This window comes from Pinus tabuliformis, chromosome 8 (assembly GCF_031772625.1).
Source record: "Pinus tabuliformis cultivar Carrire ecotype Pingquan chromosome 8, CPIR1, whole genome shotgun sequence".
Lineage (NCBI taxonomy): Eukaryota > Viridiplantae > Streptophyta > Pinopsida > Pinales > Pinaceae > Pinus > Pinus tabuliformis.
Genome location: NC_142294.1, coordinates 1,304,574,964 through 1,304,647,052, shown reverse-complemented (window position 1 = coordinate 1,304,647,052; position 72,089 = coordinate 1,304,574,964).

Below are 72,089 nucleotides of genomic sequence, written 5' to 3'. Positions count from 1 at the left end.
CAGTTATAGTGAAGCTAAACATTGATTTTTTAATGGAACAAGAGGTAAGTACCTGAAGTCCCTGAAAACTTGGATTAAAATGCTATTGTGTGAAAAAAGGGTTATGCCATTGAATTGATGTTTAGAAGAGATTTGACGGGAGCTATGCGAAGTGGAAAGACATTCATAAGAGATCTAGATTCCACTACTAAGTACAATCCTCTATTGGGAGCATCTAATAGTGACGAAGAGAGTAGTATTCTGAAAATTCCTCAAGGTGCACTGCATATGATAAATCAAGGTATCATGGGAATACCACATCCATCCACTCCACCTCCACCTCCACTATTCAATATGGAAAACACTATGAAGATGCCCATATTCATGGGTATGGGGATAGAAGACCCTAAACAGTTTTGGTTTGTAGCAGATGTTGTGTCGAAGTCACAACAGATAATAGATGGTGACCTGAAGAAAGCACAATTGGTCTCATCATTACAACGTAGAGCGCTGAGATGGTATATTAAGTATTTTTAGACTCATCTAGTTGAAACGTTGAAGGATATGAAGGACATGCTAAATAATGAATTTAAGAAGCCTAAGTCGCAAGCCCAGGTAAATGAGTCTACATGGGATTTCGATCAGAGGTTGAAATGTTTGGTGCAACAGGCTACTATGTAGATCATGGATGCCCAACACAAGGATTGGTATATTGCCTTGCTATTACCCCATTTGAGATTTCCATTGTCGCATCAGAATATTGATTGCTATGAAATTGGAAGCCTCTCCTATTCAAGATATGAATCTAAGAGTGCAATAGATTCAGTCAGAGTTGGCTAGCCTGCATATGGATTTGTAAAGCCTCAAGAAGAGAAAAGAAGTCCAGAATGAGTTCCACGTGGAAGTATGGTGTTTGAAATGTAAGGGCCATCATCACAACAAGGGAAATTTCCCGATGTATCAGAACTATCTTGTTGGGGGAGGTCTTGTCCCCCTGAAGCCAGAAAACACCACTGGGCCAAGTATAGGAGTGGTACCATGGTTCGTTATTTGTCAAATTACAAGAAAATATACGACGGATAATTTTCATTTACTATAGAAGTTTGTGTAGACTCCCCACAACTGTTCTATAATTTATGTAAGTCTATGGGTCATGACAAGCATAATTTCCAAAGTTATAAATTAATGATGGAAAAAGCACCAACATATAGAGTACAAATGGAGGCACGTCCTCAGGATCAAGGTGCAACTATAGTTCATGGACGGTTTCAAGGATGAGGAAGAGGAGGAGGAGGAATAGTTGGACAAGGTTGTGGCCAAGTCATTTGTTACAATTGTGGAGAGCCAGGTCACTTCACATGAGATTGTCAGAACCCAACTCACCCCTCATGTTGATATTGTCGAAAGTTTGATCATATGATAGAAGATTGTCCCGTGATCATGGCGAAAATGCAAGAAAAGAAGACCCAGACTCAACGGCCTACTCAGAACATCTAGATGATGAGATCAGAACTGTGTGAATATGGACCCAGTGTTCATATTGTTACACGGAGTGGTATAGCTACCGAGGAGGATAAAGGGAAACAACCAGAGGAGAATGTATGGGTTCGAAAGGCTGTTGACAAGGAGCCTAGATTCAATGTGAATAAATTAAAGGAAACATTTTTGGAGTTGAAGAGGAGCTTCATGAATGTAGGAGATTCTACATCAAGGACTCAAAGTATGTGCACGAAGAAGCCTAAGGGAGTCATTACTATGCAAGAAACAAATCCATCATTGTCGGCATCTTTCTTATAGACATGCATGAAGCTCCTGAGGGACCCAAAAGTAGTAGAGGGATTGCAAGAGTTGATAGATAACTGCGTTGGCAAGGGAAATCGACTACCTGAACAACACGCAGTGCATAAGGTGGAAAAAGGTAAGAGGGGGACTGGTCACAAAATGAGATTGACTTCCTAGATTGGAGAATTTGAAATGGACCAAGTAATCCTTGATTTTGGGTCTAATGCAAATGTTTTGCCGAAGAAAACTAGGGAAATAATGGGAAGTTTGACACTACAGTGGTCCCTGATCCAACTGAGAATGGAAAATCAACAAAAGATTATTCATATAGGGTACTTACATGGAGTGAATATGCATATTGAAGGGGCATGATCCATAGTCGATTTTGAAGTGAATGAAATAGTGGACGACAATAACCCACACCCAATGTTTCTTGGCATTGATTGGGAATTTGAAATGAATGCATTCATCAACCTTAAGAAGTGCAGTATGAAATTAAAAAAAAAAAATAACTAAGGGTTATTGTTCCATTAGATCCAGCCGAGGGTGAGTGATATACTGAACTAGTCTAAGATTATTATGAGGAAGACAATATTGAGAAAATCTATAAGATTACTGTGTGGGATGAATATTGGATCAACCCTACAGCAGATGGGCGAATTACCTGGGAGAAGGACAACTGCTGCAATTAAGATTCAGATGAGGAGCTTGAACACTGGTAGAACAGGTTGCATGAGGTATCATCGTTGTGATGCAACAATCTTACTAAGTCACTCTCATGTATATCCACTGAGGTTTGGAACATACCGTATTATGATGGTTTACAATATGTCAATTTATTTATGGATAAATTTGAAAGGGATGTACTAGGGGAACATCGGTTCTAGGAATTAGACGTTGCATTGAGATCTATTCCTGCCAGATGGTAGGGTACACATAAGAACAATTTTTCACATTAGAAGGAATATCAAGAGATGACGGAGCTATAGTTTGGGTATGCAAATACCCACATTACGGAGAAATATACAGGAAAGGATTATTTGCGTGAGCATCTAACTCGATGGATGAAAGCATGGGGAGAAGAACCATAGCTAGAATGGGTTCACATATTCTGCCACACTTTGGATACGATTTCGATGAACTGGTATCTAGAAACAGAGCTGCGACATGGAACCGCAGAATGGGATGTTCTGAAGGAAAATTTTCTTCCAACTTTTATTTTTGAGGATGGATTTGAGTATATCGATGATGCGTTACAGGAGATCAAAGCCGCAATATTATGAATGCCTAAAGAACCTATCGCATGGGTACAACCAGATTGGAATATGTAGCCGCACCATGTCCTCGAATGTTACAATGCGACCTTTGAGGAAGCTGAAGAAGATTCTAGGAACATCAATATTCCTGAGTCAGAAGGACAACGTGAAGTCACAAGACCTAAGGCAGAAGTCCCTGATATCTCAAATCCCTTGAAGACCAAGCAGGTGAATATTGGATCAAAAGCACAGCCAAAGTTCACAAACATAGGCGACTATTGGGACGAAGACACAGTGGACAAAGTCACAGAGTTATTATGGGAGTATCATGACTTGTTTCCCAACAATTTATTTGATCTGAAAGGGATAGTAGGGGATTTGGGTGTCATGATGATCACTCTGAAGCTAGATGCAAAGCTAGTGAAGAATTGCCCCTATCGGTTGAATCCTAAGTACAAGGAAAAAGTGCATGAAGCGTTAGATGAGATGCTTGCTACCGAATTGTTGAAGTTGTCGAAGAATCAAACTAGGTCAGTCCTATTGGGGTTTAGGAAAAGAAGACGAAGGGAAAAATTTAGATTTTTGTAGATTTAAGGAAGATGAATTATGCTTGTGTCCATGATCCATTTCCTATGCCATTCATAGATGAATTATTGGATAATGTTGGCAGTCAGGAAGCCAACTCATTTACAGATGGGTCTTCAGGGTATCACCACATCAAGATCGTGTCGAAGGATAGGAGTAAGACCACCTTCGCTACTGAATGGGGTTGTTTTTAGTATACAGTTATGTCTTTTGGACTTAAAAATGCCCCTGCAATCTTATCTAGGGCGGTAGTTGTAGATTTCAAAGAATTTATTCACAAGTTTTTGGAGATTCACTTCAATGATTGGACAATGTTGGGATAATAAAAAGAAATGTTTCCAGTGTCTGCCTCATGTTGAATACTTGTCGAAAGTATCAGATATCCCTTAATTTGAAGAAATGCATATTTTTCGTACCCTATGGGACATTCTTGGGCCATGTTGTCTGCAAGTAGGGATTGATGGTCGAACCTGCCAAATTACAGTAATTATCAATTTGGAGCCTCCAAAGAATGTCAAATAATTGTGCTCAATGTTGGAACATACAAGATATTATAGGAAGTTTATCAAAGGATATGTGCAGATAATTGTGCCCATGGAAAAATTGTTGAAAAAGGATGCGACATTTTGTTGAGACAATGATTGCTAGAAGAGTTTGGATGTCTTGAAGGAAAAAATGGTCACCATGCCTATTCTAGTATTCCCTAACTAGAATAAGGAGTTCCATGTACATGTAGATGCATCCTACATAGCACTAGGAATTGTGCTGACCCAACAAGGCGAAGGTGATATCAACCATCCGATAGCGTTTGCGAGAAGGAAGTTATTGAAGGAAGAAAACAATTATTCAACCATAAAGTGTGAAGGAATGGAAATGGTGTATGCTCTCCAGGATTTCAGGCACTATTTGTTGGGTGCGCACTTCAAGATGTACACAGACCATTCTTCTTTGAAGTACCTAGTCAACAAGCCTATTTGGGGGGGGCGAGGGTGGGGAATTTGTAGATGGTTTCTGCCCTTTCAAGAGTATAACTTTGAAGTAAATTTGAAGCCATGGCCACTGAATGCTAGACCAGATTACCTCTCACAGATTGAGAATGGTGACGAAGGGTTGCCTGATGTGTAGCTCTTTGTTGTATGCATTGCAAATGACCATTTTGCAGACATAATCTAGTTCTTGTCTACGGGCACAGATCCTGAAGAGTATACGACACAACAAAAGAAATAATTGGTGGTCTGGGTTGTAGATTTCTTCATTATTGTTGGACACTTATATAAAATGGGATCGGATGAAATATTGCATAGGTATGTCCCAAAGTATGAACGACAAAGTAACCTCGCTGAAGCACATAGAGGGGTTGTGGGAGGACATTATGTGGGAAGAGAAACCGCATAAAATATCCTACGAGCAGGACTATGGTTCATAAGGATTCCTAGGCTTATTGTAGGGCATGCGATGTCTATCAGAGAATGGGGAGATCATCGTGAAGATATGAATTGCCTCTGTACCCACAAGTGTGGTTACAGGCATTCGATAAGTGGGAAACAAACTTCGTGGGACCAATTCAACCATTGGGAAAGAATATAGGAGCCCGATACATTATTACAACAATCGAATATTTAACCAAGTGGGTTGACGTGTAGCTTTTGAAGGATTATAGTGCGGCCACAGCTGCGAAGTTCATTTTTCAATACATTTTGTCTCAATTTGGCTGCCCTAAAATCTTGATGAGCGACAGGGGTTCACACTTCTTGAACGAAAAGTACATCGTATCATCCTCAAGTGAACGACATAGTGGAAGCCTTTAACAAAATCCTGGAGAATGCGTTAACGAAGATTTGTAATGCAAAGAGGAATGACTAGGATGTGCGCATACCAGTTGTTCTATGGGTGCATAGAAATGCTTGCAAAACGTTGACTGGACAAACACCATTCAGACTGGTTTATGGACAAGAAGCTATACTGTCGATGGAGTACATCGTGCCAAGCTTGTGGATTGTTTCAGTTGAGTTGGAGGAAGATCGCTTCTTGGTGGTTTTTCACCTGTAGGTGCAGAAGGATCACAAAAATGAATGGCATGATCACCATATTAAACAACTCACCTTTAAGAATGGAGATTTTCTATTGCTGTATGAAAGTAAGTTCACAAAGTTTCCAGGAAAGTTCCAAATGTATTGACTGGGGCCATATATTGTTAAGGAGATTACAGATGGAGGTATAGTTCAACTCGCGAAGCTCAATGGTGATTTGTTTGCAGGAAAGTTCAATGGGAGTTATTTAAAGTTGTACATGGGTGATCTCGCCCCTATGCAATGACTATATGGATGTGGGATAGTCTTAGTACTCCAGGAAATTGCAAGAGAGTACGGGACTATGAACTATATTGCTCGCAAGCTTGTTTGGCAAAGTGGATGGGTTGCATGATGAATCACACGAAGGCACATAGGAGAGTTATGTCGAAGGAGCTATGCTAGAACAATCAAACCCATGCATCCTGGCCAAAAAGTGACCGTTGGAAGCCCTGTAGTTGATTGGATGATGATTTTTCCGTTAAAGGTAGTGGGGACAAACATTTAAGACACATATATTTGGAAATATGCCACCAAAAGCGCATTAATGATAGGGATTTAGAGGGAAAAGATGGAATCGAATTCAAATTGACCTATAAATACAACATCCCACTCCACATTCGAACACTTTGCCTCTTGAGAATTTTCCTTGATATTTTGTGCTTTAGCTTACACCATGAGAATTGTCGTATATCTAAAGAAGACTGGGAAATACCTAAAGAGAATATTTCATAGCCAGGATTCATGAATTTAACTGATTGGCAACATGAAAGATTCTTTGATAGAATGAATGCAACGTGCTCTGAGCCAAAGTTGGCCTAACCTGTGCCTCTTATTGTTCCTACTACAATACCTAGGTCACCGAGGCCTAAACCATCCATGGTAGGAGACAAGAAGTAGAATAAGCTTGAGCAAACGTCGATGTGACGATCACCACGCAAAAATATGACAGAGGTCTTGTTATGCTCCTATACCAATAGGTGTCATATTTCATGATTGACTGAATAAAATCTGCAATATGTTCATAACTTTCTTTGCTGCAAAGGTTTTCCATATTTTGAAAAAATCAAAAAATTAAAAAATGTAAAGATGGTATACCCTAAAAGAAAAATCAAAGGGTGAAAAGATAAATGGTCAAAAGAAAAATGAAAAGAGATGAACCCCAAATAGAAAAGACTAGGAAAGTGTGCAAGTCCAAATGCCACTACTATTTCATTTTCTGTAAATAAAGTATCATGTGCAGTTTGTTGAACTTTATGCTGTAGTTGATGAATGGCCAAACAGCTTAATCTTGGCCAGTTCATGTTTGAATTTCCTGTTTTAGAAATAGAGAATAAAAATCTGTCCAAACTGTTTAAACTTGGCAGATAATTAGATAGGTAGAGAAGCAAAGGAGCTCAATTGTTTAATTTGAGCCCTTGGAAGAAATAAGTGCAGATTTAGATAGGTTTATCATGTAAAAAAAAGAAAAGCTAAAAAAGGGTTTGCTAGTCCAAAATGCACCCATAGAAAGAGAAGAAAAAATGTTAGGTACAGTAGGTTGGGTAGGAAGTTTTGGTGCTGCAGAAGCATACTTATGATTGACCTTGTCTCTCAAAAGGTTCATCTAACTATCATCATAAGTACCATGGTAGTTTTATATTTTGATACAGTTCAAGCGAGGCATGACTAACTTCCCTCCATCCTTTCCCCAATCACTTACTAATATCCCCCCAAAAATATTAAGATCTACTTAATATCCTTTTTAAATCACTCCATCTCATTTCATAAAAGGCCTAAATAAAACCACATTTTTCACTTAGGCACAAAGCCACATTTCTTGTGTAAAACCCTTTCCATTCCCTTAGCCTAAGTTTCTTAACATTAGACTTAGCACTTGCTTTCAATCATATTCATAGTAACCAATAACTTTATTATATAAATCCCTTGTATAAATTTCCCTTTCCTGTATATTATTAATACACTTAAAACCCCTATATTCTAAATATCCCGCCCCGGTTTAATTATAAGCCATATCATTATGTAATTCGGGATTTAAAGGTTTATTTGAAACCTTTAAATAACCTAACCCGCCGCGCAAAACCAAAGAATTAATTAACATTTGGTTAATTAATAACTTAAACCAACCCCAACAACCAATAATATTACGCCCGATGTGATTAAAAAACACAGTTAGTGGATGGGCCCCCGCGCATAAAACCTCCGCCTTATTCATAACCCGTCTATCGTCAGATCTCGGCCCTCACATCCGACGGCTGAGATCTATATCACGACCCCCTTTGCTGCCGAAGTTTACCACCCAGGGAAAGGATGGTATTGCCACCCGTACTGAGACACGCGGCACACTCCCGCACTGCTCGTAGCCCTCCCGTCCAAAACCGCTTTAGCCCATAAGTTGTGCAAGGTAAAATCGTTTACCACCCTCCCACTATCCCCTCGCCGATGTCACTGCCACGTCACTGTCCTGTATCCTCCGCTACGCGACAAGGTATCTTGTCATGCTGACGTCATCTGCTCATTAAATACCAAAATTACCCGCCAAGTCGATTTTCGCTAAATAAAGGGTAAAATTTCATTTTCGTCCATTTTTTCTACGCACTGTTTTCATGCAAAATACATCTAGTTGATTACAAATCACATCCAGTCTGCCACCCGCCCAAAAAGCTCCAGCATCCTGCTCTGCAGCACGTCCTGCAACCTGCGAATTACACCGTTCGCCTTTAAAAACAGGTATTTACCCCAATTTACTTCCCGAATCGGTAATTTTGTTTTTTCTCTGTGAATTCTATCCAAAAAGAGTCAAATTCAAGTAAAATCAGTCTGTCGCTGCCATACCAGGACACCCAAAGCAGCTATTTTGCCCATTTTTCCACAGAAGCCCGAAATTCCTGTTTGAAAACATAAGAACCAAACATGGAAGCTGCTATAGCCCTCAATGTCGCGCCTATGAACGCACCCCATAAAGACCAGAATCATATACCCTTAGCCGACAGAGATTTCCAAATAAAAGACCCATCTGGTTACGAAAATCATCTTCATACCTTCTGCCAAATCAGAGATAGTCATTTAAGCAATTCTGACATTTTTGGACTATGGGAATCAAACCTTCCCATGTACTTTCTTCCCTCAGTCCATGTTTTCCCTGACATTATTCACCAATGTTGTGCCAATTATGACCCTGTTCAGAGAGTTGTTATGTCACCTTCTCAAACTGTCCTTTTTTACATAACTACTGAATCCATCAATGAGATGATACATTTCCATTCCATTGAGCCCCTTGCTCGTCTTTCCATGGGATTTTTGCTTGAAAAGGCCTCTCAATTGACCAGCCCAGAAATAACTCGTATTGCCTAGATGTTCATGAAACCAAAATGCCAGCCCCAAGGCCCACCTCCCTATTTACATGTCTGGTTCAATGAGACTAGAAGAATCATTCTTGACATGATATCAGTGATCTTTGGATTTAGGTCCAGTGAATATGTGGATGAGATTGTCCTGGTTCTATTATCTATCTTTACTCCAGGACAGCGCTCTGTTGTTAAGTATGACTATGCCTTTTTCATTGCTGACAAGATCCACAATCAATTCATGAATTTGGAAAGAGAAAGAGTGTTTAAATATACAACTTTCATATACCATCTACTGTTATATTATCACCCAGACAGTTTCCCATTCCCCATCAGAAAATTAGACTCAAAGGGAAATAGGAGGTCTGTGGTCTTTTGGAGCTCAGTCTTCCATAACTATGACTCCCCTTATACCTACAGTGAATTCATTGACTTATTTGTGCACCCAGCCTCCACTCTGTTGATAGGAGCTCCTCCTCCTAGAATTATTGGTGATATGAAGAAAATTTTACAGCTGTCCAAACAGTACATGATAGATGACTGGTACCTCTACCAGAATCACACTGAAATCAGAATATATAGATGTGAACTATGCCCATTCAAGTTGCCTAGGTATGTGCCTATGAGGTTATTTGCATTAGAGTATTTCAGGCAGCTCATCTATTCAGACTTAACCCACTTTTGTAATGTAAAGAAGAAGGCTCAGCTGAGAATAAAAAACCAGTTAGGCCCTTATATTATCCATTCTAGGGAGGCATGGATAGATGCTGAGAACATATTACAAGACCACCTTAAATTCAAGAAGAGTTTTGAGTGGGTACCATATGACCCTTATAGTTTCATAAGTGACAGAAGGGTAAGAAATAGGTTATCAGTGTATGTGCATCATAAAATCCTTGAAATTGAACAATATGTAAATCAGGAAGAATGGGTAGAAGGGACATTAATAGTGGAACTTACTAAATAGGAAAAAATGGAAAAATCTATGAAAGATCTTGAAAAAACCCTTGACCTGGACTCTTTTGCACAGGTATCTTTCAAGTGGCCTCAACAATCAGCAATTGGGACATCCCGCTGGGACTTCTCAGCAGCCTGCACAGAGAGCCAATGCATCAGTCACAGGGACTTCAAAGGGCAAAGAGGTAGAAACTACAGAGTAGCCAATAACGATGGATCAGCCAAGGGGATCCAAAGAACAGGAACAAGAACAAATTCCTCCTGCTCAATCCAAAGCACCAAAAATTCTAGCACTACAAACTCCTCTAAATGAGGATAGAAGCAAGAAAAGAGACCGAGAAGAGGCCACACCTATCAGTGGACCTGCAGAACAACTGGGTGCAAAGAGGAAAAGATTGAATCCTTTATCAGAGGATGAAATTATTGAGGAAACCACTGACAGTCTAAGAGGTGAGAGGGTAACCAGCCAGCAGACTTCCCCAGTGATAGAGACATCAACTAGCTCACACAGGCAAGAGCTAGAAAGGCAGCAGAGTGTGGAAGTTTCATCCACTAGGCCACAAAGAAAATAGGCCTCGGACATCAAAAGGACATTCACTGAGATAAAGGCCAGGAACGATCCACTAAGGCTTCAAATTTACAACCAGTATCTTAAGATGGCCCCCACAAAACAGCAAAGATTAATGTCAGCATATGACATAAAAGAAGGAAAGATGATAATGAGTTACTTTAAGCCCAAGGTGCAACAACCACAATCAACAGCTGACTACATCAGGACAAATCTGGAGGTCTTAGCCAAGGATATTCATCCCATGGACCAGATTGAGCTTCATAAACAAACTGGAGAGATGGTATACTCCACACTGGCTGATAAAGCTATGTTAGCTCATAAATTACAAAACTCCTTGAATAATACCTCTGCTCAGTTAGATTTAGAGAAAGCTTCTTCTCTAGCAAAGGACAACATGATCAAATCCTTGGAGGAAATTATCATTGAACTGGGACATGATCCCAAAGATGCCAAAGGCATAAAGGCACTAATGAAGAAAAAGGAAGAGGACATTGCTACCCTAAGAAAACAACTGAAACTGCCTCCTTCCATGCACCCACAGACTGCAGAAGTTGTACAGCAAAAATCCGAAGAGGATATGATGGACCTGCTTATGAGACTCAATGAAAGATTAACTGAGACAGAGCAAGCACTTGAAGAGGCATTAAAAGAGAAGCAGGGAGAGTCGACCTCCCAGCCACTCGAAGTAATCCCTACAGTCACAACTGCAGTCCCGTCAACAACTGGACCAACACTGGCCCCAAATATCCTAGCAATCACAACTGAAGCAATCACAGGTACAACATCAGCAGAAGCAGCACCAGGCAGCAGTACAGGTATGAGCACAGAAGAATTAATAAAAGCCATGGAGGAATTGAAACTCCAAGTGTCAGAGTTGAAACAAGTGAAGGAAAAATTAGCAAAAATAGAATAGAGTTATGATAAATCCAAAATAAGTGTGGCAGAGAAAACAAGAGAGGTTAAAGCATTACAGAATAAAGTAAGAACATTAGAGAAGGATCTCACTATGGATAAACCTCTGGCAGAAATCAAGGGAATTCTCTGGACCAACATCAATCAATCATTAAGCAATGTTTGACCATCTATCCAGGAAATTTATGAGCAGGTTGACTTGGTGAATGAAACACACGGGGAAATTCAAAAAGCAAGAGCTACATTAGGACAAATGCCTAATCAAGCCAACCAGCTCATTCATATTTTGAATTATAGAAACAGAGAACAACTGGAACAACTTGGCATCCCAGACAGAACAGGCACCATTTTGGATATCAAAAGAGTTCTAACCAAGAAAACTTTAATGCAGAATTTGGAAAGAAGATGCCAGGATATGCAAGTGGAAATAAATTCTTTCATGCAAAGATTTACAGTTTTGCAGGATAAAGGGCTGCCAAGTCTTTTAGGAAATAATGATAGGCTTATGAGACACACAGATTATGTACATAAGTTAAACACATATGCTGTTGATCAAGTTAATACATCAACAAGTGCTTCAGGAGAAAAAGCACTCCCCTCAGGCCAAAGTCTCTATGATAATTTGGAGAATTTATTTTATATTGAACATGAGGTAAAACATTTGTTTCATCTCCAGCCTAATTTTGTTAGATATACAGAAGCTGATGAAACCCTGAGGAAGCTTTAGAGACATAAATTACCAGAGCAACAATGGTGGGAAGACATGTTGGGGATTTTGTAAATTTCTCTTGGATAAAGCGGAGATTTCGGGCTATCTTTTCCGTGATAAAGCAAACAGATATGAACAAGGATCAAGTGGGTCAAAGCGTATCTGATCAGGATTAAAGCATATCAGACAAAGACGCAGCAACAAGCACAGAGTACCAGTGGAAAATAGCTGTGAGCCGACTCGCAGCACCTACCTCCGGTACATCCCATAAAGATGGAATGGCCAGCACAACATCAATTTATTGCATCAATTTATTGTTCCCCTGTTTTCGAGACTGTTCGTCTCTATCTCTTGTAAAAGAAGCATTAATTGTCATCAGATATTATCTTCTTCAGATATTTTGTAAGATATTTTGATGTTTTTGTATAAATACCCCCCCAGACGAAGTATTTGGGGTTGGTTGATGGGCGTTCATAGTTTTTGACTGTAATACTGAAATTTTTGGAATAAAAGGCTGTTGGAACCATTTGTTGTCGAGCTTACTGGATGAGAAATTGATGCTGAGGACATGTTACAGAATTCTTGAATCATATTATGGATCAATAAGTCCCTTCTAACTTGTGTTTTACAGTTTCTACGTTTATTATTTCATCTATGTTTCATGATCTCAATAGTAAAGAAAAAGAATAATTCAAAATTTGCTTAACTGCACTCTGTCTTCAATCTTTGTTATTTTCTATGTTTTCTTCAGAATTAGCATAAACAATGAATTCTTAATTGCTCCTGTTTCCCCTAATTCTTTCACCTTGAATATTTGCTAAGGAATCCTTAATTGCTCCTTGACAGTAATCATCCATTTTCCCTCTGTCAACATGATGAAGGATTCTTAATTTCCCTTCATCCATTGACTCCACTCCATCTGATTCCAGCTTATGAATTGTTCCATATTTGAGTACCTTGCTCTGTGGTGCCATCCTCAGTCAAAAACCTAATCCAGCAAGCTATCCTTCTTTGACTCCATCATGCCCAATGGACTGAAACTCTTCAGTTTTACCTCACTATTCTATTGAATCTCCATCTCTCCAACCAAACTCAAAACAAACCCCTCGTACTTCATAGCTAGCCTAACACATTTCTAAACAAATCTAAATCATAAAGAGAGAGCCCTATCTAGATGTAGGTTGGCTAGAATCTGTATCTAAAAAATTGGTCTGTGGTTACCTCGGTCGTATTCCCTTTCTTACAACTTTAGGGAACAACCTAAGTGATAACATCATTGGCGACTCCACTAGGGACCTGAATAATTGTTTGTTATTGTTGTTTTGTTCATAAGCTACAGATGGACCCTGAAGTTAGCCAGGTAGCCTTTGAAACTACTTTTGTTTTGCACTTGCAGGAGTAAATAAATGCTACTTCAGTCTATCTCCATTCTAGTTTGTGTTTTGAACATCTAGTTCCAAATACTTGATCAGTTCCTCTGTTTCAATAGATCTTTAGGAAAATTCAAAATTCCTACATTTAAAACTTCCTAGAAGATTCTGATAAAAGTTGTATTGTTAAATTATTTTAAGAAAAACCAAAAACATACTCAGAAGCTGGCTCCAAAGAAAAAGATCCGTTACACCAGATCAAATCCTTATTCAAATCCCCCACCTGTGTTTGAAAATCCTAATCGAATTCCCAGGATCTTTAGAAGCCAAGAGAGCCAAGAACATCCTGCTAGTTCACACCTTAACCAGCATCTGCAGAACCCTATCCAATCTGAGCTTACTCCAGGAAAAACACCAATCCTTTCTGTCATTACTACAGCTCCTCCAAATTCACCATCAGCATCTCAAACCATCCTTCCCACTCCTCCAACCACAACATACATTTGCATTGTTATCTTTGTTCTTCCAACTGTCCCACCTATCTCTGCAAATATGGAAAACCGATATGCTCCCCTGCAACTACCTGCAAATCCAGGGGCTATGCCTCAAGATTATCAAAGCAAAATCACCTATTTTGATGGTATTGGCACTTACACAGCTCAATAACATACTAAGAAAATGACAGACTATTTTGAAAACTATGAGATTGATGCTGATGATGTGAGAATGAAAGTCTTTGTTCAAAGTTTAACTGGAGATGTTAGAACCTGGTTTAGAGCACTCCCTGCAAACACTATCGTTGACCCAGAAGCCCTTTATCAGACCTTCTTGAACAGATGGGAAAAGAAGAAAGACCCTCTCCACATTTTATCAGAATATGAAAACTTGAAGAGAAGCCCACAAGAAACTGTTCAAGATTACTGTACCAGATTTAATAATGTGTACAATGCTTTTCCAAAGAATCTCAGACCTCCTCCAGATCTGGCCTTGATCAAATTCCCTGATGCATTTGACTCTGATATGGCATACCAGCTTAGGGAAAGATCTCCTCGAAGCTTAGAGGACATGCAGAGCATAGCTGTCAGCGTTGAGACCAACCTGATTTCTAAACAAGCCGAGCTAGAGCTGAAAGGACACCTTTTAAAGAAAAACCTTCTACATTTGAACAGAAATTAGATGCTATTATTAAAGTAATGGATAGACTGGGTGATAGAGTAGAAACAATTGAGAGGAAATCCTCTTGGGATGGTCAACCAAGCAGCACTGGGAGGAATCCAATTTTCATAAAAAACCAGAACCCTAACACTGGAAAGGCTGGTCCTGACCAAAACATTAGGCCTCTATTCCAAGAAAATTATGTTGAAGCTTCAACTTCCAGTGAACCAACAGAAGACACTCAAATTAACTTAATGGGCCTGAATAGTGAATAGCTAATTTTCTTGACCTAAGATGACCAAGAAGCTCATACTCTTAATCAATTCCAAACCCAATCAGGTGAATCATTTGATTTTAGAAAGGGATATGATACAGCCATCTATGAAGTTCACAAGCAATAAAATTTGAGGAGCAGAAGAATAGATGTCCCTGAAAGCAGTAAACAAAAAGATGCCAAGCAATCTAACAAAGCCAAGATCAAGAACCCTCCTGTACAAGCCCTCCCTAGAACAGCTCCTAACCCAAATAATCCAATAGTTGAAGATGTATCAGATAATCAAAGACCTGACAAACAACCTTCCACTTCTATTGCTCCTAAAGGAAATGTGGAAGAACCTCCAGAAATTGACATAGAAGCAACTTCAGCCCATAACACCACTCCTGAAAAAGAGAAAGACACAGAAAATATAGCAGAAAAAGAGAATCTCACTGTCCGAAATGAAAAAATTCAAACCGAAAAACCTTTCAATATTGAGACTGAAATAGGAAAATTGAAGATAGCCATTCCATTTTCAGAATTGGCCAAACATGATCTCTACGGAGATCAAATTAGCAGATCACTTCAAATTTCAGAGAACAAGGATTCAGTAAATGTCCTTGATGACCAACTTGAATTAATTTTTGGCCCTAAGGTAAACGGAAAATCAGTAGATGGAGGGGTTCCTCCTTTCTATGTGAGTATGAATATTCATGATAAAATACTTCATAATGCTATGTTTGATTTTGGCGCTTCACACAACTTAATGCCTAAATCTGTAATGGAGAAGTTGGACCTAGATATTACCAGGCCATACAAAGATTTGTTCTCTTTTGATTCTAGCTAGGTCAGATGTCTAGGGTTGATCAAAGATTTATGTGTATCATTAGTTCGATACCCTGCTAAGACTATTTTAATGGATGTGGTGGTAGTTGATATTCCACCAAAATATGGCATGTAGTTGTGTAGATCTTGGGGTGCAAAGCTCCAAGGATCTTTACAGTTGGACATGTCTTATGCTACCATTTCTGTATTCGGACAGCCAAAGAGATTGTATCGAGAAACTCTAATGAAATATGCAGTAAGTAGCCAGGAGAAACCCCAGAATTTTCCTATTTACTCTATGTATTCTAACATGGATTCCTTCATTCTCTATAATGCTGAAAATAATCCTCCTACTAGTGTCAAGGTTTTAGCACTTGAACAAAAACAAATTATAAACCAAAAGTCTACAGTTCAAATTCAAAAAAAAATTGTGAACAATGATATATCAGACACTCAAGAGAAATTGGATGAAACTAAAGAAACATGTCTTTCTATCAAGCGGATTACTGAAACTCCTGATACCAATTATAAACATTAAACTCTCTGGTACTTGGAATTTGATGGTTCAGTCAATAAATTAGGAGCGGGAGCAAGGATTTGGGTGCATAATCTAGAGAATGATCATGCTGAAGGGCATGCTTACAGATTGAATTTTAGATGCACCAATAATATGGCTGAATATGAAGCCCTCTTGTTAGGACTTAAACTGATCAAAAATCTAGGGGCAGTTAGGATATCAGTTTTGGGAGACTCTGATTTAGTCATTCAATAGATAAAAGGAAACTTCCTCGCAAATGATCCCAGATTAAGATATTACAAAGGAGCAGCGATTGAGATCCTCAATACATTTCTAGAAACACAGCTTACCAAAATCCCAAGGAAACATAATTTGCATGCTCATAGTTTGGAAACATTTGCCAGCACTTGTAAATTGCCATTTGAACCCAATCATCAGTTTACAACTGAGATTAGACACAGGTCAACCATACCAAACAATGTAAAGAACTGGCAAGTGTTTGACAATGATATTCAGATTAACAATTTCTTGACCCTTGCAGAAGAATTTTCTAGCTCTTATATTGACATGGACATTGTTTCTGAGGTGGATCAAATGGATAAAATTGAAACAGTCATTTCAGCAGAAACTACAACTCAAATATTGCACCCAACAAAATTTACTAATGAAAAGTTGCAATATCTTAAAAAAGTAGATATTGATGAGATCATTGGAGGAGAATCTAAAGTTATTGATTTAAAAGACAATTATTTGCCCACAGGATTAACTCCTTTGGAAGATTTCTTTGATTCTAATGATATCCCAAAGAAACCCAAGATGCAACCTCCAAAAGAAGACATTGAACACTGTAACATAGGAACTGAACAAAATCCAAAAATGATAAAATTATCCAAAAATTTGCCCCCTGATCAGAGGCTTAAGTATGTTGAACTCCTCAAAGAGTTCTAGGATGTTTTTTCCTGGAGTTATGAAGATCTAAAATCCTATGACACCTTTTTCATTCAACATACAATACCCCTTTAAAAAAATCAAAAGCCATTTAAGCAAAATCTCAGAAGAGTTAACCCTATACTACTCCCCTTAATTGAAAAAGAAATCAAAAGAATGTATGAAGCAGGGATAATTGCACCTATCAGGTTTTTAGAGTGGGTGCCTAATTTAGTGCCCACTAGGAAGAAAATAGGAGAAATCAGATTGTGTGTTGATTTAAGGAATGTAAATAAGGTTTCTTTGAAATATCACTACCCCTTACTTAAGATGGACTACATTTTACAAAGGGTAGTAGGTGCCTCTAGGATTTCACTTTTGGATGGGTTTTCAGAGTTCAATCAGATTCTAGTCCATCCCAATGATCAGGAAAAGACTGCTTTTACAAAACCATGGGGAACTTTCAAATATGTTAAAATGCCATTTGGACTCAAGAATGCAGGGGCAACCTTCCAACAAGCAATGGATATAGATTTTGCAAAAGAAATTCATGATTTTCTGATCATATACCTAGATGATCTTACTGTGTTTTCCAAATCAGATCAGTAGCATTTAGATCATTTGAGACAAGTGTTTTTAACATGCAGAAAGTATGGTATTTCATTGAACCCTAAGAAGTCATTAATCAGTTTGGAGGAAGGCAAGCTGTTAGGTCATATAATTTCCAAAGATGGCATCAAAATTGACCCTGATAGAATAAAAGCCATTTTCCAAATACCCCATCCCAGAAGTATTAAAGAACTTCAAGCTTTTCTAGGGAAAATTAACTTTTTGAGAAGATTCATACCCAATTTGGCTGGATTGATTAGATTGCTAAACAATATGTTGAAAAAGGATTCCAAGGTTAAATGCAAGAAATTAAAATGGCTTTGACCAAGACACCAGTCCTTACAAGCCCAAAATTTGACAGAGACTTCATAATATTTTCATTTGCATCTGAACACACCATTGTTGTTGTTTTACAACAAAAAGATGATCAAGGATGTGAAAAACCCATAGCCTTTTTTAGTAAAGCACTTAGAAATGCACCACTAAAATACCCAATCATGGAAAAACAGGCTTATGCACTTGTGAAAGCTATCAAAAACTTCAGAGTCTATATATTGTACTCCCATGTAATAGCTTATGTTCTAAGCACTGTTGTCAAAGATATCCTGACTCAAGAGGGGATTGAAGGAAAGAGAGGCAGATGGATTGCTACTATATTAGAGTATGATATTGAAATAAATCCCACAAAACTTATAAAAGGATAGGGATTGGCTAAACTCATGACTGAAACCAATTTCCAAGCCCTGGATATTAATGAACAGGATATGGTGACTCCACAAATTAGCCAGGCCTTCCTAGAATCACCTTGGTATGCTGATATATGTTATGTATTATTAAACCTACAAGATCCTCCAGGGTTATCTAGAACAAAGAAAAGGTTCTTAAAATGAAAGCTTTAAAGTTTTGTGTTTTAGATGGTGATCTTTTTTGGAAAAATCATGAAGGTATTCTATTAAATTGTCTAATAAAAGATGAAGCTGATAAGGTACTCAAAGAATTTCATGCAGGGGACTGCGGTGGACATGTTTACTGGAAATCAACTACAGACAAAATCCTAAGGGCTGGATTTTACTGGCCAAACTTGTTTGCTGATGTCAAAAACTTTGTCACCGCTTGCCATAAATGTCAAATTTTTGAAGGCAAAAGGAAACTTCTACCCTTACCCTTGAGACCAATTTCCACTGAAAGACCATTTCAACAATGGGGTTTAGAGTTCATTGGGGAAATCCATCCTCCCTCTTCTGGCCAACATAAATGGATCCTGACTGCTACGGATTATTTTACCAAATGGATAGAAGCTATCCCTTGTAGACAAGCCAATGATTCAGTGATCATACAATTCTTAGAAACCAACATCTTGTCCAGATTTGGCTGTCCTGAAAAGATCATAACTGACAATGCTGCTGCTTTCAAATCTAAGAAAATGATAAGTTTCTGTCACAAGTACCACATCACTTTAGGCCATTCCACAGCTTATTACCCTCAAGGTAATGGTCTAGCTGAGTCCTCCAATAAAAGCCTGATCAATATTATTAAGAAAGTATTGGAAGAAAACAAGAAAAACTGGCACAAGAAACTTACTAATGCACTATGGGCAGACAGATTAACTACCAAGAGATCCATTGGAACTAGTCCTTATGAGCTAGTCTATGGTATGGAGATTGTATTTCCTTCATCCTTAGGGGTCCCTGTAATAAAATTACTACAAGAAGCTTAGGTGGAACCAAATGACATTCAAAGAAGAATTAATCAAACCATCCACTTGCAGTAGACTAGGGAAGAGGTATACCAAAGATCCCAAGTGTTACAAGGAAAATTCAAGAAGATATTTGATAAGAGGACCAAGGCAGAAGATTTTTACCTAGGGGACAAAGTTTTAAAATGGGATTCCGGGAGAAAAGATAAAGGAAAACATGGGAAGTTTGACTTCCTATGGAAGGGACCCTTTATTATCCAGGCTTCACAAGGAAAAAATACTTATTTTTTGAAGAGCCTGGATGGTACAGAAGCAGAAGAAGGGCCAGTGAATGGTCGGATGCTGAAACACTATTTTGATCCAGTTTGTTGATATATCCTCACTCTAATATGTACATAAGGAAACTGCAGAAAATTTTGAAAAACAGTGAAGGAACTTTACCATTTTTGTGCTGCCTCATTTCAGTTTAACAGAGATTGCAGAAGAAGACTTGGGAGCAGAAAACATAAGAAAAAAATACCCAAGAAAACTATCCAAAATAGATGTACAGTTGTTTGAAATCAGCTCAGAAATGATATGTATATTTTGCATGATCCTTTTTGTACAGTTTTCTACTTTCAGCAAAGAAAGATTTCAAAGCACAGCAAGAGTTGATCATAAGGCCATCTGACCTGCTGTTCTTGATTTTCCACCAAGGAAAGCCATCCCCAAGTGGAGCCAGTGTTATGATTCTATACCAATAGGTGTCATGTTTCATGATTGACTGATTAAAATCTGCAATATGTTCATATCTTACTTTACTGCAAAGGGTTTTCATATTTTGAAAAAATCAAAAAATTAAAAAATGTAAAGAGGGTATACCCTAAAAAAAAATCAAAGGGTGAAAATATAAATAGTCAAAAGAAAAATGAAAAGAGATGAACCATAAATAGAAAAGACCAGGAAAGTGTGCAAGTCCAAATGCCACTACTATTTCATTTTCTGTAAATAAAGTATCATGTGCAGTTTGTTGAACTTTATGCTGTAGTTGATGAATGGCCAAACAACTTAATCTTGGCCAGTTCATGTTTGAATTTCCTGTTTTAGAAATAGAGAATAAAAATCTGTCCAAACTATTTAAACTTGGCAGATAATTAGATAGGTAGAGAAGCAAAGGAGCTCAATTGTTTAATTTGAGCCCTTGGAAGAAATAAGTGCAGATTTAGATAGGTTTATCATGTAAAAAAAAGAAAAGCTAAAAAAGGGTTTGCTAGTCCAAAATGCACCCATAGAAAGAGAAGAAAAAATGTTAGGTACAGTAGGTTGGGTAGGCAGTTTTGGTGCTGCAGAAGCATACTTATGATTGACCTTGTCTCTCAAAAGGTTCATCTTACTATCATCATAAGTACCATGGCAGTTTTATATTTTGATACAGTTCAAGCGAGGCATGACTAACTTCCCTCCATCCTTTCCCCAATCACTTACTAATCTCCCCCCAAAAATATTAAGATCTGCTTAATATCCTTTTTAAATCACTCCATCTCATTTCATAAAAGGCCTAAATAAAACCACATTTTTCACTTAGGCACAAAGCCACATTTCTTGTGTAAAACCCTTTCCATTCCCTTAGCCTAAGTTTCTTAACATTAGACTTAGCACTTGCTTTCAATCATATTCATAGTAACCAATAAATTTATTATATAAATCCCTTGTATAAATTTCCCTTTCCTGTATATTATTAATACACTTAAAACCCCTATATTCTAAATATCCCGCCCCGGTTTTTATAAGCCATATCATTATGTAATTCGGGATTTAAAGGTTTATTTGAAACCTTTAAATAACCTAACCCGCCGCGCAAAACCAAAGAATTAATTAACATTTGGTTAATTAATAACTTAAACCAACCCCAACAACCAATAATATTACGCCCGATGTGATTAAAAAACACAGTCAGTGGATGGGCCCCCGCGCATAAAACCTCCGCCTTATTCATAACCCGTCTATCGTTAGATCTCGGCCCTCGCATCCAACGGCTGAGATCTATATCACGACCCCCTTCTCCTGTAAGATTATTTTGAGACAAATCAATTAACATATTTGTCTGCCACAAATATGACATATTATACTCAAATCATTTTATAACAAATTTTATTTCATCAAAATATTGTGCCGGTTGTTTGGTCCTATTTATTGCAAATCCCTGGAGTCTTTCAAGATTTGAAGGTATTTTTCCACCGAAGTTGTTGTTGGATAAATCCAATACAAATAAATTTCTGAGTTTTGTGATCCATGAAGGCATACTACCATGAAGATTATTATAACCAACATCCAAAATTACCAAGTTATCAAAACTTGCAAGGTATGGAGGAAGTTCACTGTCAAGCCAATTTTTCCTTAAATTTAATTCCCAAAGTTTGGTACAAATGACTAATGGTGAAGGAAGAGTCCCAAAAAAGTTGTTAGAATGAGCAGAGAAAATAGTTAAGTCGGTCCAATTGTAAATACCCTCACTAGGAATGTGCCCTTCCAATTTGTTTTGTGATATATCTAATTCTTGAAGTGAAACCAAACCAATGATACTATGAGGAATACTCCCAAAAAAACTATTATTATAGATGTTAATCTAAGTAGGGTTTTTAATTGACCTATGATATATGGAATTCGACAGGTTAATTTGTTTCAATGCGAATCTAAATATCTCAAACATTGAAGTTTTCCTATTCCATTTTGAATTACCCCTGTCAAACTATTGTGATGCAGCTTTTGAATGACAAGAGAGTAGCAACGTCCCTTTTCCTGTGGGCATCCATTGACATTGACATTGACTTTGATGATAACATGAATTCATCTTCCTCCACCATGCGTTCCTCATCGACATTAGTGCATGCATAGAGAGAGGATTGGAATGAATATGGGAACATGGATTCCTCATAGACGTGGTTGTAGGCAGAGAGGCAGCAATGCAGAGAAGCAATGAAATAAAGAGAAGAGCCATTTTCTCCATCTACCTCTTTCAAATCCCAAAATATTCAAGTCAAATTGGTCTTCTCTTGGTCTTCCTCGGCTATTTGAATCTAGTTATACCCATTGTACCCATCTAGAAAAGAAAAATACTTCTTACAAGAGAGTGTGTCAAGTACCTAATCGATAAATGGTAGCGGAAAGTAATCTTGTAGGGTAGATTTGTTTAACTCCCTGTAATCAACACATATGTGCCACTTACTATTCTTATTTGGAACCACCACCAAAGGTGACACCCATTTTCTATCTAAAATAGGATAAATAAAATCTACAGATAATAACTTCTGCAACTCCTCTTTTACAATTTATTTTAAGGCTCGGTTCATGTGTCTCTTTGGCTACCGAATTGGTCTCATTTCCTCATTGGTGTAAATGTGGTGGATTCATGTATCTAGGTGTATGCCCTTCATGTCCAAATAGTCCTAGGTGAAATCTCTGGATTTCTCTTGAACCATGCTCAACAATTGCTTCTTTTGTTCCTCATTTAGTTCATTGCCAATGTACAAAACTTTTCCTTCATTGATTTCAGTTGGTTCAGTAGTGATCTCATTGTTGTCTTCTATTGTTGTGAATGAGGCAAATATAACTGGATGGAAAGCTTCTTGAAACTCATTATTGAAAATATTTTGATAACCAGTGAAAGAAATAGGATAATCAATATAAGAACGATCAAATAAAAATTGTTGCAAAATATGATCTTCTAATTTTTCCTGGAGTCCTCTAGATTGTTCTAATGATAATAAAGGAAACATACAATCCTCATCTCCATAAGGACTCTTTATCCATAATGGTACTGCAACAGCAGTTTGATCAGGGGGGGAAACTGACAAGGTTTGATTATATAATCCATTGGAAATTACCATTTCTCCACTTCGGCACCCTATCACAGCATCTGCAGTGACTAACCAAGGGCGTCCGAGTAGTACAAGGTTTCCTGGTTTTTTAGGAGAAATGGCAATGAAATCGATGGGATATTTCCAGGAAGCAATGGTGACCACTATGTCCTCTAGGGTTCCCATGGGTTTAATAATGGACTTATCTGCCAATTCTAAAGTGATCCCTTGCAATTCTAAAGATGTCATGGTTTCAAAAGTCATGGCATTAATTTCTACTCCTAAGTCTACAAGGGTGTTTGGTAGAATTACTCCATTGATTTCGATGGTCACTATGGGATTTCCTGGGTCGCTATATCTTAATGGTAAATCAGATATCATCCTTGAAATTTCACTCATGACTTTTACATTTTGATTCTTGTGTCCTTTTCTTCCCTGTTTCTTAATACAAATATCTTTAATGATTTTAGTGTAGATAGGAATATCCCTAATGGCTTGTAATAACGGAATTTTAATACAAGCGTTCCTTAATTCTGGTTCTAAATCATATTCAATTGGAATCTCTTCCTTCTTAAGAAGTAATCTTTCTGAGTAAGGATTTCATTTGGTTCTTATTTTTTTTTTGTTTTTCATGTTGGATGTAATTTTCAGTTTGTTCTTGAGGGGCCTCTTCTTGAATAATGACAGTGAATTTTCCTTCATTGAATCTTTTCCTAGATCGTAGTTGAATCTCATTTATTGGGACAACAATGATCATATAGGTAGGAAAAGGTTGTGCTTCTATATTTTGTACAGCTTGAGGTTGTTTATTATAATTGGGATTAGCTATGGGTTGTGCAGGCAACAAAGTATGACGAGGAGAGTTCAATGATGTTGGTGCTTGCGAAGGTGATGGGTTAGATGGTGCAAGTAAAATCTAGTGGAAAGGAGGAAGAGGCATCAAGGGTTTTTTTATAATGATTTGCTCTATACCCCTATTGATAAGGTTGAATGCTAGGGTTGTAGGACATACCAGGCATGTTTTAGTATGGAGGATGGGATGGGCTTTGGGGTTGGAAAGTATTTCCATAAGAATTTCCCTTCCAATACTGATTCCAAGGAGTGTTTTGAGATTAAGGATTAAACCAAGGAGGATAATATGGTTGGAAATTCCAAGGTTGGTTCTAACCATAGGCTTGAAAACTATGATCTTGAAACATGTTTTGATTTGGGCTTCTCCAAGAGGGTTTCTTGCTTGTTTGTGAGGAATAATTCGTTTTGTCATTACTCTTGTAGATAGCCTATAAACCGAGAATAGATGGACACTTCTCGGTTGCAAGTTCTAAAGCATAGATCCCATAAACCTCAATAACATTAATGGGACACTACCTCTCAGCATGCTTGTTTCTGCATTTAGGACAAAAGATTGCCATGATATCCCTCTCATCTTGTTTCTTTTTTATTTTTATTATGTCAAATTGGTTACCAATAGTGTTTATGATATCTATTTTGAATTTTCCAATAAGTTTCCTAATTCCACCCTAGTGACAACATTGGGTACTAATTTATGATTTCTTGACACGTAGTCTCGGGAATCGTCATGAATCTTTTTTCCTACTTTAGCCTGACTTCATGAGTAAGTGAGACATAGTTTAGCCACCTCAGTAAAAGGATTTTTGTAAATATCCCCACCACTTAGAATATTTATGGTTTCAATGCATTCATCCCTCAGCCCCTTTAGAAATATAGTCCTAACAGTCCTCTCATCTCGATGTGCCCCCCGAGATTTATGGAAATTATAAAAGAAACGTTCAAGATATTCTTCTAGGTTTTCATCTTCTAATTGTTGCATCCTAAGAATATCGTTCACATCCCTACTTTTGTTGAAGCCTTGGTATTTCTTGAGAAAGACAAACTTCATATCATCCCAAGAGTAGATGGTATGTTCACCTAGGCTCATAAACCATCTAAGGGTTGCATCTTTCAAGGTGGCTGGGAATATCTTGAGCTTATGTGCATCCTCATAATAATTATAACTCCTACTTAGAATGTCGAATTCAAATAATTAGAAGGCATCTGGGTCTTTGGAGGACTTACTGTAGAAGAGCAGAAGAGATTCCATTGGTATGATTTTCATAGTGATATTCCTGGTTACATCTAGAATAGGAAACCAAAAAGTGGTTTCTTCTTCCTCTTCTTCTTCTGATCCTCCCCTTGGTCCTGTTAGCCTCCTGCTGCAGCAGGTATTCATCTTTCATGATTGACATTTTTACATGCCAAATATGTCATACTTTGCAGGCTGCAGTGTTCCATATTTCCACAAGAAGCCATGAAGTGTGCTAGTCCAAAGGCCACTGCTGTATTCCATTTTTGATGAGTTCTTTTTTAAAGGGAAGGCCAAACAGTTTAATCTTGGCCTCCCTAGATTTCAATTTCCTGTTTTAGAATATAGAGAATGTATCTGTCCAAACAGTTTAATCTTGGCAGATTTTGTAGATAGGTAGAGAATCAAAGGGACCCAACTGTTTAATCTGGGCCCTGGAAGAAATAAGTGTAGATTTAGATAGGAAAAATTCAAAAGAAAAATTGTAAATCTGGGTCTGCAAGTCTAAGTGCACCCACCCAAAAAAGAAGAAAAAATGTTAGAAAAGTAGGCTGGGTAGGTAGCTGTGTGGTTGCAGAATGATAATTTGTGATCAATTTTGTGGTACAAAGTGTTTTATCTTTTCAGATCACAGTGCAGGCAGTTTTCATGCAAAGGAGCTCAAAGGTGGACATCACTAACTCCCCATTCTTCTAACTCCCCATTCTTCTAATTCCCCAAGTCACTTATTAACTTCCCAAAGAGGTCAAGATCTGCTTGATTCCTCTTAGTTTCATCATCATCCATATCAGTCGCCTTGGTGAAGATCTGTTTCACACAAGGATTTCACTTCTGTATAAACCCTTTTTTTTCTCCCAAAATTAGCATAAGGTCCCTGACCTTAGCGCCTGCTTATCACCTCCATATTAAAATTATTATATAGCTCCCTATCAGTTTTTCCCTTTCCCTTACTAAAACTTTGTATGTAAAACTCCCCCATGTAAATATCCCCTCCCTGGCAATATAGCCATATTTTTGTCCAAGTCCGGAAAAAAATTAGTACATCTGTGGCTGTTTTTAGCCCATCCGAGTCATCACAGGGGTTAGATGACACCCGGTCATGCTAGCAGCCTCTTCCCTAACCCTAAAACCCTCAAAACCCCCTTTTTCTGCCCCTAACCCAAAGTTTTTGCATAAATACATTAACCCCGCACATTTTTAACCCAAAACCCCCCATTCCCTAGGTCTAAACCCCACCGCGCGCATATGAAATTCGGAATATTCCTTGAATATTCCTTGCCCGTATACCCCTGCCGACTCACCATCGCCGCCAGCCGATGGATCATCCGCCCCACAGATCTACGACTGACGGGCTGTCCCATCTCCGAACCGCCCGAAGGTTAGCGTCTGGGAGATGGGCGGTATTCCCGCCGTACCTCCCGCCACGCATCACCTCCTGGGCTATGGCGGAGCCCCCTCTGACAAAACCGCTCAGGCCCAAGGGCGGTGCGCCCAGAAACCGTTTACCACCCTCTCCCCTGTGACGTAAGCCCCATGTCATCCGCCGCATTACCCCCCTTGCCCCGCCATCATACCGCCAAGTCATCTGCCACGTGTCCTGCCACTGTGTCCCTACCACCGTACATGCCACGTCACCGTCCGTACAGGATGACGTCATCATGCTGACGTCATCCCGCCACGTCATCATGCTGACGTCATCATCAGTTTTTTGGCGCAGAGGCGAAAATCGCACTTCGGGGCCCCGGAATCAGTTTCTGAGGCAGTTTTTGATGAGAAAATCGCTCATCGCTAGATTTTTTGGGCTAGAATGGGGAATCTTCAGGGAATCTTTTCATTATGCAGCCCCCAGGAAGCCCGAAAGGCGCCGAAAGAGCCGTTTTTCTTTGCGAGGCACTCAGGAAAGAGCAGAAAGCAGTTTTGAAGGAAACAGAGAGCCGAACAGCGGCCATTAATTTGTGATTAGACACACAGCACGTCAGAGCAGCATCCCGATTTATTGCCAAAGAGTATCAGAGGAAAAAGAAGAGCCAAAGAGTATCAGCAAAGATTTTTTAGGGGCTCGAAGCACCTGTACATTAATGAGTCCCTCAGAAAGGTCAAGTCGGGAGGTGTAAGCCCATCAGAGCTCTCAAATCACCGTCAAAAGCATTCAATACCGCCGAACAGCAAGGGTGCAAAGACCAATGCACAGTTATGACAGATGAACAACACAGAGCCACCAGGACAGACATTAACTCATTTTGATACAGCTGCCCCCAGCATAGCTCAAAGATATTTTCTTGCATTTATTTCTGGATAAGATTAGGTTAAAATAGTCAGTTTTCTTTCAGACCTGTTAGGTCGGCTGTAATAGATAATTTTGGATAAATCTTCCCTATATATACCACCCTCTGTATTGTTTAAAGGGTCAGTTGGTTGATAGTATTCAGTGGAGACTCGCATTGTATACCTGATATATTTTCTGTAATCAAAGACTACTGAAAGGCTTGGAGGAAAGACTGTCTGCTTTGTGTCTAATGGTTTTGAAGAAGTGAATTTGGAATTCTTGTGCTGCAACATGACTCAATAAGTTTTCCTACCTCTGTTTTTCCATTGATATACCATCTAAAATAGCAGAAAGAAAGAATAGTCTAGAATTGGTTTAACTGCCCTCTATGCTCATTTTCTACTGTTTCTTTATGTTTTCCTCTGGATCAGTCATAAATATGAATTCCCTCTGGCTCATATTTCCCCTAATCCATTCATCTTTGACAGTTGTCTAGGAATTCTTAATTGCTCCTAGATAGAGCTCATTCACCTTCCCCCTTTTAAGCTGAGTGAGAGATTCTTTGTTGCCTCTCATTCCTTATCCCTCATTCCATCCTTTTAAGCTTAAGTGTTGTTTCATAAGCAGCTACCTTTCTCCTTATTTCTCTTGTGACCAAGAAAACGCATCAGCAGTCCAACTCCTTGACTCCATGCCCAATGGTTTGAAACTTACCAGACTATGTTTTGCCTCTCTACTTGAGACATCTTCCTTCCCGCCAAAAACAAAACAAAAACCCCTGAACTCAATAACTAGCCTAAAATCATTTTAAACAAAGCTAAATCTAAAAGAGAGAGCCCTCTCTGATTGCAGGTGGGCTAGAACCTGCAGTCCAAAGTTGGTTTGTGGTTACCTCGGCCGTATCCTTTTCCGGAGCTTAAGGACAACTTGAGTGATAACAGGTCCTTCATGGTTTCCTATGAATATGTTGTGATGTGGGCCTTCTCCTTCTCCTTGACGTTCCTCATTGTCCCGTCCTAATATGTTATGATGTTGACCTTCTCCTTCTCCCAGACTTTCCCCATTGTTTATGTTCTCTTCTCCCTGGTTGGCCATGTCTACTACATGTTCTTGAAGAGGACTGCTAATGATTACCTGGTCAACAACAGGTACTGAAGGATGGTCCTTAATATTAGTTGATTCTAGATCTTTTAATACAATTCCTTCTGTACTTCCAAAAATAATATGTTCAATTGTTTCCTCGTCTTGATTCAGGATCTCCCTTTCCAAAGCCACTTTGTTGTCAACACCTCCTTCTTCTTGCTTTATTCCTGCATACTGATTAGTAGGATTAGTGATTGGTGTGTTTGTTGGACCAAAAGTTGTAGGAAATTTTGAACTAGCAATAAATCTACCTTGACTATCCCTAGGTCTACTTCTACTTCTACGCATAAAGAAAAGGAAATAAAAGTTCAAAGATAATAAAATATGATTAGAGTTTGGAGAAACCCCAAAATGGTGGATGTGTGGCTCTTCACTCTCGTCTTACCGTACTTTCTCCACCCTCTGACTGCCTGCAATACCTTTGAAACTCTATAATAATAATCTTACCTGAACCAAAATACAACTCCCTGACAATGATGCCAAAATGTTGGGAGTTTTAATCAGTGATTAAATTTCATACGATTAATTGTTAACCAAGACTCATAACCATAAGTTGTATTGTATCTTTGGTTCAAGATTAAATTTAAAGTATGCGATTTTCCTTTGATTGTTAAATACATAATGATGGAAAAGAAACAATACTAACTAAGCACTCATCTCATTCCTAGAAAACATAAGCAATCTAAAAGAATTCTACTTAACCCAATCCACTTTGTTCCTCATTCTATTTCTCTGGAATTGAAGGAAAAACTTACTGAAACCAAAAGCTAAATGAAATTCACTCCAACTACAAATCTTAAATGAGGATTCAAACTTCTAGCTATTTAAAGAAATCAAGCACCTATTTTACTTGTAACAAGACATGATAAGGAGACTAGACTATAATTCTAAAATCAAATCATGTTCAGCTATCTTCAATCAATTCAAACCAAACTGCCTTTATTTTAAAATGACACACCTTCCAAACTTTACTTTGAATGACTACAAAAGCTAGCGCTACAGGAATGGTACCTTGACAGAAGCATCTAGGTTTGGTGTTATCAAATCCCGAGCTACTGCATTTAAAATGGAAATCTAGTCTATGACTATCTTCAAACAACCCAAAGCAATGTAAAAGATCGAATCGCACAGGAAATATAAATCACACAGTTCAACCTTTATTATACAGTAAGGAAAATGGAAATCAATCTTAATCTATTATGCGAGAACAGATTTAAATTATCCTATGATAATTTAATCATTCAAATGAATGCTCTTCAAGAAATGCTTTATGATAAATCACACTATGAAAACTGAATCGTAATGCCTGAAATAAATCAAACAACTCAATGGTGGAAATGGAAAATGCAATTCTTATTGTGACTAACTTAGATTCATTCGAAAACACAATCCAAACGCATACCATAAATCAATCTCTCTGTTATACACAAAAAAATCCACACTCACCCTCATACCATTTATCATGAACTTAATTGAAGAGACAGACACGTCGAATTAAAATCATAGAGATCATGTTAAGTAATTCCAAAATGAAATTGATTTTCCAATCATAGGTATTCTGATCACAAATATAAATGAATATGCTTTTAAATGACATAACATAGCATGGCTCTATATTGAAATACAACTCAATGTTTTATAAGGAACAGAGCATCACTCTGTGTCGAGGATTTACACACGATCTATGTGACATAGAATGATCTACGCACTCAGAATTCTTGATCGAGGTGTCTATTAATGAATGCAATATTATCACGATTAAGATCAAACCAAAATTAATGGAATTCCTCACACATTTATACAAGGAACCTTAGCGAACTCACACCAGAACTTAGTAGAAACAACTATAATGAATTATCACACAATGACACTCCTATGAACTAGTAGTGAAGCTTGTTCTCAGATGATGGTGGGCGCTGCCACACTTGGGTAAGCTTAAACAACTTGCAAGAAAGAAATATTTAAAACATTCAAATAAAAAACTCACAGTAAACTATAACTCGGAATGATTCAAGCTCAATGCATAGCCATAACAGAGTCTTCGATTACGAATAATAATGTTTGAACAATAAATTGATAACACAATAGTTTGCAATAAACCCATGCATGTCAAACTCAACGAATTTACTAAATTAGACTTTGAGATCTGATTGCTTGAGCAATTCGCTCTCCTTGGTACAATGGATCCCAACAATTCCCAACGTTAGCATGGACCTATTTCGATGAGGATGTAGCAAATCTTTACTGTGGAAAACATCGAACTCGGGCTTGGTCAGAATTTTCAGTTGTGGTGTTCGAGCCTCTAGAAGTATGAAGTCGTAGAAAGAGCCTACTAAGCCTCCATGGTGTTGAGTGCAGATCATAGACTAAGTTGTTGAGTACAGAAATGACAAAGTAAAATTGTTGACAAGCACTCCCTCCATCTTTAACTGACTTGTCCATACTGATGCAAATCTTCACACTTAACCCAAGATGATTAGTCAGCTCATTAGGAGTATAACTCAAACTTACTCAAACCTAACCAAAAATAGCAAAATGACACTAATGTAATGTGTTTACCTCATGTCAAGGCCTTAACGGGGTTTAGGGCAGTGATGGTGATGGAAAGGTAGGGTTGAAAAGGAGATGATAAGTGGTAAAATTGGGAACAAAACAAGGCACCAACAAGCATCATGTATAACCTCTCAACTTCTTTAGTTCACTTTCTCACTTCTCTAGATGTTTCTGCTTGAGTGGTTGTCTCCACTATTTGTTCCTCAATTTGTTGCTCCTCAACAACTTCCTAAGGTTCCTCCTTTGGAGCCAAAATCCCTTGATCTGGTTGTAGTTGAAGTTGTCTCAAGAGAACATCGCATTTGCTTCTCCTCATCAAACTTTACATCACTTCGCACAATTTTCATTCTGGGGGATGGTAAGTACACCCCGTAGTTGTGAGGAATTTTTGTGTAACCCATAAATTTCCCCAACTTAGCTGTTGGCTCAAGCTTCTTCCTAGAGTCTTTTGAGGCATAACAGTAAACATGTGCTCCAAAGATCATGAAGTGAGACACATCCAACTTTCTCCCCAAGAAAGCATCCTCTAGTGTAATCATTCCTAGAATCTGATGAGGAATCTGGTTCTACAAGTATAATATTGTGTTGCATGCTTGTGCCCACAAATGCAGTGGTAGGCCTTAGTCATGCAACATCTCCCTCACTTCTCCCACAAAAATATGGTTATTCCTCTCATCCACCCCATTATGTTGTATTTTTTGGGGCACTGTCAACTCTCGTCGAATGCCTTCTTTTGCACAAAAATTTTTAATCTCATTTGACATGTACTCACCTCCATTATCGCTCCTGGGAGCCTTCACCTTCTTGTTAGTTTCCTTCTCTACTAATGCTTTTAATTATATGAACTTGGACAATGTCTCATCCTTCTTCCACATGAAGAAGATATAGCACTTCTATGAGAAGTCATCTACAAAGATAACATAATATTTGTGCTTAGAAGTGGAGGCTGTCTAGAAAGGTCGATAAACATTGGAGTGGATCCTTTCAAGGATTGCATGTGCTTTGTTGTCCCGATCATGGAATGAGGCTTCTGTGTACTTCCCTAAGGCACACCCTTTGCATGTATCTTGTTAATCAAGTGATCTTTTAAGGAAGCTTGTGGTTACCTGTTGCATAATATTCGGGGAACCATGATGCAAATGACCAAGTCTTCTACGCCATAGTTCACTGACATCACGACTCTACACCTCCTTTTCCTTTGTTCTTAATGCAACACAATCTTCCAAATCTAGCTTGTATAGGTTCTTCACAATAATCCTAATATAATTCACCTGTCCCATGGCTATGTGTTTAGGAATGCTTTCCCTTTGTTAAGGATCACATCATAACCATGATCTTCCAACATAGAAACTGAGATGATATTTTTCTTTAGGCCCGAGAAAAACATGACATCCTTCAGTTTGAGAGGGGAGCCATACTCCCTCTAAAAAGTAACAATACTAATATCGGTCGTGCTATACCTTCCATTATCTCCCATATCAATGTCCATCTTAAGGTATTTCTCCTCCAGGTCATTGAACAAAGCTTTGTTTCCCATAATGTGGAACGAGGCACAACTGTCCAAGTACCACACACTCAATCACTGTGCTCACCATGCATGTAATAAGGGTGAAATCAAGCTCAAATTGTCAAGCCAAAGCTTCACCTGCAGATCCTCCTGAGGCCATCTCCAATGTTTTTTTATGTGGACACTATGTGGCATATTTCCTGAATTCATGACAATCGAAACATTTAATTTTGGACAAGTCTTTATTCTTGCCCCCTTAACTGGACTCCGGCTTGGATTTGTATTTCTTCCCTTTCCCATTCTTTTCCTTTCCATTCAAATCATGATTTTCCTCATCCTCATACTTGGATGAAGTTCCATCTCTGGTATTATGCCTTATCTCCTCCTGTACCAAATTGGACCATAAGCATTCCAGTTTGGTAGTTTCTCCCTCACATTCACCGAATCTTTGTAGCTATGCCAGCTCTTGGGAAGGCCTAGAATGGCTAGGCTTACCAAATCATCTTCTACAATAGTAATTCCAACTCCACCAAGTTCATCACGACATTGTGTGAACTACTCAGCTACTACTGAATAGAGTCATTATTATGCATCTTGATGTTTCAAAGCTTATCCTTGAGCACTGGTTTCTTGTGGTCGCTACTATTCTGGAACAAATTTGTCATTTATTTCCACATTGCATACATAGTTTCTTTCCTATGGAGGTTTGAAACAATCTGGTCCTTCATCCAATATGATTCTCCTTGCCTTGGCTACACACTTCCTCCATTCTGCTAGATCCTTGACATCAGATGATCCTTGTTCTAGAATGTGAATCTCCACAAACTCCTTCAATCCATTGTCCTCAAGTATTGCCTCCATGTAGTCCTTCCAAAAAAAAAGTTCGAGTTTCCCTCAAGGGAATACTCAAGTCATAGACCATAGAAAGCCATCCTATTAGCTCCAAAGAACTGATCTTCCAAATTTGATCCTCCAGCAATAATAACATTGAAATTCCCACTCTATTGTGAATCCTGCTCTGATACCATGTAGAAATTACTGTGTAGATATGAAACTTCTCATGTAATTTTCCTCTACTCATTTGTGGAATTCAATTCACGACTGAGAGCTTAAATTATAAACAAACACAAAGATTTATCTAGGGGAAAGAACTGCTCAAAACCCCTTCCTATATGTATTGCATTAATCAAAGAATATGGATGAATACATATCCTTTCTCAAGCTTGAGCAAAACCTGCAAGTATATAGTCTATCCCCCTACTTAATTGACTAACTCTGGCCAACACTTAGCTAATTTTCAAGTCCTCAAAACTCTTGTTTCTTTGTGCTATTCCTTGCGGAATTACACCCCTTTTAATTAGGAAATTCCTCAATTGGAATTGCACAATCCTTCTAGGCTCATCCTTAGACTGCATCCACCGCCTGTATATGTTGGAATAGTCTACAACTGATAGTACACTGCCTCGGAATCTCCATCTCAACTAGGTAACTCGAATTCTCTATATGCAACTTTTATTTTCAGTTGATTAATATGTTAATTAGTTGATCACTAAGATTAACTAAAGTGACACTGCACAACTTGAGCTTCCACTAGTTCTTCTAACAGTTAGAACTATTTTAACTAATAATAACTCAATTTAACTGAATTAGATTGCTCGAAATTATCACTCACTCATGCTCAGTTGAACTCAACTCTTCCAACTCGAATGATCTAATCCAGCTGGGTGACACAATCCATGTTACTCAAGTTAAGTCATCCAAGTTGTCATTTGAAATAGAAATTCAAATTTTCTCTAGTTTGACCAAGGCAAATGAAAATAAGATTTTTCTTGCTCCATTTTCAAATATATATATATATATATATATATATATATATATATATATATATATATATATATATCTATATATATATATATATATATATATATATATATATATATATATATATATATATATATATATCTGATTTTAATGATAAAAGAATAATAAAAATTATATATGTTATTGAAATGACTTATGTTATAATAATCATTTAATAACCTACATCATGAACACATGCCTTCTCTAAAGGAACTTGTGAACAAAGAGGATTCCTGCATATTTTTCCATGTTATATAAGCGCTTTAGCACATTACATGTTCTTTATATAATCATTTAATATAATTTATTGAAGATTATCAAGTAATACTGTATCTGTTGACTTAGTCTTTCTATATACAATCTTAAATTTTAAAGGACATCACATATATAAATTACCGCTATTATTTTATAGCCATATCTTATCCATGACACTTGATTAGAATCATTACAGATGGGTAGTGAGTGCTTTATTTACAACCATATTCCATAGTCTCTTTAACTTAATATGTGTGCTTTCTAATAGTTTAATGTGACGAATTGTAATATTAAGTTTGTGGTTTTGAAAGTTATTTAGTACATGGTAGTGATTATTTTTCGTGGTTTTTATTTTCCTTTTCTAACTCAAAATTCATATAAATAGTATAATCATTCATGAAATTGGCATTGTTTAGGTATCTAGCTAATTGGATATTTAATAAAAATGGATTGAATAAGCTTTGCAATAATCCACACACAATATTTAAAGATACATAATGATAAATCTTGCACTTATACAATATTTTAAAAGAGTGAAAAAGTAGTTAAAGTTAAGCCCCATTTATCAAGAAACATATATGCACATCACATATTATGAGTGCTTGGATTTTACCTCTTTTTCTATATGGCCTGAACATGCTTGTTAATACAATAATATTCCTTCCTACCACCATTGTCAAATTTGAAAAGATTGGGCTATATTGGTCCATGAGAGAGTAAGCATGGCTACAGGTACCAAATCCATTATGTTATTGCAACACATGCTCTTGGCTATCTACTAGACAGCAAATAGTATCTATACATAGTAAGAGGGTATACACTCATAAATCCAAGAATATACTCAACAAATCAATAATTACGTTTTACAAACATTTCATTTATCACCATAAAATAAGACCATAAGTCTTATAAGAATACACTAGAGTCCTTGGAGACCATGTGTAAAGCATCATGCTCCAACATAAAATAAGAAAAAAATGATATTATTATGAACATATTGATCTAGTATGAGATGAGTCGCTGGAAATTATGAGGTAGGTTTGGATGTAATTGGGGCAATATTTAAATTTTTTAAAAGATTCCTCTGGAGATTTTTGGAAACTAACAAATTATTAACAAATTTATATTTAAATTCTTGTAGCCACCAACATACACACTTGTCATGCTAGGCATAATCAACATGTTCTTACAATAAAATAGAGAAACTTTTGTCCTCTTTTGGGCTAATTTAGAGTATAAGAATGTATTCTATTGAATAAAATAGAGCCTCTATTACATTCCAAAGATTTGGATGTTGTAGGAAAATAAACATTTGAAATCAATGTGCAATCCTCTGAGATAAGCAGACCATACAATCCCTTGATACAAACCATTTCAAATGAGCATGAGATTCCCATCAAGATGGTCCAATTCATGTTTTACATATATATTTGTATCTCAATAATTAATAGAAATTCAAATAAACTCTTTGAATTCTATTTTACATATCTTGAGAAGTTATTTACCTACAATCAAACGATAGGTAAACAGGATTCAAATACAATGCCAGAGAACACTATTATATATAGTACAACATTGATGTATATGAAGAAGTGTTACTGAGCTATTTAGGGAATCGATAGAGTCCATAAAATGGTCTTCGTGTGATGTTGGGAGGAAAACCCAATACCCAACACCTTGCCCTGTCCCAAATAATGAACATAGCAACAACTGCTCCAAATCCTATCCCCATTCCTATTTCCAATGCTATCAAAGATACTTCTTCATTTACACGACTCAACCAGTCTATTTTAACATTCCTCCCACTACCATTATCTTTAGCCATTCTTTTCTTTGACTTATCCTTTTGATTGCATTGTGGTAGAGGAAACCCACATAGGCACTTATTCTTTTGAAATGAAGTGTTACTAAAAGTGGAAAATTGTGTCCCTGTTGGGATTGGCCCACACAAGTTGTTAGAGGAAACATTTAGAGAAGCCAACATTGATAATTTAGAAAGTCCTTGAGGAATTTCTCCATGCAATTTATTTTTGGCTAGGTCCAACTCCTCCAAAGTAGGTATCTCACTAAGAGATGCAGGTATTCTCCCTTCCAATTGGTTTCCAGACAAATTTAGAAGTCTCAAGCCATTCATACTCCCTATGCTATTAGGGATTTCTCCTGTAAGATTATTTTGAGACAAATCAAATATCAAATTTCTCACATTCAAATATGACATATTATACTCATGTCCTTTCATAACCAATGTTATTTCTTCAGAAGAATAGTAGCCCGCATTGATCCAATTTGTTGCAAATCCTTGGAGTCTTTCAAGATTTGAAGGTATTTTTCCACTGAAGTTATTGTTGGATAAATCCAACAAAAATAACTCTGCGAGATTTGTGATCCATGAAGGTATACTACCATGAAGATTATTATAACCAACATCCAAAACTTGCAAGTTATAAAAACTTGCAAGGTATGGAGGAAGTTCACCTGTAAAGCCATTTCTGCTTAAATCCAATGTCTCAAGTTGGGTGCAAATGGCTAATGATGAAGGAAGAGTCCCAGAAAAGTTGTTAGAATGAGCAGAGAAAAAATATAAGTTGGTCCAATTGTAAATGCCCTCACTAGGAATGTGTCCTTCCAATTTGTTTTGTGATATATCTAATTTAACAAGTGAAACCAAACCATTGATACTGTGAGGAATACTCCCAGAAAAACTATTATTGTAGATGTCTAATATTTCTAGGCTTTTTAATTGACCTATGCTATATGGAATTTGACCACTTAATTTGTTTGAATGCAAATATAAACGTCTCAAAGATTGAAGTTTTCCTATTATGTTTGGAATGACCCCTCTCAAACTATTGTTTGAGAGTGAAAGGAATTCAAGTTTTGTTAAATGAATAATGTCTTTAGGAATTTGCCCTCTTAATTTATTATCGCTAAGGTCTAACCGAGCCAATTGATTCAAATTTTTGAGACTCGTAGGAATATGACCAGTTAAATTATTATCTTGAAGCTCTAAAGAGGTTAAGTTGATCAAATTGGCCAGGGTTACAAAAATGTTATCCGTGAGCATGTTATAAGACAGATCTAAAGAGGTTAAGTTGATCAAACTGGCCAGGGTTACAAAAATGTTATCCGTGAGCATGTTAGAAGACAGATCTAAAAGTGTTAATTTAGTCAAATTGCCAATGCCTTGAGGTATACTAGTGATTCCAATGTCGTAAAGGCGTAATTCGGTCAACATGGTCAAATTGGCAATGGCTGTAGGTATACTCCCGGTGAGGTTAAACCTAAGACTTAAAGAAGAGAGGGGTAGACGGAATATAGAACCTGAAATATTAAGGCTGGAAATGGATAGATGTGTAACGTGTGTCAGATTACCCAGCCAATGTGGTATTGTGCCTGACAATAAGTTGCCTCCCAGAAGCAAGGACTCCAGTTGCTGCAGCGAGCCCAACTCCGCTGGAATTCTTCCTGTCAGCACATTTCCGCTGATGTCCAATTCTCTTAGTGCTTTAAGTTGGCCCAACTCCACTGGAATAGAACCGTTGAGCGCATTCCAGCTGAGGTCAAGTGCTCGCAGGGATTTCAGGTGGCCAAACTGAGCTGGAAATCTTCCTCTCAACAAGTTACCAGAAAGATTGAGGCTATGCAGTAACGAGAGGCTGCTGAGAGATGATGAAAGACTACCTTCCAAATATGCTTCAGAAAAGGTAACTCCGTCTTCAATGAAACGGGCATGAAGGTCAATTCCGACGACTCTGTTTGTGTGTGGCCTGCAGCGAATGCCATACCATGAGGAGCAGATATTGTGGGAGTTGTGGGCCGTCCAGTTGGAGAGCTTTCCGGAGGGATCATATGTGATGCAGCTTTTGAATGACAAGAGAGCAGCAACATCCCTTTTCTCGTGGGAATCCATTGACATTGATGATAACATGAATTCATCTTCCTCATAGACATTAGTGCGTTCAGAATCAGGAGGAGGATGAGGATGAAGATGAGAATATGGGTTCGTCATAGACGTGGGTGCAGGCAGAGAGGCAGCGATGCAGAGAAGCATTAATGAAATAAAGAGAAGAGCCATATTGTCCGTCTACCTCTTTCAAATCGCAAAATCCGTGTGAGGTGTATGTAAGTTATGGGGTGCATACATATTTATACATCAAATCTCAAGAAGGAGTGGAGATGAAACAAAAGGCGTGGCAACGATTAATTCCGTAGAATGCAGAGATAAGGAAAAGCATGACTGACCGTGGTGGTCTCCATGAGAAGGGGAAAATATTAAAAAAGGTTCTTTCTCGCTGATAAAGACCAGATTGACGACAAATATTTCTCATCTACATGTTTAATAAAAACAATAGTTAAAGATAATATGTTCTCTCTCTTTCTTTCTTTTTTGTGTATCTGGGAGAGTATAAAACTAAATTGTCAATTAATGTAGGATTCGGTTTGATGCTATTATAGAGCATCACTGACTAGATATTTAATTTATGTATAAATAATATTAACATATTTGATATTATATATAAAATAAAAAAAAATCACATGAATATAATATATAAGATGGGTAACAATAATATTTATATTTATGATGTGGGAAAAATAATTTTTAAGATTTATGTATAATTAATATTAAAATATTTAATATTATATATAAAATTAAAAAAAATCACATGAATGTAAGATATAAGATGGGTAACAATAATATTTATATTTATGATTTGGCAAAAAAAAATAGTCTTTAAAATTTATGTATATCGAATATTAAAATATTTGATATTATATAAAAAAATTAAAAAAAGATTATATGGATATAAGATATAAGATGGGTAAAAATAATATTTATATTTATGATTTGGAAAAAAATAGTATAATAATAAAAGTTTAAATATCAAGAGATTTTTATTTTTTTGTTAAACATGGTAGGACTTTCTCATTTTTCTTTTTTAATGAAAAGCTCCTTAAAGTAAGATTATAGAAGTGAATTAATACTAACCAATAAAGCCATGTTCCTAACCAATTATTGAAAAAAAAATACACCTAATTTTTTTTGTCTTTATTCCCCAAGAGGAATCCATATTTTTTGTAAATGTGTCACATATTTCCAACTCTATCATCATCTTTGCTTTTCTATCTTTTCAACTCAAAAAGTTAGAAAAAACTTAAAACGTCATAATATGGTAACATTCTCTTTATGAAAAAATTCCCCCTTTTTTATCCCCACTTGAGTCAAGTCAATACAAATAGAAAATAGCCCACATGCATTAAACTACATTATTAAAAAAAATCCTCTAATATTTGTTTGTCCCTATGCCCGACTCAAATCAACTCAATATGTAAATATTTGATCTTTCTCCTTTCTATTTTCCTTAACCCTTCCAATTTCAACTCCATTACTATCTTTCAATTTCCAAAATTTGTTTTCTTTCCAACTTTTCAACTCCATCACTATCTTTCATTTTTGGAGATTTGTTCTGTCTTTCTAACTCATAACCTCTAAGATACAATGAACTTAATATTCCTATAAAATTTTTTTTGCCTCTACACCCAACTCAACTCAAGTCCATATGTACATATATGATCTCTATCCTTTTTATTTTCCTTAACCCTTCAATCTTTTCAACTCCATCACTATCTTTCAATTTCCAAAATTTGTTTTCTTTCCAACTTTTCAATTCCATCACCATCTTTCATTTTTTGAGATTTGTTTTGTCTTTCTAACTCATAATCTATAATGGACATTCAAATTTGATATCATACCTCTAATTTGTTTTTCCTATACCCGACTCAACTCAAGTCAATATGTACATCTTTTGTCTCTTTCATTTGTATTGGCATTAACCCCTCCTACTTTTCAACTCCATTACCATATTTGAATTTTCAAAATTTGTTGTCTTTCCAACTTTTCAACTCCAACACCATATTTCAAGTTAATATGTACATCTTTGATCTCTTTCCTTTGTATTGGCATTAACCCTTCCTACTTTTCAACTCCAACACCATCTTTCAAGTCAATATGTACATCTTTGATCTCTTTCCTTTGTATTGGCATTAACTCTTCCTACTTTTCAACTCCATTACCATCCTTCAATTTCCAAAATTTATTGTCTTTCCAACTTTTCAACTCCAACACCATCTTTCAATTTCCAAAATTTGTTGCCTTTCCAACTTTTCAACTCCAACACCATCTTTCAAGTCAATATGTACATCTTTGATCTTTTTCCTTAGTATTGGCATTAATCCTTCCTACTTTTCGACTCCATTACCATCTTTCAATTTCTAAAATTTGTTGTCGTTCCAACTTTCCAACTCCAACACCATCTTTCAATTTCCAAAATTTGTTTCCTTTTTTCCAACTTTTTAACTTCATCTCATCTTTCATTTTCCATCATTTATTTTCTTTAAATAATTTATTTTTTTTCTTTTCTTAACTCATAGTTTCTAAAAGACAATGACTTCCATAACATGTTGTATTTTTCTTTTGTCTATATAGATGAGCTATATACCATTAATATTTATCATTAAAAATAGTATAAATAAATAAACATGTGAAATAAAATTGAAAATATTTTTTTTAATTATATTAAAAATTAAATTAGAATATTTAATAATAAAAAAGAAATGATAACCTTATAATAATAGAATGAATGAGATGGAAATTGATATTAATAATTTAAATATCAATAATAGAGAAGTAGTTTTTTTGGGTTGTGGAAATTAAAATATTTATATATTTATTTTTTAAATAAAATGATAAATCCAAAAACTAATTTTTAATAAAATAGGATTATCTTAACTGAAGGAAAAATTATATTTATATTTATTTTGGATTGATTCCATAAAATAGAGTGATAGAATTAAATAAATATTGACTATTCAAATTCAAATTAAAAGAAATTTTTAAAAAATTTCTTCACTTATTTATTTTGTTTATATTTTTCAAGTAAAATTAAACGTTTCTTTTTCAAAATAATTATCTCATATTTTATAATTCTATTAACATTTTTATGCTTTCTTATTCTTTCTCTCCAATTTACAAAATAAAAAAAAATAAACATTAAAACTATAATAATATTTTTGAGAAGAATTTTCAGTGTAAATTACATTTGAATTCTTTTGTCGACGCATTTCGAACCAACCAGTGTGGTTCATCGTCAAGACAAGTTGAACCACATTGGTTGGTTCGGGAATTCGAATATGATTTACGCTGAAAATTCTTCTAAAAAATATAATAATATTCTTTTTAGGAACAAAATTCTCATTTCTTTGCCCTAGTTAAAATCTAGTGAGTTCAGAAATTGTTTTTTCTTGCACCTTCAATAATGATGGCCATTTATCTTTTTCCAAGCATTACCAAGCAACTCTTAGAATGAACTTCCCATTCCATTCCATCTTGAGATTCCAAACCACTAATTTTCTTTCTCAAATTTGGCTTGAAAGAGCATATTACTTATTCCATTCCATCTTGAGATTCCAAACCACTAATTTTCTTTCTCAAATTTGGCTTGAAAGAGCATATTACTTTTATCTTTATGAAACAAATTAAAATTTAAACTCAAGTATTACTTTTATGTTTTCTTTGTCCATTTTATGTTATAAAGACACTTTAGTGTAAAATAAATTATTTTAAAATTTATGTATAATTAGTATTAAAATATTTGATATCATATATAAGATTCAAAAAATGGATGGCATGAATATAAGATATAAGATGGTTAACAATAATATTTATATTTATGATTTGGAAAAAATAGTATCTTTAAAATTAATGTATAACTAATTTTAAAATATTTGATATTATATATAAAATTGAAAAAAAGATCACATGAATATAAGATATAAGATGGGTAACCATAATATTTATATTTATGATTTGAAAAAAAGAGTCTTTAGAATTTATGAATAACTTATATTAAAATATTTGATATTATATATAAAATTAAGAAAAGATCACATGAATATAAAATATAAGATGGGTAACAATAATATTTATAATTATGATTTGGAAAAAACAACATAATAATAGAAGTTTAAATATCAAGAGATTTTTTTTTGTTAAGTATGATAGGACTTTCTCATTTTTTATTTTACATGTCTATTATTCACCCCACAAAGAGGGAGGGTAGTACAAGATTCGAACCGAAGATCTCGGGTACGATGAGACTTCATTCCATGGCCATCGCCACTTGAGCTACCCTAGCCGAACAATATTAAGAGATTTTTAAATATTATTATATTTATATATTCAAAAAAATTTACAATTTTTATTTCTTGGTGTGTAATAGATTAATTTCTTAATAGATATTACATCAATTTTATACACACACATCAAAAAATTTTGACACGTATATTTTGATTTTTCTTTTTTCTTTTTTTAATGAAAAGCTCCTTAAAGTAGGATTAGAAGTGAATTAATACTACCAAGTAAAGCCATGTTCCTAACTAATTATTGAAAAAAGTTACACCTAGTTTTTTTGTCCTTAATTTTTTTGTAACTGTGACACATATTTCCAACTCTATCATCATCTTTGTTTTTCTATCTTTTCAACTCACAAAGTTAGAAAAAACTTAAAACCTCATAATATGGTAACGTTCTCTTTATGAAAAAAATTCCCGTTTTTTATCCCCACTTGAGTCAAGTCAACACAAATAGAAAATATCCCACATGCATTAAACTACATTATATAAAAAATCCTCTAATATTTTTTGTCCCTATCCCCGACTCAAATCAACTCAATATGTAAATATTTGATCTTTTTCTCTTTATATTTTCCTTAACCCTTCCAACTTTCAACTCCATCACTATCTTTCAATTTCCAAAATTTGTTTTCTTTCCAACTTTCCAACTCCATCACTATATTTCATTTTTGGAGATTTGTTCTTCTTTCTAACTCATAACCTCTAAGGTAAAATGAACTTTGATAATATTCCTATAATTTGTTTGCCTCTATACCCCACTCAACTCAAGTCCATATGTACATATATGAACTCTTTCCTTCGTATTTTCCTTAACCCTTCCAACTTTTCAACTTCATCACTATCTTTCAATCTCCAAAATTTGTTTTCTTTCCAACTTTTCAACTCCATCACTGTCTTTAATTTTTTGAGATTTTTTTTGTCTTTCTAACTCATAATCTCTAATGTACATTGAAAGCTGATAGCATACCTTTAATTTGTTTTTCCTATATTCGGCTCAACTCAAGTCAATATGTACATATTTGATCTCTTTCCTTTGTATTTTCATTAATCCTTCCTACTTTTCAAATCCATTACCATCTTTCAATTTCCAAAATTTGTTGTCTTTCCAACTTTTCAACTCCAACACCATCTTTCAATTTCCAAAATTTGTTTCTCTTTCCAACTTTTTAACTTCATCTCATCTTTCATTTTCCATGATTTATTTTCATTTCTTAACTCATAGTCTCTAAGAGAATGAATTTGATAATATGTCATATTTTTCTTTTGTCTATATGGATGAGCTATATACCATTAGTATTTATAATTAAAATAATATAAAATAAATAAACCTATGAAATAAAATATAAAATATTACCCGGATGCGGGTGATTACCAAAGTCATTAAAACGATGAGACGACAGGGCGGTAGAAGGGCTGGCCATATGATCCCTTGCAACTTCCCCTATGCCAATCTGAATTGCATTCAAGGCACCCTGCACGCGCCATTTAATGAATGCACAGGTCGAGACAGAACCAAATCACACATAATTATGGAGCCTGCAAACTATTTTATAATTCCTCCCCCCCTAATTCATTGTGTTTGTCCTCCGCATGCTAGAGAGCCTAATGTGTGCACTGTAACAGGTAGTCGATGCTGGTTGTTAAGCTGCATTGACCTAGGCAGTGGATTCCACCAATTCCACACCCGTCTCTGCAACCTTGCTCAGGCCCATGCTTCCTCTATCAATTCCCCATGCAGTTCCTCAACCATCCTAGATGCTATTACCCCTGCTTTCAACCCCACCATGGTCTGCCACCATATGCGAAGTAGGAGAGGTGGCACTAGAGGTGGGAGATCTCACTCACTTGCAATGTCTAGCCCCAACTCGGTTTCCCCTGCTTCCTTAGTTGACAACCCTAATCCGCCTAGTTTCACTAGGCACTACCCAAACACCCTCAGCAGAAGAGGCAGAGCTTGATTCCATGGCATAGGAAGAGGAGATGCGGTGGTTCGCATTGCTAATTTTCCCCTACCACTGCATCCTGCTCCCCATACCACGCAATTTTGATTTCGTAGCTCTTTGAATCGCCCCATAATCATAGCCATCGTTATAATCACTTTCACGGAAGAAACTGAGCCGCCAGCTCCTTTGGTTGAACACACTGATGAGCCGAACAGAGCAGAACCAAGCAACAGGAGCCGGTGCAACCCTGGTGAACAACAAGCAGACAAAGATAAAGCCACCCTACATGGTAAAGCAGTGGCTGGCAGCTAGCATGTTGAGGAAGGTAAGCTTAGTAACATGCAGGCATCAGGAAGACGTCGTGGCGACACATCAGGAACGTGTGTGGGTGCATGCAGCATTGAGGGAGACAATCCAACACATGGTCGTGGCACTTCGGATGAGGATGGCGATTCGGACATGTATGCATGTCCGATTGTGGAGGAACCAACCCAAGACAATTGACAACCAAGTGTCTTGCCAGGTGGATGTTTCGTTTTGTTGACTAGGCAGTTATGGTTAAGTCTGTGTGTTTCCTCGTTAGGACTCTGCTATGTCTAAAATGTTTATGTTGTTTTGTGATCAAACTGGTAACCCCTGCGTGGGATATTTTCTCTTTTTGGACTCGTTCTTATGCTTTCTTGGACTGGTTTCCCCTCTGTTGGGGTAGTGAAAGGTAGACAATCTTACTGTGGGATGAATGATGCTCAGAACTTCTGAGGTCGTGCCTCACTGTAACTCCTTTTTGTATCATATTAATAGATTAAACTCACTTAGAAAAAAAAAAATAATATTTTTTTTAATTATATTATAAATTAAATTAGAATATTTAATAATAATAAAGAAATGATAACGTTATAATAAAATGGATGAGATGAATATAAAAAAATAATTGATAGTAATAATTTAAATATTAATAAGAGAAGTAGTTTTTTTGGGTTGTGGAAATTAAAAGATTTATATATATTTTTTTTTAATAAAATGATAAATAAAAAAATTCTTTAATTAAATAGGAATTTTTTAACTAATGGAAAATTTATATTTATATTTCTTTTCGATTGATTTCATGAAATAGAGAGATAGAATTAAATAAATAATGACTATTGAAATTAAAATTAAAATAAATCATTAAAAAATTTCTTCACCTATTTATTTTGCTTATATTCTTCAACTAAAATTAAACATTTCTTTTTCAAAATAATTATCACATATTTTATAATTCTGTTAACATCTTTATGTTTTCTCACCGTTTCTCTCCAATTTATTAAATAAAATAAAAATTAAAACTATAATAATATTCTTTTTATGGACAAAATTCCCATTTCTTTGCCCCAACTAAAATCAACTTAGCATAACTAGATTGCATACTTTTGAATAATCAAACTAAAATATAGAGCTTGCATGATAAAATTTGTTGATTTCTTTTTCCTATACCCACTCAACTCAAATAGAAAAACATTTTTATTATCATTTGTTTGTAATTGCAAGGGTGAACTCCATCACTCCCTTTCACTCTCCAAATTTTTCTCTCTTATAGTCTTTAGTGACCATGGATCCAACTACTACCCTTTAAACAATAGCGTATAAGAATATCCCGATTTCTTTGGATCTATGTGGATTACTGTAACATTAATATCTATTAATATTTATAATTTTGGAAAAATATTATGATATTTAAAGATAAATGAATTTTTTTAATATTAATAAAATAAAGTATATATAAAATATAGTGTAAAATAATTTATTTTTAAATATATATAATTAAATAAAATTAAAATTATATATATATATATATATATATATATATATATATATATATATATATATATATATATATGACTTTATTGTAATAATAGAAATTAGTTATAAATTTACATTTAAGAATCCGATTTTATGTGTAAAGAAGTTAGTAATTTCACTAGTGAAAGGGGGAGGGACCTTAAATGATTCTCTTATGTTAGGAGGGTGAGGGACATTAAATGACTTGACTCAAAAAAGTTAAAGAAAAACCAAGTGAATTACACAAAAGTAGGAGGGCATGAGGAGGGTGCCTTTCCCAGAGTCAAAATATGCAAGCCAAAGGAATTATCATCTTTGGTTGAGACATGTCTCCTTTCCCAAACTTGTATAATTTATGCCTTTGTGAGTCCTTGGTTAAGGCTTTAAGGCTACCATGGATGTATATTGTATAAAGGCTCATATGTGGTTCATTATATAATTTATAGTAGTATTTTTTCTTAGTGTTTATTGTAGTATCATTTTTTAGTGTTTAAAATATGACACAAACATCTATAGGCATAATAAAATTTATTATTATGAGAAATTAAATAATAATATAAAAAATTTAATTTATTGTGTACTTTAATTAATATATTTTTATTTTTTCTAAGTTAAAATTCTAATGATGCTTCAAAAGAGTTATATATCTAGATAGCTTGTGCACACCCTAACTTTCCACTTAGGAAACTAGATTAGTGGTAGTTATAGAGTTCTTGCTTCTCAAAATTTGGGTCTCAAAAATCCAAACAAGAATAACAATAGGAACATTGCAAAATTGACGAGTTCTAACCACCTTGCACACCTAGAATTATAACTAGTAGATAATATTAAAAGAAAACTAAACCAAGAAAAAAACATGAGAATTATGTTGGGTTAGATGGCTCCACCTTTATGCATTGATTTTCCTTTTGAGTGGAGTTTCTTGGGAACTCAGGAGGGAAAAAATGATATTCAATTCTTTCCATATGCCTATCTAATTCCTTCACTTGGAGATGGAGCCCATCTAGGTACAACAAGATTTCCAACAACAACTTGGTTAATAACGATTACATTTGATAGTATAAAATGACCATATACATATATTGATTCTCTTGGCCCCTTTTGTTATTTATGCTAAGTTTCTAGCAGAGGATTATTGTCGCAAGTTTTGAGTCTAACAAGCAACTACATTCCGATACCACCTCCTACTTCATCTACGGGTGGTCACTATACTTTTTGAGTTTATGACAACCTGATATCTAGCTCTGGAACTTCCTCATTCATTGTAGTATGAAAATCACATCAATAACAAGCATATTGATATAATGTGGGTGAAACAAAGTTCTAAGACTTCTACAAAATAATATTTTTATGAATTGATATTTCAATGCAACCTAGAGATGGAAGAGAGGATCCACACCCCTTTCTCTTCTTGCATGTATAGTAAGACAACACATAATATTTTTCTATACCCTACTAGAATAGAAAAAGCAACCATTCTAGACTTTCCCACTATAAAAATCATAAAGTGTGGGGGAAACAACTAACCAATATCCAAAGAAGGTGTGCTGAAAGATTTTCTCCCAAATCATACCTCCATGAAACTCCAAAATCCATAGATATATCATCATTAATAAAACTGATTGCAATGAATTTCCTTATATCATAACCTCACATAGGACTCTACACTCACAATTATCCTCTTCAGAATATAAACAAATGAAGTGATGTGACAACTAAGTGTAATAATTTCTCATTATGTTGCATACATAAATAGCCTTCGTCCACTTTTAATAAAGGAGGGCACTATGGCACATCCCCTCCCATTATTACTCAGTGGGATGGTAACCATGCACCCTCCCATCATAAAATAAAATACCATCCCTACATGGGTGAGGTTGAGTGATATAAGAATAATATATATGTTCTTTTGAAAAATATTATTAGACTTAAAAACTAAGAGAAGAATTATAAATATTAATACAAAATTAATTATTTATTTATATATTTATATATTTAATTAATTAATTAATTAATTAAGCTAATAACAAAATTTAAACACTAATAAAATATATAACTTTTAATTATTAAAAGATTTACTTTTATTTATTTCAATACTTAATAGATTAAATTTATATATTTGAAATGCCTTAGGGATTTTATGCACAATTATTGTGAATTTAATCATGGTTTTCAGTTTGTAATTTTCTATTGAAAGAACATTTAAGGTGGGATTGTAAAAATAAATAAATACCAATGAATAAAACCAAGTCTCCAAATTTCCTTACCTATTTCATTACATCTATTTCCTAAGTGAAGTTAAGAATTTGTCCTTTCCTTTCACTATCTCACAATTTTCCAATTACATCATAATCTTTATTTTTCTTCCACTCTCTCACTCCATTTTAAAAAGTTCGAGAAGAAGTTAAAGCCTCAAATTAAGGAAATATTCACAGCAAAGTGATGTTCTCTTTATTGAAAAAATTCCCCCTTTCTTCATCCAATTGAAGTCAAGTCAATACAAAGATCTCGTCAACTTTGGTGTTCATGTAGCTCCTACAACACCCTCCAAAATTTTGGCTTACACTCAACTTCGAAGCCTTCCTTGATCTTGTACATTGTTGTTGCAAACATTAGAGCTTATTTCATGATATTTCTTGAAGTTTTTCCCCTTTTGCATGTTGGGTTAACTGCCATCTTTCGGAATGTTTAGCTATTGCGCAATGTTTTCAAGGCTATTCTGATGGTTTTAAAGGCCTGCCTTTGTATATATGAGTTGTTCTAACTATGTAAATGTTTGTTTCACTCATGCACAAAGTCCTGAGCATTGTTGCATAGGTGTCGTTACAGTTGTCCCAAAGTTACCTTAAGTGTTGCACTTGTCGTATTTTTTCGTAAAGTTGTCACACTGAGGGAAATTATTTGTTCATGTGTTCAAGTGATCTATTTTTTCATGTCATAAAATTATTATAAGTGTGTGATCACATTCAAGGTTCATCACAGTGATCACATATCCCACACTTAGCCATTTTCGGAAGAAAAAAATTCCCTATTGAGCCACTTAGCTTCCCTAGGCCCCTTCTGAATTGTGCATTGTGCAATCTAATCCCTATAATATGGGACCTTATTTCTTGTCACTATGTAATGTGCAGTTCCTATCTCCTAGGACTGTTGCATTGTGTAATTCTTGTGCCCAAGCCTCGAACTTGACCTCCATAATTACGTAGTTATGTCCTCGAACCTAGCTTAAACTCCATAGTTCGCATCCTCAAGCCTTAAGCTCATCTCCTGAGTCCTTGAATTACATAGTTGCACAGTAGCCTAACCTACCTTGACTCCTAGAACTGCACAGTTGGCTCTACCAGTGTCCATTCCCTCAACCTGTCCCCACTGACTCTAGAAAAATGTGCATTCTTATTCTTCAAGCTTTCTTGAGCTACACACTGCATTATCTTATGCTCAAACCTTCCCCCCTTGCTGCTAGAATTGTGCATTGTGTAGTCACTGAGTCCCTCTTACTAGCATGTCACTTGTTCTGGGCTCAACTGCTGGATCAGAATGAATAATCTTAGACTAGGGGATTTTCGGATTAATGTTGTCTCGTCATGAGTGAATTGTAGGAACATATACCCCATCATGTCATGGAAAGATTATGGAGAAGGAGAATAAGGAGTAAATCATGCCTAAATACCCTCTTTTAGTTGAACTTACAATTTTATCGATTAAGAGAAAGCGAAGGGACACTAGTTTTTGACCACTATCCAAGAATGGAGATCATTGAAGATTCTGCATCTTCAATCCATGCAGAGGTGAAGAGAAAGAACCTTGAAGAATACATCCAACACTTAGCAGCAACAATGAATAGACATTTCCATATCATCAAGTAGTCCATGTCAGCAGTGTCATGTCATAAGCGGTCATATGCCACATCACTATTATGGATATTGTATATTGTATTCAAAATGTATTGTAAAGTGGAAATCCAAAGGACACACATGGAATGTAAAGAGTCATGTAAGTTGAAAATTCATAGGAATTCAAAGAGTCATGAGGGTAGTCAAAGAGTCACCCTTGTTTATATATACTCCCTCATTGTATGAGCATGGGATGTTTCACCTTGGCTCCTCTCGGAAGGCATTGGAGAGATAAGCTAGTTCTTTGAGGAGCAAGGAGGGGCTCCAATCCTCCACTACTAGAGCTAGTGATGTACATTATAAACATGTGTCTTGGAACTTTTACTTAATAACAAAAGCCTTCAAGGCCAACACATTCTTCATGGATGGACTACAAATGTTTGTAAAACTATTATGGAGATGTTTTTATTTCATGTTTTCTTTCACATGTGCTAAGATAGTTCAACTATTTCATTTATTTTAGTACTTATGTTATTGTGAATGTACTATAATGGTTGTGATTGTTGTCCCATCCTTTTGGACTATTCAATGGGATATTAGAAAAATATTTCTTCATTGGTTGGTTGTAACGGCCCTCAACTCCATTGTGGACTATTCTGCTAGATGTTAGACTAACCCTTCTAGTTCATGTGTGTCTCTTCTTGGGTGGTACTACTACCTCTCACTTAGAGGCTCACTTTTCTCCCTTCTCAAAAGTAGAAGAACCTTGAGACAATTACAACTAAACACTCACCAAGCACAACTTCATACTTTTTGAAGACACCATTGCATCCCTCTCTCTTGCTGATAGTTAGAGCCAAGGCATATCTTTAATATATATGGAAACCATGTTGGTATTCTAGATGGGGATCCTACACCAAACATTATGAGGTATAATTGGGAATTCACATCGGTGACATCCTTTGGTTCAAATATTTCTAGCACCATCAATAGTGGTGCTAGAAGGTTGGGTAGATGACAAGTTGAGCCCGTTGAATCTAGTTTGAACCTGTTAACTAAAATGGTTCACACGCAAATCTTACTCCCGAGGTGTTTCTCTAATTTATCCCTATATCAATTTTCAATTCCCGATGATCCTCTCTATCACTTGTCCCAGTTAAAGTTTGATGGTGAGGATGGAACATCCATAACTGAGCACATTTCTAATTTTCTTAAATTTTGTGAATCTTATGAAGTCAATGATGAAGAGCTTTCTTGTGTGCTTTTATTCCTCATGCTTGAAGGTCATGTTAATTGATGGTGCCATACCTTTCCACCTACTTCCATCAATTCCCTTTATCATTTCCTCAGGTATCTTCATCAATCCTTTGAAAGGTATAATTACTCAGATGTATGTAAAAGAATCAATCTCTTAAGAATGAATCATAATGAGTCAATTGAGGATTTTGTCGATCAATTCCTTCACCTTTGTTGTGAAATTCATGACAAGGACATGAATCAGGACTTCTTGAAGCAGGATTTTGAGCTCTTCGTTGTTATCTCTTTACATGGTGAATATGAACCCACTAATTTTACTACTCCCTCAACTCTTGTGAATCATGAGATACCTCTAATTTCAAAGGAGGAATTTATTGCTCTTTTTCCATATCCTACTCCTTTTCTATTCCTGATGAGGGTGCCTCCTCGTGGAGGTTGTAAATTTGGGAAATCTCCAAATCAAATTACTAATCCATCTTCTCATTCTGCATCGACTTTTCGTGATTCAGATGCAATGGGGGAAATTCCATAATGTCTCATGAAGCCTACGGTGAAGACTAACTCCTCCATTCCAGAAGATGTTGTCACTGTTCATAGTTCTAGTCTCGAATATGATCCAGATTTCTGTTATCCTCTATGATATACATGCCATGACTCTTTGTACCATGACCCAATCGATTAATCTGCTCCACCATCTAGTTTTTCATACTCTCTTTATTTTCATATTGTTGGTCCAAATTGCGATTAGGTACCATGTAGTCACATTATGGAGGTAGAGGAGCAGGAAAGTCGATATGCTTTAAATATTTCCTCTCTTTTTCAAAATCCTCCATCTCAAAACAATGTGCTTCCATTCTTGTATGATTCTCAATCTTCTAATCTAGGTAGTGATTAAAATGTAATCAACTCTTTCCATCAATCTTTAGCCTCGGGCAACAACCAATCCACTGATGATCACTTTTTTGATGTATGTGATCATGATTTCCCATGTGCATCAACTGATATTTTGGTTTGTCATGAAGATTTTACTTTGGATCTAGAATCTGATTCAATTAAAAAAGATGTGCTTATCGAAACTTCCTCTTCATATCACTATCCCTTGTTTTCTACCATTTGTGATGTATCTACTTGTGATGGGGATACTCTACAAGTCCATCATCCAATGAGTTAGCCTCTCAATTGGCATAAGTTGGTGATATTATCCATCATGAAAATCAAAAGATTCAAATATTTGAATACTCTTCCCAACCTTCATCATCTCTCCACTTGCATTAAGACAACACTTAAAATCAGCTTACTCATGAAAATTCCTCGATTCATTTATCTTTGAATTTGCGATCAGATAGATCTTCCGACTTGAGTAATCTGGTTTTTGAAGTTGAAGAATCTAGTCAAATGAGTGAAAGAAGTGGTTTCCATCTGGTGAGAAGTGGTTTTAAGTAAACCAGAGGTAGCATCTATCCTCACACCATGCATGATCTAGTTCAGTCTTTAAAATGTGATTTTACAATTTTGGAAAGTTATCAGACCTTCTATGGAGTCGAGGCACTTCAACTCCCATGGATGGTTATGTCAAGATCTTGTGGCTCTGGTAATCCCCCCGAACTAAGCCAGATATGGTTTCTCCTGCACAACCCTTCTCTTTGCATGGTTTCACTCGATGTAAATTTTGTTTTGAAAAATGTTTGGTATTTTGGGTATGATCTTTCAAATTTTAAAGAATTTACTTCTGACTGGATTTAGGATTTTTTTTTCAGTTTAAATATCATATTCATGCAAATATATCGCATCAAAATCAGGTTCGGAATGTGTGTCTCTCATAGAGTTATGGTATTGTGAAGTTAATCATTTCAAAGACTACCTTTGGATGAATGAAACATGCCTATCAGATTCATGTCTTAATAGTCAGTGCTCGGTTTTTATTGCAAAGGTTATATTGCAAATCTCCCCCTTCATCGCAACTAAAATCCTCTTGAGTAGAAATGAATGCATGAGTTATCACAAAAATCAAGTTCTTCTTCATTCACCGTGTCCTGAATGGTCTCATGTATTTTTTGTGTTGACATACCTTTTAAATTATTTTCATGATTAATATGGTTGCATGGTTTGTCACTAGTTACCGGAAAATGTTGTCTCACATTTGACTTGCGAGGAACTTGGTTCGATTTTTCGGAGCATTCATAGAACTGTTCAAATTGATTTGTCTTCATTTATTACAAACTAGGAATTTGATGCTTTAATCATATCATCTGATCATTATTTTGTCTTTCATGATTGTCATTCATGTTATCATTTTTCCACCAGTATATCCAACGACAATTTTTTTCACATCGTTTGATCTTCATTGTTCAACATCTTACTGTTCAAATATTCGTTAAGAGATTGAGGCACTTCACTCTCCATGGATGGTTATGTTAGGTCCTCATTGTCTTGACATGATTTTTGAATATGATTAGATCCATTTTCCCTCACAACATTCTTGTTATAATCTCATGCCTCCAATTGAAAATCCTTCTTTTAAAATATTTTGGGGTTTTTAAGAGGATCATCAAGAATTTTATGATCCAATCGTTGAATGGTTGAAGCAATATTTCTCGATAAAATCTATTGCAATAAACAGGTTTTGACATTTTCTCATGCTTGCTAAGCAGGACGATAGAGAAGAAGGCGCATTCACAAGAAGTCTTCAAGGTTTTTCTAATTATGCTTTCTGTTGGAGAGGTAAGAGTGTGAATTGGATGAAACTGGTGGTTGTGACACACCTTCCTTTCCATAGGAAATACCTTTAAATTTTTGTACAAATTATTCAAGCTCTCATATTTTCACTTGCACATTGCTTTATATTTGTTTTAATTGATCACATCTTTGTGATTGGAGGTTAGGAATGATTACGGTGGCTACATTGGAAATTCCATTATACGTGACCCCAACCTTCTAGTTGTTAGGTTAGGAGTATGATTAGCTGCATCCTAGTTTTTCTTATCTTTCACTCATCTTGGGTTGTTCTCTTTAGCCTCTCTTATCTTTTATTACTTTTCTCTTGCATTATGGCAGCTTTGGTTTAGCTTCCTTGTTGTGTATTGTCTTTCCTTTCGTTTTGTTTCTTTCTTTTTTCTTTCTTGGTGTTTGTCTCCTTTTGTTTTCATCATGTGAATAAGTGTTGTTCCTTGATCTATTTTGGCTTCTTAGTATGTGTGTGTCTAAAGTCTAAAGAGTCTTTTGACACTTTGACATTTGGCTAATCACAAGTCTGTATTCCTTGGGTTGGTTATATCTTTTGGCCGATGAAGTTCCAATGGAAAATATGATGTCTGTAAGGAGAGTTTTGTTCCAACCATGAATCCGTGTCTATTCCAAAAACCTCATTCCTACACTCGGTCTTTATGTTTCGGCGTCTTCATTCGTATCCAACTAGAAGAAGTGGAGAAGGGGAAAAATATAAATGAGCAAACATAAACCAAAGGTCTCTATTTCTTCTATGAAGGAATAACCTCTTCCACTCTCAATAAGTTTGGATCCCTCTTCCGCTTGAAAATAAATAAGTGACAATGCATAGTTCTCTTTTAAATAAATAAATAAAGATGAAAGAAGAGAAAGGCTTCCTTCATAGAGAGGAGAAGCAAGCAACTCCATTGGGGTATTGTCCATGCTCACTGGTAGTGAAGCAATATTTGTGTTCATTCGTGACTCCATGGGGGTACTGTCCAGGTTTGATGGTAGTAGAGCACCACCAAACATAGAAAATTATACTCTTAACATCTTAAGCTCGTGAGCTACACTACCCTTCCCAACTTGAAACGTTGTGATATTTCGGAATCTTATGTTGCGTTCAACTGAGAAGGTATAAGGGGAACCATTTCTATTCATGGGGCAAGTTGGGAGGCCAAAGTAATCTGCACAATGAATCAATACTCATTGAAGAACCGAGGACCTACATAGAAGAAGTTAACCAAGATAGAGAAGTTGGAGTTCAACCAGTGTGTCATAAAGTATTGTAGCTATTGCAACACCCTCCAAAATTTTGGCTTAGTCTTAATTTCTGAGCCTTCCTTGGTCTTGTAAATTGTTGTCACAAACATTAAGGCTTATTTAATTTGCTTTCTTGCAATTTTTTGTCCCCTTTTGCATGTTGGGTTCACTTTTCTCTTTCAGCATGTTTGGCTATCATGTACTGTTTGCAAGCTTATTATGATATTTTCAAAGGATTGTCTTTGTGTATATGAGTTTTCTAACTATGTAAATGTTTGTTTAATTCATGCACAAATTCTTGAGCACTGTCACACAAGTGTCATCACAGTCATCCCAAAGTCTGTCTTAAGTGTCACACTTATCATATTTTTCGTAAAGAAGTCACATGGAGATAAATAATTTGTTCATGTGTTTGGATGATCTATTTTTTCGTGTCATCAAATTATTCTAAGTGTGTGCTCACAATCAAGGTTTATCATAGTTCATCACCTATCCCACACATAGCCATCTTTAGAAAAAAATTCCTAACTGAGCAACTTAGCTTCACTAGGCCCCTTTTGAAATACACACTATGTAGTCTCAACCCTCTAAGTTGTGACCTTTCTACTTGGCACTGCACAATGCTTAATTCCTATCTCCCAAGATTGTTGCACTATGAAGTTCCTGAGCCCATGCCCCATCCTTGACGTCCAGAATTTTATAGTTATGTCCTCCAACCACCTTAAACTACGCACTTCACATCCTTAAGCCTCAGCCTCATCCCTTAATTCATCGAAAAAAGTAGAGCTGCAATAGAATAACCTCCCTTGACTCGCATAACTACACAATTGGCTCTCCTACTATCCATTCCCTCATCCTGTCCCCACTAACTTTAGAAACTGCGCAATATTATCCTTTAGGTTTTCTTGAGTTGTGCACTATGAAATATTAGAGGTTAATATTCCTACCTGGATACTAGAACTACACATTGTGCAGCCACTGAGTCCCTCTTCCCATCCTGCCACTTGTTTTGGGCTCAGCTGGTGGAACATAATGCATCATCTTATACTAGGGTGTTTTTAGATTGATGTCATCTCATCATGAGTGAATTGTATAAATAGGTACCCTATAATTTCATGGAAAGATTATGGAGAACGAGAAGGAGGGAAGCATGCCTAAAGACCCTCTTGTAGTTGAACTTACAGGTCAATCGATCAAGAGAAAGCAAAGGGACACTAGTTTGAGACCACTATCCAAGACTGGAGATCATTGAATATTCTACATCATCAAGCCATGTGGAAGTGAAGAGAAAGCATCTTCAAGAAGACATCCAACACTTAGCTGTAATAGTGACTTGATATTGCCACATCATTAAGCAGTCTGTGTCAACAGTGTCATGTAATGCCATGTCATGTCAGGAGTGATCATATTCCACATCACTATTTTGGATCATGTATATTGTATTCAAAATTTATTTTGAAGTGGAAATCCAAAGGAAACACATGGAGTGTAAAGAGTCATGTAAGTTTAAACTTTATATGAAGTCAAACAGTCACGAGGGTAGTCAAAGAGTCACCCTTGGTTATATATACTCCCTCGTTGTATGAGCAATGAAATTTTCACCTTGGCTTCTTCCATAAGGCATTAGAGAGATAAGATAGTTCTTTGAGGAGCAAGGAGTGGCTCCAATGCTCCACTACTGAAGCTAGTGATGTACATTGTAAACATGTGTCTTGGAACTTTTACTTAATAACATAAGCCTTCAAGGCCAACGAATTATTCATGCATGGACTATGAATGTTTGTAAGACTATTATGTAGATGTTTTTATTTCATGTTTTCTTTCACATGTGCTAAGATAGTTCAAGTATTTCATTTATTTTAGTACTTATCTTATTGAGAATGCGTTGTAATGGTTATGATTGTTGTCCCATCCTTGTGGGTTATTCTGCGGGATATTAGACAAATATGTATTCATCGGTTGGTTGTAACGACTATCGTATCTAATATGGGCTATTCCGTTGGATGTTAGATGGACCCTTATCATTCATGTGTGTCTCTTATTGGGCAGTATTACTACCTCTCACTTAGAGGCTCACTTTTCTCCCTTCTCCATAATATAATAACCTTGACACATTTACAACTACACACTCACCAAACACACCTTCTTTCTTTTCAAACACAATATTGCATCCCTCTGTCTCATTGACAGTTAGATCAAAGGAATATCTTTAAGATATATGGTAACTAGGCTGATATTCTAAATGGGGTTCCTACACCAAATTTTGTGAGGTCTAATTGGGACATGACATCGGGGATACCCCTTTCTTGATGAATTTCCAGCACCATCAACAGGTGTATGTTAAGAATTTTCTTTATCAAAGAGAAATTTCATTGATTTATTCACGCTTACACCACTTAAGTGAAGTCGATATGACACCCCTAATTTCTCTCCTCTATAATTCCCTTAAATTTTTCTAACTCTTCACTCCATTGACATGTTTCATTCTCCACCAATTGTTTTATGAGTCAATTCATAGTGTCTTCTATTATTAAAAAGTATTTCCACTGGCTTGTTTATCATTATGACCCACTAAATTCAAGTCAATATGGACATCTATAATCTCTCTCCTCTATAATTCCCTTAAAAATTTCCAAATGTCCACCTATTCAACATGTTTCATTCTGTAATAATCGTTTTCTTTTCAACTTAGAGTGGTTTTGTTTATTAGAGAAAATTTCCATTGATTTATTGACTTCTACTTAACTCAAGTCAATATGGACATATCTAATCTCTCTCCTCTATAATTCCTTCCAACTTTTCCAATTCTCCACTCCATGAACATGTTTCATTCTCCAATAGTTATTTTCTTTTCAACTTATAGTGTTTTTCTATTTTATTTTATTAAAGAATTTCCATTGAGTTATTCACTCCTATGCCCTATTTAAGTCAAGTCCATATAGACATCTCTAATGTCTCTCCTCTATAATTCCATTAAAATTTTCCAACCCTCCTCCATTGACATGTTTCATTCCCCAACAACTACTTTTTTATCAACTCATGGTGTTTTTCTTTATTAAAGGAATTTTTCATTCCTTTATCTATTCATATGCCCCAATTAAATCAAGTCAAAATGGACATCTCTAGTCTCTCTCTAATTCCTTTAAACTTTTCCAAGTCTCCAATTCCATTAAAATTGTTTTATTCTCCAATAATGGATTTCTTTCCAAGTCAATATTTGTTAGAAAATAGGACAATATTGAGAGAGGGGCGTGAATTAATGTTGTAGGAATTTCCACTATTTACAAAATCTCTTTCACTTATGCTATGATATTAGGACACGATAAAGAGTTTCAACAATTAGTTTATATGAACATGACATGAAATAATTTCAGTAACACGAGGAACACACATATGGTTCAAACTTTGCTTCAATTATTTCATGAGGAAACCTACAGATTTCTATTACAAATTCTCTGGCTACAACCAACAAGAAGCTACAACTCCCTAATGTATCAACTACAATTGAATGAAGATACAACCCCAATTATTTACCAATGCCAACTAGAAGGAACACCAACCCCTAATCTACAAGCTACAACTTCCTTGACATCAATGATTCATTTTTCATCCATTTTCACACTAGAAGCATGAATGCCACATCTGCATACAAATAAAACAATATCTTCCTTAATCACCATTACCTTCAAATTACTAAATACACTAGCACCTCACACACAATTATTGTCACAAAAAAACTCTCATACGTCTTGTTTGATCAAACCTAATGATAAATATTTTTTCTTTTTTATTTTATGCCTCTTTTATTTTCATGTATTATTGCATGAATTATTTATTTTTGGCTTTATCTTCTTCAAAATACGTCTTCTGAATGTGTTTCTGAAGTTAGCACCCTCTGTCCTACTATTTTAGGCTCAATCTCTAAGTTGAACTATGAATTTTTGCCATTCTGGTGGTTTAGAGGGTTTAGTAGGAATTTACTATAATTATTAGGCTTTTAACTTTATCTTAACTACCAATTCTTCCACTTAAATTGTTTTTTTGACAAATAATAGCCCTACCCTCTTACGTGTTAGGCCCTTGTCTCTTTTCTGGCATAAAACCGTATGCCATGACCCCCGCCTTGGTCTCTTATTTGCTTATCTACTTTTAAGCCTCCATGGGCTAATTTTCTTTATAATCTGCTTCCATGCCATTTCTCGCATTACTGTATGGACCAAGTGTTGGTGCTTGATTCAGGCCACCTATATCCAATTCTTTTGCTTTATACCACTTTATAAAACTTTGGGATTTACCTTGTAGGCTAAGTTGTTAAGTCAAGTATTCCCACACTATTTTCATTGGTTGTCACTCTATCGTACCACCACTATCAACCTAGTGCTAGTATCTCTGTCTTTCCTTCTCCACACCTTCAAACATCATCGGGGTTTTCCTTGTGGGCCTAGTTTTCTTGTGGGGATTTCCCACTGTAGCTTCTCACTAATCACTGCCTCTTCCAAGCTGAGTCATCTTTGAGAACAACCATATTAGCCCAATCTCCAGTTAGCCTGATGCTTCCAATGTGTGATGCTATAAAAAAAATTGGTTTTTTCCAATGGGATTAACTCATGGTAACATCTCATATCCCACATGTCACTATTTGAGTGGTGAAACATGTCACCCAAAAATGGCCCATTCGGTCACCCAAAATGGCTAAAAACACCTGCCATGTGTTGACCTATTATTGGGCCATGTCATTGCTAACATCATCATCCACCTGCGCACCTGTTAGGTTCCTATACCAATAGGTTTCATTTCTCATGATTGACTATGGAAGTGCCAAAAATGATCATCCTTTTTATGCTGCAAAGGTTCCATATTTCCACAAAAGAATTAGAGATCTAAAAGATATAAATAGGGTATGCCCTAAAAGCAAGAATTAAAGGGCAAGAAGAATGAATTGGTCAACAAAAGAAAAGGAAGATGAACCCCAAAGAAAGACTAGCAAAGTGGCTAGTCAAAATGCCACTATTTTCCTATTTGTGCAAGGCAAGTTCACATTGTGCAAACACTAGTTTTTATCACATCTAATGGATGGCCCAACAGTTCAATCTAGACCAGTCCATATTTAAATTTCCTGTTGTAGAATAGAGAATGAAGATCTGTCCAAACAATTCAAGCTTGGCAGATCACTAGCTAGCTAGAGAAGCAAAGGGTCTCAAATGCTTAATCTAAGCCCTTGGAAGAAATAAGGGTAGATCTAGATAGGAAGGCAGCCAAAAGAAAAGAGGAAAATCACGGTCTACTAGTTCAAGTGCACCCAAGAAAAATCAAGAAAAAATGTTAGGAATTGTAGAATGGGTAGGTAGATTGAGGTTGCAGAAACAGGTCTATCACCAATGCCATCTTCTTCAACATGATCTATTTTCATGGGTATCTCAAAGTGTCAAGGTAAAGGTGTGATGACAGATCAGATGTTACATGCCTAACTTCCCCTCTTCCCCCCTTACAAACAATCATTCACTAACATCCCTTAAAGAGATTGATATATGCTCAAAAACTCTTAACTTCACTCCATTTCCATGAAAACTTAAGTGAAATTGCAGGTTTGCTTAAGAGCTAAAAGCCACATTTCTTGTCTAAATTTTTATTTCTCCCCACACCCCCAAGCCTAGGTGATTCAATTTCATGCACCTAGCACTTCCCCTCATATTCATATTGACTTTTTAACTTTATTATATAAATCCCGCTTATATTTCCCCTCCCCTATAATGTATAAAAATACACAAAAGACCCAAAAAATATTGTAAATATCCCGCCCCGGCCTAATATGGCTATGCTTTAAAATTTCTCTCGGGAGTCATTGGTCCACCTGGGACCAATAACAGCCCGCCACTTGTTCCGCTGGGATTTGTTTGACCTCCAGTTAAACGAATAGCCATAGTCTGCCGCGCAAAAATAATGGGATTTAATTAATATCTAATTAAATAATCGCATTCATTAAACTCCTAACCTAAGGTTCAAAATCCCGTCAAACAATGATTAGTGGCCAAACATTAGCGCAGGTCCCGTAGCTTAAATTGTCGTCACCTACGCCTCCCGTCAACCATTGGATCGTGCCCTCCAAATCCAATGGCTCTCATCAATATCGGAGCGCCCCCACGTCCGACCGTTAGCTTCTGATAAAAAGTGGTTTTCTCACCGTACTCTAGGACGCGTGTCCCCTTCCTATTGCATCGGGCATGCTCTGACATAAACCGCCCCCGTACCAAAAGCGGTCTGATGGAAACCACATACCGCCTTCTGTTCCCGCCGCACACGTCATCCACCACGTCTGCACCTGCGTCAGCGCCCCGCTAATATTTCTTCCACCGTGTCTGCCCTGTCACCCGTCCACCTCATCGACCACGTCACCTCCCGTACCCCGCTATGCAAAAAAGCTACGTCATGATGACGTCATCCCAAAAAAGCGCCAAAAAGCCCGAATTTTGTCAAAAGTCGCGAAAATCATCGTTTTTTTTTTATTTCTGTTTTATCGTGTTGCGGAGACTATGCATGGGCATTACGTTCAACTCGTCACCAACGCTCCAGCCGCCACCCAAGCAAGTTCAACCTGCAAACCCGACCCCCTCAGCTCACTCTACAACTGCATTTTGTGCCAAGCGCTGTAAAACAGGTATTTATTCAACAGTCACCCAAAAACCCTGTTTGTATGAAATTTCTCTGTTAAACAATCTTCGGAAGAGCTAAATGCAAGTGAAATGTGCTTTTACCTGTAGACCTATGCATTTTAAGTTACTGTTCATCATTGTAGCCAAAGAAAACCTGCAAGCCTCTTCTCCTCTGTAAATTGCCCACTCCTTTGTATTTCAAGCCCATTTCTTTGGGCAAAATCTCAGAAAATGCCCAAATCCTAAGTCAAAATTGCCAAATTCACTCCTGAAAGAGCACCATTTCCCCTGCTTCTATCCACCTTCCCGACCAAACTCTACAAATTCTAGGTTCACTGTGAATTTCATCAAAAGCAACAAGTTCCAGAAACATAACTCACTCTCTGATTTTCTGAGGAAAAATAAAACCAGTGTTTTATTGTTTATTGCTCCAAAACTCCAACTGCAACTTAAAAAGTCATATAAAAAATTGAACATGGAGGCTCTAGTGGCCCTGAGTATTTCACCCTTGAATGCACCTCATAAGGAGTTGGAGTGGCCACCTCTTGCTGATAGAGATTTCCAGATTAATGATATGGAGGGAAACAAGCCTCACCTTCAGGCTTTCTGTGAAATAAGGAATAGCTACAGGAATAAAGATGACATATTTGGAATATGGGAGTCTAATATGCCTATTTGATACCTACCTTCAGTGAATGTCTTCCCTGACCTCATCCATCAATGTTGTGCTAATTATTAGCCTTCTCAAAGGGCAGTGATGGACCCTTCTGTAAATGCCCCTTTTACATCACCCCTCAGTCTATAAATGAGATGTTGCAATTCAAGCCAACTCAGCCTTTGGTCCCTCTCTCCATGAAACAGTTGCTGGATCAAGCCTCAAAGTTGTCCTCTGCAGAAGTTGACCGAATTGCCAAGATGTTCATGCCTCCAGAATGCTACTCCAGATACACACTTCCCTATCACCATGCCTGGTTTGATGAGCCTGGAAGATTGGTCATAGACATGATTTCTTACATTCTGGGATTCAGAACAAGTGAAATTGTGGATGAAACTATCTTTGCTCTAATGTCCATGTTTGCTCCAGGACAGCCCCCTACTGTCAAGTATGATTATGCCACCTACATAGCTAACAAAATTCATGAGCAGTTCATGAATTTGGACAGAGAAAGAGTGTTCAAATACACTTCATATATATATCATTTGCTGTTGTACTATCAATCTGATAGTTTCCCAGTTTTCCTTAAAAAATTGGATGATAAAGGGGAGTGAAGGTCTACGATATTTTGGAACCCAGTATTCCATCAAGTTCAAAGCTCCCCATATACATATTGTGAGTTTATTGACCTTTTCATCTATCCAGCCACTTGCTTGTTGTCAACAACTCCTCCTGCCAGGCTCTCTGCTGAAATGCAGAAAATCCTCCATCTCTCAAAGGAATATAGCATTGGTGATTGGTATTTTTACCAAAACTACACAGTAATAAGGATTTATGGCTATGAATTAGCCCCCTGTAGATTGCCAAAATATGTCCCTATGAGACTCTTTTCCTTAGAGTACTACCAGCAATTCAACAGTGCAGATTTATCCCATTTCTATGGTGCTAGGAAAAAAGCACAGCTTAAGATAAGACATCAATTGGGCCCTTTTATCTTTAATAAAAGGGAAGAAGCATGGAAGGAAGTTGACATTATTCTGAGAGACAAACTTAAGCTGAAACTAAGTTTCCTTTGGTCACCATATGACCCTCAACATTTCATAAGCTTTAGAAGAGTCAAAAACAAGCTCACATGGTATGTGCACCACAAAATCCCTGAAATTGAACAATATGCCAATCAACAAGAATGGGTAGAGGGCACATTAGTTGAGGAGCTTACTCAAGAAGAGAAAACAGAAAAAGAAATCAAAGACCTTGAAAAGACACTTGACCTGGATTCTTTTGGACAGGTCACTTTCACATTGCCTCAACATATTGGAGCGGGCACATCATCTGCCAAAACTTCTCAGCAGCCTGCCCAAGAAAGTGCTCCACCTGCAGGGACATCCAAAGGCAAGGAGATACAACATTCTGAGCAGCAAGATACAATGGCAGACCGGCCAGTTTCAGCAGAAGAGCAAAATCAAGGACAAGGCCCCTCAACGCAAACAAAAGCACCTGAAATACCTGTGCTACAAACTCCTCTCAATGAGGAAAGGGCCAAGAAAAGAGATAGACAGGAGGAGACATCCACAGGAATATCATCTGAACAACAATGGGAAAAGAGACAAAGATTAAATCCTTATTCAGAAGAAGAATTACTAGAGGAGACAACTGGACAGCAAGCTCCCTCATTTTTGGAAACTTCAGCTAGCTCCTTTCAACAAGAGCAAGAAAGGCAACATGGTGTGGAGGTTACATCCACCAGGCAACAGAGCAAACAAGGCTCTGACATCAAGAAGGCATTCACTGATATCAAGGCTAGAAATGAGCCAGTAAGGTTGCAGCTGTATAATCAATTGCTAAGGATGGCCCCCACTAATCAGCAAAGGCTAATGGCAGCCTATGACATCCAAGAAGGGAAAATGACCCTTAGTCATTTCAAGCCTACAACGCAACAACCACAATCAGCTGCTGTGTTGGGTCCCTATAATACTAGTGATTACCCCATTAATATTGTAGTTATACCCCTTATTTATATTGTTGTGCCCTATTACCCCCATATTGTTATTTCTGTGCCCCATAGAATTCCTCTATTGTTATTTTTGTGGCTTTATATTATTATTGTTAGGTCGGCTGGATTATATTGTGACTCCTTAGACTCCTATATATAGAAAGGAGGTTTTGTCATTTGAATCATCCAAGAATTGTTCATTTATGTAATGTAAAGGAGTTTCCCCCTCGAAGAGGCTGAATTCTAAGGCATTGATCTATCTTTTCTATCTTTTCTTGAGCTGGTTTCATAACATTTGGTATCAGAGCTTTGGATTCTAGGGTTTCGCTGCTCCAACAGGTCATCGTGGAATTTTCGCTATAACTTTTTTCCTGTGACTTTCAGAAGTCGCAAAAAAAAACCCATTTGAGAAGAAATCGTGCTGAACCTTGGGTCGAATTTCAGAGCTTTTCGCTATATATTTCAGGAGATATGATCTGAGGAATTTGGTCTTTTTGCAGACTCCTGAATTACATTTCAAACAGGTGACCTGGGGAAAATCGTCATAACTTTCTCTCTGGGATCAGATTGAAATTTCGTAAGAAGGTATAGAAAGAGGACGAATTTTAGTTTCTTGCATGCATTTTTCAGATCCATAGGTTGAAACAGTGACTCGTGGCACATCGTACAAGTTTGCTCTACTGAACTAGTCTATAATCAAGTCACTGTGGGAGATTTCGCATAACTCTTCCTTGGAGAAACCAATTTGGGTCAGACTTGTGGCATTGGAAAGAGGACACAGAAGGCTACTACATGTCACACATTTAGAACTGGATGATCTGAAATTATAGAGATACATCAGATTCAATATCAGGCTTCTACAAATTGAAAAAAGGTGTGTAGTTTTTTTTTTTTTTTAATTTTTGCGTAAGCTTGGTTTGAAGGAATTCAAAGGGCATAGTAAAGCATTATTATCGGTAACTGATGCCCCGAGGAAAGAAAATGCAAACACCTAGTAAGGAACCTGAAAGCTCTAGCATGACTCATGAAGAAGAGGAAGAAATGCAACATGATATATCAAAATTACAAGACCAAGTGCAACAATGTCCCTTACACAAAAGGAACAGAATCTAAGATGGATGGTTTAAAGAAAGTGTAGAAGCTAAGATGGATTGTTTAAAGAAGGCGAGTAAAATCTAAGATGATTGACGTGGAAGCTAAGATGGATGATTTTAAGATGGATTTGAAGACAGACATGGATGAATTGAAGATAAATATGAATAAGTTGCTACAAGAAATGGGCACTAAGGGTGAAAGGGTACTAAAGGAAACTCATGATGAGAATAAAAGAAATGCTAATCATGATTCCATAGACGCTAATGTTGGATCGAAGACTCACCATATTCCAAAAATCGATATGAGGAAGTTTGATGGCAAGGATCCCGCCACATGGATATTACAGATGGAGCAATTCTTCGATCTCAATAATGTGCAAAACACACAAAAGGTACGTATGGAACTGTATATTTGGAACCAAATCAGTTTGTATGGTATCAATGGCTTTGCTCTTGTAAACAATTTATCACTTGGGCAATTTTTACGGAAGAATTGATAGCACATTATGAGGATATAAAAAGCAACACTTTTTTTAGCCAATTGATAAGTCTCAAACAAAAGGGTTCAATAATGGAGCACATTGAGGAGTTCCAAAAATTGAACATAAGGGTAAAAGATATTCCAAAGGAGCATAGGATTGATGTGTTCATAGGGTCTTTAAAGGATAATATCCAACATGATGTTCGCCTTTGGGAACCTGATTCATTAGAGAAGGCATTCAGGTTAGCAAGAAAAATGGAAAGCAAAATTATGGCAACCAGGAAGCATACCACTCACAACTATAAAGATGGAAGTGTTGTTGCCCCTAGTCTTCCACAACCTATAAGGTTGACACCACAACAATTGGAAGAAAAAAGAGCAAAAGGGCTTTGTTACAGTTGTGATAGCAAATACACTAAAGGTCATAAGTGTGCTGAGAAGAAATTATTCTACATAGATTGTGAAGAGGAAGAAGAAAAGGAGCAAGAAAGGTCAAAAGAAGAGGATATACTCCAGGAACAAAGCCTAGATGAAGAACAAATAAATCCAACCATATCTTGTAATGCATTGGCGGGAATTACCACTCCTCAAACCATCAAGATAGAAGGACAAATCAAGAAGAAAAAGGTAATAGTGTTGATTGATTCAGGAAGCACCCACAATTTTATTCATTGTAGGGTAGCAAAAGAATTGAATTGCTTCCTATATCCAGCACCAGAGTGTCAAGTGATGGTTGCAAATGGAGGAACAATAAATTGCTCTGGAAAGTGCCATAATATCAAGCTATCCATGGGAGAATATGTATTGACTAGCCCAATGCTTTCCATTCCAATGGGAGGTGCTGATGTTGTACTAGGAGTCCAATGGCTACAATCCTTGGGTACAATAGCTTTTAATTTTCAAGAACTTTTCATCAAATTTTCTACGGAAGGAAAGGAAGTTGAATTAAGGGGTATTGCAGGGAAACCAGGAAAGATAATCAGCTCTAATGGTATGACAAAGCTTCTAAAAAAGAAGAAAAGAGGTGTAATTGCACAATTATGTTCGCTAGATGTTTCCACATTGGAATCATCTATTTCTCCAGATCTCCAAAAAGTCCTGGACAATCATTCCAAGGTATTTGAGACTCCAAAGGTCTCCCACCTATGCGTGATCATGATCATGCTATTCATCTGATTCCAGGAAGTGTTCCTCCAAACATCAGCCGTACAGATATCCCTATGTCCAAAAAGTGAAATTGAACGTATGGTTGCAGAAATGCTAGAGGCTGGTATAATTCAACCAAGTCAAAGTTCTTTCTCTGCTCCAGTAGTATTGGTGCACAAGAAGGATGGATCATGGCGCATGTGTCCGGATTATAGGGAGCTCAACAAGCTCACTATTAAAGATAAGTTCCCCATTCCTGTCATTGATGAATTACTGGATGAATTGCATGGATCAATTTACTTCACCAAGTTGGATCTTCGTTCGGGATATCATCAAATCAGAATGAAGATTGAAGACATTCCGAAAACGGCATTTAGAACTCATGAGGGTCATTATGAATTTTTGGTCATGCCTTTTGGCCTTACCAATGCACCTTCAACATTTCAAGGTTTGATGAATTCAATTTTCAAACCATTCCTTAGAAAATTTGTGTTAGTATTTTTTGATGATATACTAATCTACAGCAAGTCTTGGAAGGATCATGTTGAACATGTTGACAGGGTGCTACAACTATTGGAGGAGAAACAATTATATGCAAAAAGATCCAAATGTTTCTTTGGAGTCCAGGAGGTGGAATATTTGGGTCATATTGTATCTCATGAAGGAGTTAAGGTAGACCCTAGCAAAATTAAAGCCATTAAGGAATGGAAAACCCCACATCCATAAAGCATCTGCGAGGATTTCTTGGGTTGACAGGGTATTATCGCAAGTTTGTTAAGAATTATGGGAGAATAGCAGCACCTCTAACAACATTATTGAAGAAAGATGCATTTTCATGGACTCCGGAAGCAACAAAGGCCTTTGAACATCTTAAAGAGGCAATGTGCCAAGCACCGGTCTTAGCTACACCGGACTTCACAAAAACCTTTATTGTGGAATGTGATGCTTCAGGAAATGGAATTGGTGTTGTTCTAATGCAAGATGAAAGACCCATTGCTTTTGAAAGTCGTCCAATCAAGGGAAAGTTTTTAAGCAAAGCTATTTATGAGAAGGAAATGTTGGCAATACTCCATGCACTTAAGAAATGGCGACCCTACCTAATGGGAAGACACTTCAAGGTAAAAACGGATCATGATAGCCTTAAATACTTTTTAGAACAAAGATTATCCTCTGAAGAGCAACAAAAGTGGGTCACAAAGATGTTGGGTTATGACTTTGAAATCATCTACAAAAAAGGGAAGCAAAATGTGGTGGCAGATGCACTCTCAAGAAAGGATGAGGATGTGGAAGCATTGTTGTGCGCCATTTCTATTATCCAACCAGATTGGATAAACGAAGCAAGGGAGGAATGGAAGAATGACGAAGAAGTGTGGGCACTTATTCGAAAGCTACAACAAGATTCCAGTACTTCTGATACATTTAGCTGGAAAAATGATTCGTTATGGTACAAAGATCGCTTATACCTCTGTAAGAATTCCCAGCTAAAACAAAAGATTCTTATGGAATTGCACACTTCTCCCTTAGGAGGGCACTCAGGATTTTTAAAAACTTACCACAGGGTTAAGAAGGAATTTTTTTGGGATGGCCTTAAATCAGATATTCAAAAGTTTGTGGCGGAATGTTTGGTTTGCCAACAAAATAAAGTTGAAACAATTAAGACACCGGGTCTATTACAACCTTTATCCATTCCAAGCCAACGTTGGGAGGAGGTTTCAATGGATTTTATCACAGGTTTACCCAAGTCTGAGGGAAAGAGTGTCATCATGGTGGTAGTTGACAGACTTACCAAGTATGCACACTTTTGTGCATTATCACATCCATTTAAAGCCAGTACAGTTTCTACTGCATTTATGGAAACAATTCAAAAGCTACATGGAAACCCAAAGATTATTGTAAGTGACAGAGATCCCATTTTCACTGGAAATTTTTGGACAGAATTATTTTCTTGTCTTGGTACTCAGTTAGCTCATAGCTCATCTTATCATCCTCAATCTGATGGGCAAACTGAGATAGTAAACAAATGTTTGGAAGGATATCTTCGTTGCTTTGTATCTGATAAACAGACACAATGGGTCAAATGGTTGCCTCTGGCTGAATGGTGGTATAACACTTCCTTCCATACAGCAACAAAAATGACCCCATTTATGGCACTTTATGGGTATCAACCACCATCCATCACATCATATTTAAGAGAAAATTCTAAGGTTCAGGCAGTGGAACATCACATCGAACATCAACAACAAGTCCTCCAACTCTTAAAGGATAACCTCGTGTTGGCACAAAATAGAATGAAACAACAGGCAGATCAACATCGCAGTGAAAGAAGTTTTGATGTAGGTGATTGGGTATTCCTACGGCTACAACCATATAAGCAAATGTCCCTAAAGCAAGCTAAGAAGGATAATAAATTATCCAAAGTATTATGGTCCGTACAAGGTGTTGCAAAAGATTGGTACTATGGCATACAAATTGGAACTTCCTGCAGCTTCTCGATTGCACCCAGTTTTCCATGTTTCATGTTTAAAGAAGGTTATAGGCGACAAGCTCCCAGTTCAAACAATATTGCCAGAACTTGACGAGGAAGGAAAAATTATATTGGAACCGGAAGCAGTCACAGAAACAAGAACTCGACAGCTACGAAATCGATCAATTTCAGAGTATCTTATCAAGTGGAAGAACTTATCCGCTGAAGATTCCACATGGGAGGATGAGAATTTTATGCAGAAGTATCCAGAACTACTCAAGCGTTGAGGACAACACTTTTTTGAAGGAGAGGGGCATGTTGGGTCCCTATAATACTAGTGATTACCCCATTACTATTGTGTAGTTATACCCTTATTTATATTGTTGTGCCCCTATTACCCCATATTGTTATTTCTGTGCCCCATAGAATCCCTCTATTGTTATTTTTGTGGCTTTTATATTATTATTGTTAGGTCGGCTGGATTATTATTGTGACTCCTTAGACTCCTATATATAGAAAGGAGGTTTTGTCATTTGAATCATCCAAGAATTGTTCATTTATGTAATGTAAAGGAGGTTGCCCCTCGAAGAGGCTGAATTCTAAGGCGTTGATCTATCTTTTCTATCTTTTCTTGAGCTGGTTTCATAACATGCTGACATATCAGAACAATTTGGAAGTTCTCTCCAAAGACATCAATCCAATGGATAGATTGAGTTACATAAACAAACTGGAGAAAATTGTGTACTCACTTGGTAGATAAGCAATATTGGCTCACAGAACTGCAAAATTCACTTATATACTTCTACCTAGTTGGAATTGGAGAAAGCCTCCTCATGGAAAGGATACAGAATTAAATCCTTGGAGGAAATCATCATGAATGGGCACATGATCCAAGGATCCTAAGGGCATTCAAGCCTTGATTAAAAAGAAGAAGAAGACATAGCAGCCCTTAGAAGGCAACTCAAGCTACCAATTACAATACACCTGAAGACCACAGAAGTTGCACAACAGAAAGAAGAATAGGACGTGGTAACTCTATTGATGAGGATGAATGAAAGGTTGCTACAAACAGAGAAAGCCCTGGAGGTGGCGCTACAACAAAAGCAAGGTGAAGTGGCATCCCTGCCACCAGAAACAACTCCAATTCATGCAACTGCTCCTCCTACAGTCACCACAGCAGTCCTTCCTATTGAACATCCATCAACAGCAAGTACTTCAACTTCGTCAACAACAACAACAACAACAGTTATAGCAGGACTGGACACCAGCCGAAGTATGGAGGATATGATGAAAGAGATAAAGGCTCTAGAACTCCAAATGGCAGAGTTAAAGGAAGCCAAGGAAAATCTGGCCAAGATAGAGGTCAATTATGACAAATCAAAGATTACTGTGGCAGAAAAAACCAGAGAAGTTAAGGCCTTGGAGAAAAGAATAAAGGAATTGGAGAAGGACCTTACTCTCCACAAGCCTCTGGCAGAAATCAAAACCATTTTGTGGACCAAAATTGGCCATTCTATCACTGATCAATGGCAATCAATTCAAACCATTCATGACCAAATTGAGTTAATAGG